A 72,089-nucleotide genomic window follows, 5' to 3' on the forward strand; every position below is an offset into this window, starting at 1 on the left:
ATATAGTGGGTAGTTCTAAATGTAATGCCTACAAACATTTGAGAACCCTTACAAAATGGGTTTCTTTACTATTGGACTCAGCCGGGTCCAGCATTGATTGCACCTTCTTTGCATCTATTGACATCCTCATAGAAGAAAGTATGAGTCCCTGCTATTGCAACAGTTTCCTTCTAATAATTGAGAGATTCCTGACTTTGACATAAATGGTCATAGCAGAGATGCTCCAAAGCCACTTAAACATAGCACTGATTCTCCAGTGCTGACGATGAATTTATTAAAATGTCATCCAAATGCACAATGAAATATTTATTCTGTCTGAAAAAAATGCCAGAAAAAAACAAATGCATACATTTTTGAAAAATCATAGATGGATTAAAAAACCAACATGGAGTTATGTGATACTGGTTATTAAGCATGGTCCTGATGGGTGGTACAAAAGTCTAACCACTAGAATTTCCAAGGGTTGAAAGAGTTTGAATATTACACATTTTTCCACAGGTTCGATATAGGTTCTAGTGTGTTCAACAATGTGTCTCTATACATGCAGGCAAGCAGAGATTCGATAATTGGACCTGGGTAGATTTAGGAAATTGTATCAGAATAATTGTGTGGGGTTTAAGGGCAAAACATTTGTGGGTGGGAGTGGGTATGAATTGTGGCAGAGAGGGAGTAACCCCAACTGTACTTTGCAGGTATAGGATGTTAAGCACTGCAAACCCCATGTGCATTTAGCAGGTGGAGGAGAAGGCCAAAGAACTGAGAACGTCACATGCATTTAGTAGGCATTTAGTTGGCAGACTAGAAGGTCAATACCAAAACCGACATGCATTTTGTAGTCTTGGGGAAAAGGGCACAGCAGTGAGATCCTAAGGTGTGTTTATTGAAGGCCAGAGGAGTAATACATTAGCATGTCTTTATCTGCTTCAGTGTCTAATCATGACACGGGACAGCGTAGGCACCATTGGATGTATGTAACTTTTGTACATTTCCTACCTCTTATTGCCTAAGAAACAAATGACAGTGGAGTACATGATAAAAAAGATGTTCCATCCCCTCATTTAAGACCAATATTCAGACACCTCTCCGGCGGGGGGCAAGAGAGAATAAGAGGGAGCAGTCATTGTTATACCTACACCTTCAAAATCAAGTACCTGGCCCATAATGGAAGTTTAAGCCCCTACCACTGCACACAGTGTTAATTATTTCCCTAAAACTACCCCAAACACATGGTGGGGGTTAGTACCACTTTTCAAAAGTTCCCAACAACAGAATTAGCTCCTCATTCAACAGCACACACACACACACACACACACAAACACATCACTAACATTTCTACTGAGCAGACCCCAAAAGAAGGAGAAGCTAGCTCCTGTCTCCTTTAAAGCAACCTGTTCGGAGTTACTTTGTAGAGGAAATGCAGCAAGCACATCTTGACACCACCCAATAATGCAAAATGTGTATGTTTGGAATCAATCCAGATACCAATGGGGGCACCTCTTCCCCATGGATCCATTTGAGATGGCATTATCTAGATGTTTGGAAAAGGAAAAGGGGGGACAAGGCAGTCTCGCATCCATAACTGCAAGCAAAGGGCACGTTTGCACCACCATCCTCCAACATCACACCAGTGAATCTTGCTTATTCACGTATGTTTATAAGCTCTATCGAAACACCATACTTGATTGCAGGTCCCATGACAGGCTGATAACCATTAAATGTGCCAGAAAACCATTGCTAAGGATTTTGTTTGTGTCACAGAAAATATCACAGAAGACACAAAGAGCTACATCTATGCATTGTCAACAGTGGTGTAATTAAGAAAATACATTTGCTGCCCTACTCAATTGAAGAACAATGTGGTTTCACATGGCTTCTGGGCCTCACTGAACCCTGTGGGAAATTCCCTGTCAGCACCACGTCATGTAATATTTAGTAGCACGTCACTATGACCAGGATATGAAGTAGTGGAAATGACACTGGACCGCTTGGAAAATAAAAAGTGCACCTATCAATGGACGTGTGTGCCAGTGCTCAAGGCAGAGATTTTATGGCCTCATGGCACACCGGCTCGCCTTTCCTTGTACCTCTCATCTTCAACACACTGGACAGCAGGCACCAAATGTCATTCACTAGCAAACTGCTTTGTGTGTGTGAGGCTTTGGCAGCAGGACCCATGGGGAAGTTGAGCTCCTGTGTAAAGTAAAGGAGGTTATAGTACATTGGCTCATTCCCTCTGGTTTACAAGTGTGCTTTGTGGCAATCAGCCAGTGTAGAATGTCGTATTTGCCCTTAGGATATGCAAAAACCTGAAAATTCCTGTTTTTCAAATGACCTCCATCTTGTGATGACCAGCTTCATAAGCCAATACCCTCAATCACTGATAGAGTAAGTGTGGCCTAGAAGATCTGAAACCACTTTAGCTGCTCATACAATGCCCAGAATATGGCATGAAAGCTCCATTCACGTTATTACCTCCTTTGTAATTAAGCTAAAAACTGCAATGCTAACTCAGTGGAATTCAGCCCGCCAATATGCTGGTGTGTCTGCAAGAACATTTTAACATTGACTGACTACTTCAATACCCGGAGTTGACAACAGAAAAAAGCCTACTTAACTCCTAAACAGTGGAAAATGTTCAAAAATGTTGTTCTTTCCTGCTGTCTTATGAAGAGGTCACCCAGCCAATTAGCCTATAGGCTATGCCACTCAGTGTATAGGCTCTGTAACATGCTGCTACTAGTGCATCCATTAGAATTAGAAATGTGCAACATAATACCTGATCATGAAGTATATGTTATGCCACAATGTATATGACTCTACCAATCAGTGACTCTGTTTTCAGAGACTATGTCCTATGCATACAAACTGAAGATTCTGCCTCATTTCATTTTATACAAACTACCAGTAGAACCACTCTCTGCAATTCCTGTGCACAGGATGGCTATATCAACAAGCGCAGCCACATTCTGAGTCCTACTACCATACACACACACAAACTTGGTTTGCCTGATATATTTGGATCTTCCCTGAACCATGCTCACGATAAGAATGTTTGCCTCAATTTGTTTGGTTCTAACAACCAGTGGAGCCACTCTCCTAGTACTGAAGTAGGAGAGTAGTGAAGAGATGTGGGAAAGAGTAAGAGAGGTCCCATTAGGCAAGAGACCATTGTGACCCATCTCACAGGTAGATAGGAACAGGCTAGTTTTGTCAGCAAAAGCCAGGAATTGAAGAGGAAGGAAAACACTGATAGCAATCATTACCTGTAGACCAGCATCGTTTTCTAGACCCCTGGTGGATGTTCTGGGGCTCCATTTGGCATTAACCAATCCTACCTCCCACATCTAACACTGGCCTTATGTGCAAGTGACAAGAGTTAAATACCTTGGCAGAGGGGTCTTCCGGGAACATAGCACGAGAAGTAGAGGACCAGAATCAATCGAACTAAGAGCCAAGAAGGATGTTAAAGGGCACTCATCCCATCAGAGCGTGAGTGACAGAGAATTAGGAATAATACCCAAGGAGATGCCCCCATATTGGAGATAACAAGAACCCAGAAAATGTTCTTCAAAAAACATGGTATTTAGTTCAATAGCAGAGACTCTTGTTGAATCCAGAGACCTTGGTTGACACGATTGACTTGTTTAAACCCAGAGACTTTGTTGTTGAAACGCTTAGAAGAAGACATGGTGTTAGTGTGTTATATTTTCTAAAATTGGCCAAATCATTTTAACCAAGTTGGACTGGTCAGGCTTAAGAAGAGGGTTTTCTGATTCCAGGGTACAGAGTTAGTCCAGGCTAACGAGAAACCAGTCCACTAAGTATCCCTGTTAGATATTTAAGGAAAGTCCTAGGGGTCTCAGGTGAGATTGTGGGGCCTTTGTCATCATATTGTGGGCACAATCATTTTACCTATCGCAAAGAAACCTTTACTTCCTTGTCTGTATCACATTGAACCTTGTGACACGATTCACTGCCCTATAACCCAGAGAATGAGAAATAAAAGCACACAAGCAAGACCAACCCACTAGTCCCATTGCCTCCAAATCCATACCTTTCAGACACTCATATGTAAACATCATGGAAAAATACTTAAAAGGATGAGGACATGTAGCCAGAGCTAAACCTAGTGGGCCGTGATGGGCTGGTTTGAAGAGAAATTAGTTCGGACCCCTGCAGGGGTTGCATGTTTTCATTCCCTTGTTGCACTTGGTATGTTGTGACTGTAAATCCTGTTTCTTGAACTTAGTTTACATTCAGGCAATGTTGTTATGTTTTTGATGTGTTGTGTATATATTGTACTGCTGTAGTACATTGGAACTGGTCACCTGGTGAGAAGTTGCACTTTATAAATACATTTTACAACTGCTAGTACTTTTTCATATTTATTTTTTAATATTCTTTATTTTTGTCTGGACACTCTCTTTGTTTTTGGTTTTTACATTTGTGTTGCTGAGAGGTAGCCACTGTTATTATTTGTTTTGTAACAAAACATGTTTAGCACCTGCTGAGATGTTTTTCATGCTATGTTATGCCACTCCCTTGAGTGGCTCACCAGTATAACAGTTTCTAGGTGAGTGGGTGCATAACGTGTGGGAGCATAGGGCCCTATTCATTTGGGTTGCTGTAGTGCATGTTGGTCTTTTCAAATTTTCCAAGGATGATATTATGTATGTTTGGCGAGTTACACTGTCCATGTCGACACAATATCAATTATTAGATTAATCTTTTTTTTCAGAAGAATGGGTTAAATACAGCGGGCCTCATTATGACTCCAGTGGTAACCTTGCCGGTTAAACAATTTTTTTTCCGTACCCAGGAATGGGAAATTACCGGGGCATTACAGCCCCGGCAGACCCGGTAATTGCCCATTCCCGGGCACCGGAAAAAAGTGCTCACCATCACCATTCAAGCCACATCGGGCTCAATGGGAATGGGGAGGCCGGATGCAACCACACCATTCAGGAATGGTGCCGGTGCATCCGACATGGACAGCTCGCGCATGCCAGTCTGCCCACCAGGTCAGACCTGGCAGACGAAAAGGCACCCACGAGCAGACCTTGTAGTTTGCCGGTCCGGTAACAACAGTACCAGCAAGTTTACTGGTACTGTTGTTGCCGGACCGGCAACCTTACAATGAGGCCCAGTGTGTCTTCAACAGTAATGTAATTATACAAATCATTCTGAAGCACAAATGCAGGTCATATTTCTGAGAAGAGTACATGAGAGCCCTGTAAAATGTTCTGGTGAAGGAAGACATACTCAAGTAGCAGGTCTTCTTTTCTGGTTGTGCTGAGATGCGTGTAGTCATTCTGAAGGTGCATTATTCTAAGTAGGTCCATGGATGAGGCATTCAATTCTCCTAGTCCAAAGTTTGCTGTACACTTACGTGTAGGATCTACATATTGTTTATTACCACCATGTGAACACACAGATCAAAAATAAAGGTTGTACACATTTTACATATCAACAAAAAAATATATTTTATTACAGCAACAATTTCTAAAATCATAAAAAAGTATTGGAAATTAACAAACACATTTCCTCCCTAATTCACTTCAGAATGGTTAATGTATATATAGTTCTTTTTGCTGTCCTTCTTTCTCTGATGATCACCTCCACTAAACTAAAAACACATACAGAGTTCACAATGGCTGCAGGGCTCAAGAGATATTGGGCCTCATTACAAGGTTGGCGTTCCAGTAGTAACGATACTGGTAAGGCATTACCGGCATCGTTTACCGGACAGGCCCATTGCGACCTGCAAAGCTGGTCTTACTGGCATCGACAGGGGCCTGCTGTGGCCGTACACCACTGTACCGGCATGCGTGCGGGCGCGCGTGTGGCTTTTCAAGTAACACTGGCATGCCGCAAGGAAGAGGACATTACGAGTGGCACGGACATGCTCATACCAGCATCCAGAGGCTGGTAAGAAGGGCCACCATGATGCCGGCAATACCGGCATCGCGGATCACCTGTCAATTGCAAACTGCTGTGTTGCCAACTGCCACAGGTGATATGATATGAGACGCAGAGACAGAGGAGATGCAGGAGGAGAAGGAGGGTGAGACTGGCCCAGCAAATCCCACCAGTGCAGGCAGTGGTTCCCCACAGGCAGCCCCCAATCCTGCGCATAACAGCCAGTCCATTCAACTTAACGCCAGCACAGATCCACACCCTGTACCACCTGGACAGGGACACCATCGCCATCACCTGATGGATCTAATACATGAATACTTGGTCAGCCTGATCAACATCTGCACCTCCATCCCCCCTCTGCTGAAGGTGGTGTCTGTGCTCCACTTCCTGGCCACAGGCACCTACCAGCGCACAGTGGGGCAGCTGCATGGCATCGTGCAACCATGTTTTTCCGGTGTGCTAAACCAAGTGCTGGATGCACTCCTAAAGCAAGCAAGGGCCTAAATACCCCTACCATGGACAGTACAAGGTGTGAATGACACCAAAATTGCATTTCATGCACTGGCAGGCATGCCCAATGTCATTGGTGCCCTCGACTGCACCCACGTGGAGTTGGTAGACCTGCATGCCGTGGAGGTGGTGTACCACAATCGGAAGCTATACCACTCCATCAATGTGCAGATGGTGTGTGATGCCAGCAAGATGACAACCCATTGCTGTGCTAAATTCCCAGGATCCACACATGATGCAATGGTGCTGCGGAACTCCTCGCTACCCCGCTATATGGAACCACATGCTGCCGGACGTGGCTGGCTGCTGGGTGAGTCTGCTCTCTGGGCCATAGAAGTGTATTTTGGGGTGGTACATACATATGCAACCAGTCTGCTCTCTGGGTCATGGGAGTGTATTTTGGGGGATGGAGGGGATGGATACATGCATTATGCACCCAGTCTGCTCTCTGGACCATGGGAGTGTATTTTGGGGGCGGGGGGTACATGCATATTCAACCGGTCTGCTCTCTGGGCCATGGGAGTGTATTGGGGGGGGGGTACATGCATATGCAACTAGTCTGCTCTCTGCGCCATGGGAGTGTACTTTGAGGGGGGGGGGGTACATGCATATGCAACCAGTCTGCTCTCTGGGCCATGGGAGTGTATTTTTGGGGGGGATGTACATGCATATGCAACCAGTATGCTCTCTGAGCCATGGGTGTGTTCTCATTGTGGTGTCTGGACACTGTCCATGCTAGCAAACACTGTGCCCATAATCATTCAAATTTGATGCAGGACACTCACAATGGAGGCCGACATATTCTGGCCGCACACCAATGTGTAAATGTCAGACTCACAATCAGTGCACACCCCTGAACTGGTCCACTGGACATCATCTGACCGTACCCACAGCACCACAATGCACCATCATGCAGTCACAAAGCTGAATACACATGACCACATCGAATCACCTCGCAGGTCATGCATCCATGAGTGCGCAGTATAAATTCCCACTCAAGGAATTCCCTGTCACTGCCCCTCCCCGACAGTAACACTGCATAACACCACGGCAACATGTACAGATGAATGCAAATGGCAAAATCACATGTGACAAGGATGCTTAAAATTGAACCCATCAAGTAGTGAACAACACTTACATGGGTGCAATTGGTGTGGGAATCACCCACAGTCCATGAGTACCAGCATGCAAGTCGAGGAACATGTGCATGGTGTCATCAATTATCCAAAAGCATGATAGTCTAAATAACCTGTATCATGTTGGCCATCAGCCTAATGCATCAAACATTGCCCAACGTGCATTTCGTCTCATCCCCTGCCACACAAACCTCACATGTGAGTACATCATGGACCTTTTCACTCCATCTGGGTGAGTGGTGATTCCAATGTCAAGGCCCCTAAATCTTGTACGTCACCCAAGACCAGCACCCTGGAATGCCAAGTTGTGTACAGGGCAGATAGCTGTGCAGATGTGCAGTCAATAGCTGCCATTGACAACATACTGCATATGAGCATGAGCAATGTACAGGCTAAGCACTTATGGAATTGATAAATACCCTCACACATACCTTATTGTTCTCCCATGCAGGTGATGCTGGCTATCCCCTGAAGCCGTGGCTCGTAACCCCTGTCAGGAATCCACAGAACAGGCACGAAGAAGACTACAATCGTGCTCATACACGCACTCGTGTGGCCATAGAGCAGACATTTGGCCTGTTCAAGGCACTGTTTTGCTGCCTCAGCAGGTCAGGTGGTGCACTCATTTACAGGCCTGAGAAGGTGGGCAAGATCATTTCGGTATGTGCCATGCTGCACAACATTTCCATCTGGCGCAACGTACCCCTGCCACCTGACCTGGACCAGCCACCACCGGGTGAGGATGAAGATGATGAAGCAGAAGATGTTGCACAATGGCCTGGTTGCGATGCACATGATGGACACGTTGTGCGTCAATCATTAATCACCCATTATTTCTGAGGCATTGGGATGAAGAGGGAGTTTGGAATGTTGGACTCTGGCCACTGGGATTGGGGGACTCTGGGCACTGTACACTGCCATGCAATAAGTTGACACACACTCAAGAAGCAATGTCCAGTCATGTGATTTTTTTTAACACAACAGGTGTATTGAACTGATATAAATTGGTGTGTGCTTTGTGAGTCCCTTTACTCATCCTTGCACCCCTGAACGAGGATGGCCTGGTGCCATTGTCCTGACTCCTGGCCTTTTCTGCAGGTGTTGTATGCTGTGCCGCTACATCATTCCCGTTGCTGTTAGTTCTTGTGCCTGTGGGTGATAGAAAGGTATGGCATCAGTGATGGGGGGACATGCATCCTGCATGTATTGGTGTTGGTGCAATATGGCTATATGCTTTGTTGTGTGCTTGTTGGAGTGGCAGACATGGTGCTTGCAAGATTGGGATGGGATTGTATTGGCATCCCCCAGGTGCAGACATGTTATCCATAGTGTATGTTGTGATGCCTACAGGTGTATTGTGATTTATGTGCTATGTGACATGTGCTGTTTGGTTGTGTATCAGGGGTGTATTAGGTATTGGATAGGCATGCAGCATGCATTTTGATGTGACAGTGGTGGGGCCAACATCTCAACAGGGATGTGTGTATGTGTGAATGATGGGCCATGTATTTGCTTTCATCAGATTCACATTTAGTGGCCAACTTTGTACTTGGGATGTCAGGGGTGCGTGGGGATTTCTGTAGTGGGCAAAGGGTCACTCACCGTCATCATCCGATGCTGGGACTCCAATCTCTGCTCCTCCTACTCCTACAATGACATCCATGTCCATGATGGAGCTGCAGGTTTCCTCCCACCTAGACAACTGGACGGGGGAGTTTGGACCGCCGCCTGTTGCCTGCCCCAGACTGCGGTTGGCTGAGAGTATGTTACGGACTTGCAGGCGCAGGTCGTCCCATCTTTTCCTGCAGTCCTTTACAGTGCGTGCGTGTTGTAGTGCCTTCTGCACTGAGCTTCCTTGCAGTGTCCTCCCAAACTGGTTTTTTGCACAACTGTGCTGGATGCCACAGGTCCGCACAGAAAACAATATCGGCCTGCTCCACAAGCATGTCTGAGAGCATATTCAGCTCATCATCGCTGAAGCGTGTTTTGCGCATGAGAGAAGTGCCTTTCTTGGTAACTTTTGCCATTGTCATCCAGCAGTGATTGGGAATTCTGGTGCACAGGACCTGTCTGCCGAGGATTGCAATAGATTGTGTTTTTCAAGCTGGCCGCCTCTGCATTTCCCATTCCTGTGCAATGACGTTACTTCCAGTGCTGGCAATGACGATGCCGTTAATGATGATGCTAGTAATGACGGTACCGGTAATGACTGTACCGTTATTTAGTGACTCAACGATGAAGGTATCGGTGAATTTCTTGATGCCGCTATTAGAGGCCAGGGGGATGTTAACGGCATGGTGGTCCATCCGTTACATGGCATGCCGGGACATGCGTGCACGCAGACTCGTAATCATACGTTGTTTACAGGATCAGCACTGCATGGAGGTAATGACAGTTTATTACCGCCAAACTCATAATGAGGCCCATTGTATTACAAGCATGCATACAGTTGGTCAATGATCCATTTTTCTGTGCCAATAAAGCAATTTCTCATCTATGTTCAGCTGCACATAATCTTCAAGACACTGCTTGTCCATTTTCTCTACTCTACTTCCTGATATGTACATTTGCCCTGTTTTCTCTGCCTTGACTCCAAATGTGGGTGAGCCTCTCTAAAATGGTGTCTTTGATTTTGACTGAAGTTGGGAATCTCATGTATTTTAAAATGAAGTCAGACTTTTACATGTGTTGCAGTGCGCACTGGCGATAGATAGACATATTTGAGAGATTGCTGATTTCAACTGTCCTTAGAGTATGGTGGCAGCGATGGGGTGCTTCTGGTATATCTCTCTGTGGAGGTGGGAGAGAGGGCATTTGTCTATTTGAAAGTGAGTCCTCACCATCTCATGTGCCACAATTTGGATTCAGATCTTAGTTTTGTATTCTTTGACATCAACCTCAAATGGATGCAAAAAACCAAACTGTCATGATCTGTTGCATGGCTTAAATAGAACTTTCAGAACCAACTGTTCTGTGTCCATCCTGGCATTGTTACTAAGAGTTGGATTATGCAATTGGCCAGGTGCAAAGCTTCAAAATCCTCTTCAGCTTTGATGGCTAACATTGCCAAAAAGGTTATATGAATGGTGATAGGTTTATCAAAATGGGAGATAGAAGCACTCCAGCAAGCTATAGGCTCATTGCTCTTCTTGAAATCCCGGGGAAAATATTTGCAGGCATTCTTTTGAGAGATTTCAATCATTGGGTAACCAACATAAGGCTTTTTACCCGGAATGGGTACATCCATACATTTTCTGACTATCAATGCTATAAATGCACATGAAGAACAAAATAAACAACTGCTGTACATGGCTTTTATAGATTTTCGAACAGCGTTCGATTCTGTCCCCTGTACATACTGAAACTAATATATCAGTTTCATACACACACTTCAATCCAGGTTCGTCTCACCATGAATGGGCAACTCTCTTCTCCAATCTGCATTCAACGAGGGCTGAAGCAAGGCTGCATACTTGCTTCAGTCCTCTTTAATTTCTTTATTGCAGACCTCAATCTGAGATTTGTGGGCCTTGTCACTGATTCACCTAAATTAGGCAACCAAGTGATCAAAAGGTTATTATACGCAGATGATCTGGTTCTTATGTCCAAGACACCAAAAGGCTTGCAAACCTTCCTTAAAGCTCTGGATAAATATGTGCAACAGAATTATCTAACCATTTACACAAAGAAAACTTAAGTAATCCAGTATGGTATAAAACCAAATAAAAGAAATGATAATAAATGGATCTTGCAGGATGTTGAACTACAAGTAGTTAAAGAATGCATATATCTGGGTCTCAACTTGAATGATCATCCCTCTGATTTACCATACCTTGAGGATCTTAAAACCAAAATGTCTACTGTTACATCACAATCAAAAATAAGCAATGCTAAGTATGGTAAATTATCCATTGTGGCAGTAATGACATACTACAAACAAAAGGTTACCACCATTTTATTAGATGGGGCAGAAACCAAATCATGGAAAACAGAAATCTTTTGGCAGAAACTAGAAGGCAAATATTGGAAGAGCATATTAAGACTGCTCATGTCTGAACGCATGCCAATTATCAGATATGAATTAGGCCTTCTATCAGTGTATAGCTTATATATCAGTTCCGTGTATCAAAAACGTCTACTTGCATCTGACACTGCTTCATTGTTATTTATTTTATCTGTGTATGTCAAATCATCAGACCATCAATTTATTCAACAATGGAGAACAAAGGTGCAGGATGCAATACGTGATGCAGATATATCTGTAGATTTTCTTTTGACAAATCCTACTAGAGCTAAGGCTAAATTGTGGCAGTGGGACTGGATAAAAACACGAGATAAATGTTTGTGTTACAAAGACTCTGATGACAATTTGCTTTTGGTAAATAAATGCGGTACACTACCTCCGTATTTGATCAAATCACCTGATCCAATTCATAGATCTGCATTTATGCATTTGTGATGTCATCTTTGATGTCCTGGGGGATAGCAGTGCACGGTGGTGACGCGAGTTATGGTTGCTTAACTTACCATAATGGGTGAATTTCAGCGGTTTTTTGGTTTTACTTTGAGCCATAACATCCCTTTAACAAAGTTTTTTTTTACTGAATTTCATAGGTTTTTAGTAGTGCAACTTAACCATAACGTCCCTTTAACAAAGATTTTTTACTGAATTTCATAGGTTTTTAGTAGCGCAATTTAACTATAACGTTCCTGTAACAACGTTTTTTCCCTGAATATAGATATATTGATAATGTAATTTTGATAAATGTTTACTAGGATGCCCTTAGTTTATATACATATAACATAGAATATACTGAACCCCCTACCTGCGCTAGTGGGTCTGATAACCGTGGACCATGCGCCTGTTCGCGGACCAACTCGGACAACTTCAACACTATGCAAAAACTCAGGGGGTATCTTACATTGTTGCATCATTAAAAAAAACACTAAACATTTTCAAAAAGCAGCACATAAATAAATTACATTCAATAATAAATAAGATTGTAGAACTGTGTATGTAAGACACTAAGAGTGCAATTACATAGCATTTGCAACATAGTGGAATTTACCAAAACACAATAAATATGCCTCCAACAGAATTACTGCACAGAAATTGCACAGCAAAAATCAACAGGACACCTACGCAGCAGTAAGAGCAAAACTTAGCAAGAAACTAGTGAGTACACTACATTTATTGTATATATTTATAAACTTTCCGTATTAGGTACACTAAAACTATTATTTCTTTTTTTTTACACAGAAATGTCCAGTACTTTGGAATGGCTGGAAGAACATTTTCCCTCTGGATGAAATGATTGAAGACAGTGATACTAATGGTAGACACTACACTTCTCTATATAATCCAATTAATAACCATTAATTTATGTGTACTTAAAAACATTTTTAACAGACCATCCAGACATTAAAAATAATATACCAAGAGAGACGTTAGAAAATCCTCTGCAGCGAATGGAGCTAAGAATTGATAATTTACTGAAAAATGTAATTCTTTTAAAAAACCTTGTGGAGGACCATATAAAAGAAAAAAATGAAATATCACTGTCCCATATGTACCTGTTCCACCTCTCCTTGTCCCAGCCAACTATCCCCAAAACCTCCCCAGCAAGAAAAACGTTACGATGAGACTTCCACTACTTCCTCCCCTACCATCCATCATGTCCAAACCCCTAATTCCCCAGTATTTGTTTCAGTTTCTACTTCCCCCTCTCTTTCGAAATGTTTATACTTTTATACAATAATAAAATATTAAGTGTGTTGTTAGTATATTCCTCTGAGTCTTACTTTTTAAAAAAAGGCAGTTAGGGTGTCCACGGACAGCGCGACTGTCCGGGATGTCCACAATTAACCAAAATGGGAGTGTTCTAAGGACACTATAGCTGTTTGTATTGTTGGCAATCAAAATGGAGGTGTCCTTAGGACACACAAGATGTCCGCCTGTCTGCAATTAACCAACTAGGGGGTGTCCTAAGGATACTGTACCTGTTTGCACTGTCCTCAATCAAGATGGAAGTGTCCTTAGGACACACAAGATGTCCGCTGTCAGCCATTAACCAAAATGGGGGTTGCCTAAGGACACTATACCTGGTAAAATTGGCCATAGTCAAAATAGGGGTGTCCGCAGAACACTAAAGACGTCTCCATGTTCGTAGCTATGCAAAATAAAGTGTCCTAAGAACATTCCCCCTGTTCGCCTTGTCTGTAACCAGAATACATATGTCCGTAGAACACATAGCCTGTCCGCCTGTCCGCTAAGTTGCGACGCACATTTGTTTTGTTCGGGGACCTGAACACTGTCCATAGAACACCCGCACGCATGCGTAGCACACCCTTGCCCCTACGAACATCGTGCCTGTCCGCAACTGTCTGCAGCACGTGTGTCGCACTTTTAATTAGTTTGGGGACTGGAAAACTGTCCGTCGTAAACCTGCACACATGCGTAGACCCGACCCTGCACATTTGGTATCCTACGGACAGCCATCCCATTCACCAATGTGTCCTCGACGTCATCATGTAACCACACCCACGCTAAGCATAATGAACACTGTCTGGGCCCCCGGACACCTAAAAAGTGTTTTTTTCCAGCAATCCAAGGAATATTCTTGGGAAAGTTCACCCTTGCACATGGCCCACACTATGTCTCTGCGATCTGCATACTTTTTTGAATTTTTTTAGCCCTTTCTTGGTGTTCGAAATGTTCGGGGACAGCGCGGGGGTCTGCAAAGTGCGCCCAAGCACCCCTATAAAAGGCCACACCCCAGAGCTGCTCCTTATTCTGTTTTGGGGCTTCCAGGCGAGAGACTGCTCCTTGTTGCATTGGATTGCTCTTGCTCTTTGGAACAGCTGTCCTTAAGTCATCCATGGCTGCTGCTGGTGCTACTGCTGTCTCAGCAGCACCCCTCCACCACCAACACCTTCCCGAGGGCCTGCAGAGGGGAACCGGCGTCAGGATAGAGAGGAGAGTGATGAAGAGGATGAAGAGTATGAGGTAGTGGAAGTCCCTACTACTAGTTCTCACCATGAATCTTGGGTGTGGAGGTTATTTACCACTGTTGATAGAGTACAAAAAGCACGTGCACACAAGATGACGTGCAATCAGTGCAAGATGGTGCTGAGTCGCGGGAAACTGGGTTTGTACGGCTATGGTACTACCTCAATGAAGCAACATCTAAAATCGTTCCACAGTGGGGCTATTCGTAAGGTTGTACCTTGCGATAAACGTAGTAGGTTGAGTTCCCCTGCAGCATCCTCTGTTTCCTCTCCTGCCACCACAAGAGACACTCCTGTGGGGCAGCGCATCCCTCCAGCTGCCTCGCAGGCCATACATCATGCTGTTGATCATTACCTTTTGAGGGTCACAGTATTGTGAATGTACTGCGACGCAGTACTCTGCAGGGGGGAGAACCTTCAAAGTGCTTTCGAGACTGTGGTCAAGGAGCATGAGAAGAACTGCTACCTACCTGAATAAGGCCCATCCTACATCTTCCTCTCTCCACCTTACCTTTCTTATCCCTGTGGCTGGTGTCCCTTCCTTACCCTCCTTTCCCTTCCTTTCCTTGTGTGTCATCTTTAAAAAAACAAAAAAATATGTCACTGAAATACGCACGGCCGTGTGCATTTTTAGAAGTCCCCGGACATCTAAAATGTGTGCAGTGCTGCCCTGTCACAACCATTGTACTTTTCTCTGGGAGGAAGTGGTGGCTCTGAAAAGAGTCTTTTGTGGTGTTTTTTTTCTGTTTTGAAAACTTCAAATGATCAACACCTATTGCAAAATGGATTGCTGTAATATTTTGCAGAAAAATCTGATTGCAGGCATCAGTAAGAAGTACTCCATATCTGTGAAAAATGTGTTTACTACGAAACATAATGTTTTCATTGTGAAAAGAGGACATACCAACATCTCTCAAAATGCACAGACAGCCTTGTTAACATTGCGCCTTGCTTTTTCCATTTGTGGACCAAATGAAGAAGAACTCAGCCACATTTGTCTCTGCGCAATACGGGAAACAATTACTCTGGAGTTTGGGTACATGACCTTGACTTTCCCAAGTCCTTCTTTCATTGCAAATTGCAGAGAGATTCCAGACACATGTCCTAAACTGTTCCCTCCACAATGAATAATAATAATGTCGGGATGACACTGTGTCACCAAAGTAGCACAAAGAGGTACCAAATCCAGCCACTTCATTCCACGCACTCCATGCCAGTGCACTTCCACATGAGGGAATCCAAGATGTTCAGCCACTCGGTAGTGATCTGCATGCACCTCCAACCACTTTATCCACGAATCTCCCAAAATCCATCCAATCTGCTTTCTGAAACACACAGCCATAGCTATCTCCTCGCCTCTCAGGAAAGGGACTTTCTAACAAACTCTCTGCTCACACATCACAACCAGTAAACACTATTGACCAATCCCTTGCTGTGCTACGTCTCATTTGCATCCCTCTCAACCTCAAAAACCCTGTATGTTATACGCTCTGTCCGCAGACAACCGCAGTGTCCGTGGACACATCAAAAAATCTGAGCATGGGGAATTAAAATTTAAATAGTGTTCCCCATTTCCCCTTTGAAGGCGGCTCTTTAAAGAGCCTTTTTTGTTTTTTTGCAGATGCTTCAGAAGCACCTTTTATTTTGTATTTTTTTGTGTGTTTTATTTCCTTATTTTCCTCCACAAATCTTCACATTAGCTTCTCTAAAGCAACCCTTATTTTCCAAAACAGCATGGCATTTCCCATAAAAGATAAAGAGATGCCATCTTCTTTAAAGTAATCAACATTACCAGACTCAATGTTCTCACTGTTGCAAAAGAACATGCCAGCTCTAGTCATAAAGCAAACATGCCTCAGTTGATTGAGCACCTAGCAACATTTTGCTGAGTACAAAAAACTGAACTATTGTCCCATATTGACCTAGGAATCAAACCAGAAAAACATATCTTGGCATTTGGAAGTAGTTTCATTACTGCCTGAACCAAGTTTTGCAGATCTTCCTACAAAGTAGGGGCACTGACATATCCCAAATGCAAAGCACCACAATGCAGGACAACCACACCTGGACTTCTACCATTGCCTGAAAATTGAAACCAGGCACAGTGCTCCACACCACCTCCACTCCTTTTACATCAAAATTCTTTCCCACATTCCTACATTTTGCATACTGCTCCAAACCATTCACAAACATATCTCCAAGGACCACCACCCTGACTTTCTCCACCTCTGTCATATTTACTACACACAGCCTCTCTCAATACGAAGCAGAATCCTCAAAAATACACTCCCATTTCATGCTCGGAAGCCCCGGATGTGCCATGTCCTGTCTGCGAAAAGCCGCGCTGAGTGCAGAGCGCATAAGTGACACAGGGGCAGCCCTTCTACCCTTTCCGCTTCACTCTCTGCACCATTTCCTCATTGGCTACTGATAAGCAGTCACACAACCATCCACCAATCACATGCAGGACCTTTACATCTAACTCCATCATCACAATTCAGCACTTTAGATGTACTGTTGATCACTCGAAGTACAATTGCGCTGTGACTGCAAAGAACCTACAGCAACTACTAGTAAACTCTCCAACATTTCTATTCGCAGATTCATGCACATCCACATGCATGAACACAAAGTACAGGTATGAATATTTTTTTCACAGTACATCATGCATGCCAACATTCCAACCCACCTGGGAGGAACATTTCGGGAGTCTTCAGCAGAAATCGGGAGTATTGGCATGTATGGTACATGTACATCTCTTGTATAAATGCATATAAATAGAGTAACTGACACTTACCCTGTGCAACCTGTAAAACAAGCTTACTGTTATTTCTCCCATCTACTATAATCAAGTGTCACTTGCAAAATTGTCTGCTCTCCAAATTTTTATTTACCCATATTATTAACTGCAATGTGCAAACTGTTATTTTCTTCATTCATTCCATCGTTTCTGTAACCACTGCCACATATTTAACCACATTTCAACCATGATAGCATTTATTGCATTATAGTGCATAAGATGTACATATGATTTCCTTTCTATACATTCTGCATATTCCACATACAATTTATCAGTTCAACTTGCTTTACAAATGACTATATCAGTAATCAGGCACAACACACACAGCTATCTAACAAGGTGTCATTTCATGTTAAAATATGGGAGAAATAACAGTATATTTATGGAAAAAGGCTTTCTAGTGTGTTATAAAATGGCACACAGCCAAGATGAGTACATGCATCTTTATTTAGGCACACAAATAGCCAATATCATTTGAAAGGCTCCCAGCTGAAACAGCACCACTGCCTCTACAACTGTTCTTCCAATCTAGACAACTCTCACATTCCAGCTGGTTGCCCATTCCGTACTAGATTTCACAACAGCATTCATCTTTGCACAAGTTCAGACATATCTATCACATCATCTACAACCATGTACAGCGTTGTAAAGCAAGACATACAACATCTCCCCCCTTCCCTTCAGTCTGCAACACAACCACCAGGTCCTTCCTTGCAACCCTTACTTTATTTGCTGACTCTCCTATCTCCAAGCACCACAGAATCACCCACTTCTTTAGTAATCACCTACTGAGTAATAAGCTGCTGACCCATCAAATCATTCTGATTTATTTCCCACACCTTCACAAATACATACATTGCATACTTTTCCATACAGTTCCTGCCATTTACACTGTAAAAATAGCAAACAAAGCATGCGATTATTTCTTCTACCTCCTAACATCCAATAACACCGCCTTAAGCCAAGTGTACTCTGTGCACTTACTATTGTACTAATTTCTAAACCAAATTCAACTAACAGATTATAAATAAAATATACAGAATGCACATAGGCAAAGAAAAGTGCATGTACATGCTATGCACAGTTATCAGAACACACTACTACTGGAAAAACAAAGAAATCCATGTCTTCATTAACAACAGTGCTATTAACACACATATTTACTAACTTCTTCTTTCTTTCACAATTGCAGTGAAGACCACTCTCCTGAAAAGCAACAGTGTCTGAAGTACGAATGAGAATTTACTCTTTCCATCCAAAAAAGTAAGTGAAGAACTGCCATAATGTTCTAACTGTTACTCAAACACTGTAGAATTATAGTATTCTAGAACAATTGTATTAACCCTGCAACATTAGATTCAGTATTAGTGCTTCCCCTCACCAGCTCCATACTTTTTATTGCAATCTGAAAACCAGTATAATAACACACAAATACAAGAATAGCCTTCCCAACCTGATGTAGCAGCCCATTGCACAATCACACACCTCTACATACATCATTACCATTATACTCAGACACTCATTCACAAAGCACACTTACACTGCACAAGATCCCAACACACTTTCTATTTTTCTCCAACAGACCCCAAATAATGTCTACCAAAAAGCAACTCCTTAAAAAGCAACACAAAAGTAAACAAAATCAAACTAAAACTCTCCAAAATAAGAATCCATCTCTAGCATAATTTGTACAAAAAGTTCAAACAAAATAGCTAATTCAGTCATTAAGCGAAACAAAACAAGCTTCCAGTACAGAAACTTTCCCTCCTCTATCAAAATGTAAAACGAAACAGAAAGTGATTAACAAGACTTCAGATACCACTAGTGCTAACACTGTACCTATACATTTGATGAAGTGGCAAGTAAGCATACCAAAGAAATTCTTTTACAAAACATTTTCCGCCACATAGTCCTTCAGATCCTTATAAAAACAGGAGAGAAATCACGCACAACCCTTAAACCTGCAGTAGAAACTTAATCCTAGAAGCTCTCATAGACAGTGTAATCCTTCTCAAAAGGAAATTATTTATTTTTGTTTTAAACAGAATGAAACCACTAACAAAACTAAGTAACTAAGTACTAAACTACAAAAGGACTTCTCAATAAACGGAATATCAACAAAGATAACTTCACAAACATCTGTAGAGGTGAATGGAGTCACACCATGAGCACGGAACCATATTTCAATGAAGAAGCATACAAACAAAAGCAAAGAAACCCAATTGCCATACATACCAGTGGACGATGATATGAAAAACGTAATACCATTATGGAACAAGAAACGCTGCTCACAAAAATATCTCCAGAAAACTCAGTATCACATGTGCATTCCACTGAACAAACACGTCCAGTCTACAAATGGCCGTGCACATCAATGTGTAACATTGACAAAAAATCTTTCAAATCTTTACGCCAGTTCCTCAATCAGTATGTGAAAGGCAAAGACAAATTCAAAATAAAACTACTACAGTGTGCAAATACACAGGACTACAAGCACATTCATTAGCCTGCATTTCTGGACCTATTTGCAAAAGCATGTTCGATCATATCAAAATTATATCAACACATCATTCAACTATAAGAAATCTGGTCCATAAACTGTATTATGCCAAAGGTCCTGCTTTAGCACTAGCCAACTTAAATAACAATCTTCTACATGGTACAGCCAAACAACTACTGGAAGAAATATAGCATATTCAGAGAAAATATTTTGGAATTGAAAGCCACTTACAAAATGCAACATATTTACAACAGACTACCAACAACTGTACAGGTGGCAACCTTCTATTACACACATACAAAAAAGAAATACTAAAGTTTAAAAGTACATCGGCTGAAGTACCCAACCATTTGTGTGTATTTTGCTGCAGGACTTTTTATAAGAAATAGCACAAAAACTGTAGACATAACATACAAAATAGAAGACAATGAAGATTCCAAATGGTTCCAATTAGCTCTATATCTTATAACAGAAAACAAATATGAAAAATTACTGACCCCTTTATACTTTGCAGTTACTGCACTGCAAAACTTGACAACAACCAAACACCTTCACGTGCTATCACAAATAACTTGGAATTATTCCCATTACCAAAACCCCTGCAACAACTCAATTTATATGAGAGCATCATTATTCAAACAGTGCACCCATTTCAAGCAATAACACGCCTTCAACCAAAAACAGCAAACCTATATCCCTCTGAATGAGTGAAAGGCATTTGTGGCAAAGTAGTTTATAAAAATGTGTGCTCCAACTACCCATGTCATGAAAAAACAGCATACAACCACAAAAAGTCAAAGAGTAAGTATAGAAGAATTGGACTCACTAACACTGCAGCATAACACACCCATTCAAGCAAGTACCTGACCATAAACCACAATCCAAAATGTTTGCTTCCATGGGTATCTTATGCTGCAGCACTTGTTGCCAAACACTACAATCTTGACTGCAAGGCCTGGCCAAAACTCTTCATACAACCTCAACAAAGGAAACAGTAAGTATATAATAGTTAAACTCACAAACACTGCAACATAACACAGCCATGCAAACAAACACCTCACCAATAAATTCAACACAAAATGTCTAGAGTCTTCAATACCAACAATCTGAACACAATCCACCAAACAAACAAACAAACACACATCATATCACTATCCTATAAACACTATTACAGTACAACCATTCAGTGCTCACATTTTTGAAAACATATCCCCTAAGCAGCCCACATACCACAATCAAAATGTTTGGTAGTATTATAGAGTTCTGCTGCAGTGGTTGTGGCCAGGGCCTAGAGTCTTGGGTGCATGGGCTATGGCCTTTGGCCATGCACCAAGACTCTATCCCTGGCCACAACCACCGCAGCATAACACACCCATAGAAACAAACACCTACCAAACTACCACAACCCAAAAACATAATACATCCACCTCAAAACGGTGCACTTCAATTAACATTCTAAAAAATTATTGCAACCAACGTACAAACTCTTCAATACATACGTTCTTCACCCAATGCTCTTCTAACGACCCACACCCAACATCATACTAAACGAAAATAGCCAGTATTGCGCCCAGTGTCTATTATGTCCACGGACAAACCACAGTGACCACAGACAATGAAAACATATCACGGCCTTCTCCCACCTAAACAAATAAATCATTTGACCCATCTCTTACTCCCCCACCCTCTCCAAGCACTCATACAAACCAAAACACTACCCAAAATTGGATTTATGCTCACTTCCAGCGCATGTCCGTGCATCCAATATGGCGGGCGCATCGAAACAACTTGATGCATCTCATGCCTCATCCCAGCCTATCAGAGAACACATCGCGAGTCCATGGACATGGTGCAAGCCGATTAGCCAATCGGTGTCCTGTCCGCGGAGTGAACAGGGAAGTGTGTCCGCAGAGTGGAAATAGATATCACACATTTTTTTAGACCTACTTTTTGCTTGTTTTAAAAAAAAATACTGGACGGATTTTCACCAAATTTACAAAATTACACTTTTGGGACCAAAATTGGCAAAAATCTGTCCAGCGGTTTGGGTTGTAGGCGCGACAGAAATGCTTCCTCCGTTATCAACCTTGGTGTATTTTTTAGGAAATCATGAACCATAAGGTTGAAGTAATTTGTATGACTTGGGAAATGGTAGAAATTGCCATCCACCATTGCACTCACAATGCTGCTTCCATTATTGTTGACAACAAAACCAACAGCAATGCAATTCATCTAAGCTATCCCAAATCCTTGCCATAGAATATGGCCAGGAGGTTTGCTTCTGTTTGAACCTTCTCCATTGCAAAAAACAAAAATACCTTCTTACTGTATCATTATGTCCGGTGTGGCAGCAGTGGTGGTTAGCTGGCTGGTGTGCAGGTCCTTAAATGTAAACCAACATGCAGTGAAGAAAATATATTATTTTGCCATCCCACTGGTTCATATGTCTGTTGTTTCATTAAGGGTGTGCAGGTATGAATCCATCAGTGCTCTTCTGGTTGTTGCTTAACATGTTTAGTGGAGATAAGGCATTTTAATTTTGGATATGTTAGTGCATCTGAGTGCCTAATATTTCAGAGAAATAGATTCAATCAAAATTATTTGGTGTTTTATACACCATTCTCAACAGAAATCTAGTTTCTGAGCACTTTGTAACTATTTAAGCAATACGCCCCAAGCTGCGGGGGCATTACTGAGTCAGGTAATGCCCCGGAGCCCATAGTGCCAGGCACGAGTGAAGCACTTCACTTCACCAGAAACACTTCACCAGAGTGCCCTCTAACCACACGGTTGGAGGGCATTATGCTGAAATTAGTTAACTCAGATCAGGTGGGGTTCGTCCAGTGTAGGCAGGGGGCTGATACACTGTGCAAGACATTGCACCTGATGGAGGCCACGGCAGGGAAGGAGGGGAACCCGGTCCTTGTGGCCCTCGATGCCAAGAAGGCTTTTGACCAGGTTGACTGGTGTTTCCTGGATGGTGTCCTGCAGAAATTCGGGTTACTTGGTGACCAGATCTTGAGAGGGATAAGGGTGCTATATATAGGCCCAGTGGCATGCGTGACAGTATTTGGGCAACTGTCGAGGCCTTTTGAATTGCAGAGGGGGACAAGACAGGGCTGCCCGCTCTCGCCTCTCCTATTCGCTCTACCGATGGAGGTGCTGACCCAGCGATTAAGTAAGGCCCCACAGATGGAGGAAATCATGGTGGGTGACACAGAGTTTAATTTGGAACTTATGCAGACGATGTGCTGATGCACCTTGTGAACCCCACGAGCTCCATGCCTGCTGCCCTGACAATAATAGAGGACTACAGGCGATTCTCGGTCTTCAGAGTTAATAAAGAGAAGTCAGTGACCTTTCCCTTTGCCGCAGGAAACTGTAGGAACGTTGAGGAGCTCGGACCCTTGGGGTTGCAGGTGATGCTCAACAGTTTCAAATACTTCAAGCATCACCATTGTTAAGCCAGGAGATGACCTGGTTGGAGCTAACTATCCCCCCTTTTTCAATAAATTATTTACTGAGATGGATACGTGGAGTAAGGGTCAGCTGTCATGGATGCGGAGGCTTAACGCTGTAAAAATGAACCTTTTCCCAAGAGTGCTATATGTGTTTCAGATGTTGCAAATTCAGGCCCCTGAGGCATACCTGAGGGAAGCTAAATCATGGATCCTGAGGTTCCTTTCGCAAGAACCAGAAACCCAGGGTGGGCAATGAAAGGTTAATTCTGCCGAGGGACAGCGGGAGAGTGGGACTCCTGGACCTGATGTTATACTACAGGGCTGCACAAATTAGGGTGATGGTTCCACACTTGAGGGAGGACCCCGGGAAACAATGTGTTTATTTGGAGACCCACCATAAACTCCCAGCAACTGTGGGGGAATGGCTCTTGGTTCCTAGAGGGAGACTCCCGAGGAGAATTCAAGAACATCCGTTTCTTAGAGTCTACTGGGAGGTGATGTGCATGGGGAAAGAACGGGCGGGATCACCACTTGGCCCTCTCCAATGGGTCATATCTGTGTAACATGGTTTGAGGGAGGACTCACTCGAGTGAGTCAATTTTGTGGAACAGAGGGAGATTCATCAGTATTCAAGAACTGGAAGAGGGCCTTGGCATAGGTAAATTATCAGTTCTCCTCTACCTTAGATTGAATGGCATTTTTACAGCCGAGAAATGAAAGGAGTTGGCTCAGAGGGACCTTACACCGGTGGAAAGAGTCCTGGATGGGTACACAGAAATTAAGGGACTTATCTCACATCTCTATAGGGCCTTACTGGAATCAAAAAGGGGTGCATTCCAGGGACTTCGCTGGAAGTTGGAGAGGGACCTGGGTAGGGAGCGGAATGAGAATCTCTGGCAACAGATGTGTCAGAGAGCATTTAAGACATCAATATCTTGCCAGTTGAAGCTTCAGGGGGTGAAATTATTACACCGCTGGCAGTACGACCTGGCACGCCTTTCCAAGATGCTTCCTACAGTGAATCCACATTGTTGGCACGGTTGTGGTGAGTTGGCAGATTACTGCCACATGTGGTGGGGTTGCCCCAGAGTGCAAGTAATAGGGCTGAGGTCTTATGTTGGATTAAGGATGGGGGAGAATGGGGAGTGTGTGCTGGACCCAATGCTGGTGCTTTTTTACCTTGAGAGACAGGGGGATGGATGCATACTCTCCCTCCACTGGTGCACTTTCTCCTACTAGCAGCCAGGAAGTGCCACGAGTGGGGTGGCACAGCAAGAGATTTGTACTCAATGGAAAAGATTACTGAGGCAATCCACGGGGTGGTGCTACTATGGAAATGGAGTGGCAACCATTTTGTAACACCTTCGGATGAGGTGTTGGTGGGTAGGTGGGACATCTGATATATCCCAGCCAGGGTAGATATTAAATGTTAGACATACATTCCAAAGTTCTGTATGTGGAGTCCTATGCTCTTGAAAACTCTCAGACATTCAGCTAACTGTTGGTGCATTGGAAACCTTTACACATTGATTACAGGTTTTTTTTTTCTCTTTTGCTTTTTTTTCTTTGGGAGGTGGGAGGATGGGGGGTGCGGGAGGGGAAGTTGGGGTGTAAGGTTGAGCCACATCGCCCGCATTGTTGAGGAAGGGCTTGTCCCTTAGGTTGTATTGTAATGCTGTTTGTTTGATTCTGTATTTAAAATCAATAAAACTCAATGTACAAAAAACAAGTATTGTTTGTTAATCCGGTGTGCCTAGCCGCACAAGATATTTTAAACTTTTGTATCAATTTTAAAACCATATCAAAGTCAATATTAAACTGCCACTCCTTTTCAAACCCACTACTTTCAAACCCACTACTAACTAAGCTCTAAACTCTGTTACTACCCATTGGGTATACAGAATATAAATCTGTAAAAAATGTCACCCGTTGGGATTTATAGACTGCATTTAGTTGAGAAAAAGTCAAAGATACAACCTGAGAATTTATCAAGGCACAGAATGCCCTAAGATCCCTTTTAACCAAAATACACAACATATCTTCGGAATACCCTTGAAATAATGCAGCCTTTCATGACTTACAAACATTTCTATATCTTTGTCTCACAACCCTAATTCGGGACGTTTTGGCAACTTGTCCCAAATTAGCTGACTGAATGTTCCTAACATTGCACTGCATCAGAAGCTTTTCCTTCGCCAGTTGATGACCATACATATGCGGATGTTTAGGAGTTCTCTGATTCCCTCTAAGCCTGGGTTAGAATGAGCTATATCCATCAAGTTACCCAGAAATTAGTCAAAATGCTAAGAATTTAACATATGCAACTTCCATTTAAGATTACTTAATTTCATTACCCCATCAAATTCCTTATTCAGTTCCCCAATGTTATGCGGTGACCAGGGAATAGCTTTACTGCCATAGTTGTTCCGAGGTTTACTGCTGTCCCTCAGGCAGTATTATTGACAATTATATTAAAGTCCACTAGTAACATGCAGGGATCACTCCAATTGTGTTGCATTACATCAAGACCCAAACAACAATCAGATAGGAAAACATCAACAAAAATATAGTCAAGATTCGACTTACTATCCACACTAGACCACGTTGGTTTAAAATAATCCGTCCTAATTTCTTCCCCATTCAAGCAAACGAGACTAATAGATGAAAGAGGCAGATACCATTTTCGAGCGGGAGTACTCAGAAAAATAAAATAAAAGCAGACCTCAAACAGATCTCAGCAGTGCCTCCAACTTGTCGGGGGGAAATTCTCCCGGGGTCGGCTGGGCCGTCCGCGGACCTTCAGGCAGGGAGGCCCCAACTCCTCCCGTATATCCCAAAAAAAAATTGAGTATGAGACACACGCAAGAAGCAAGGTGATTCTGCTGTTTATTAAACAAAATGGCAGGGATGGGTCAAGGATCGTACGCATCCGTCCTGACACTCTCTCTCAATCGTGGGGCTCGCAAGCCCTTTTTACCTTAGTATGACGCGCTACTTGCGTCACCTGGGAAAGTTAGCAAAAAACCTATCGCCACTCTGGATTGGCTCCTCGAGTGGTAGGGTTAGTATAGCATACGTATAGAGAGCGTTATTAGTGGTCGAGGGTTAGTCAGGTGGTATACTTGGGTTGTCCCTTCAATTTGATACATGAAAATTGTTACATGAAGACCCCTGAGGATTGGTCAATGTTACTGGCGTCAGTGATAAGAGCCCCATGGTCTGATTGGTCCACTTGCGAGCCCCCCAGTCTGGGACCATCGCTGTTCCCAGCTTGCGGTGCACCTGTCATTTGCAACAATGTATCACTATGGGTATGTGCAGACAATGTGAGGATTTATTCATATGCTGGAAGGCAGACTACTCCCACTGCCGCAGATGTCCATTGAGTCGCTAAATTGTATCTGCCTGTGTCTTGAAACGTGGGATCCAGGTGCCTCCCTCCTCCTGGGCCTAGCACCCTTTCGGCTTGGTCACGTGAGGTGAGACCGTGGTTGAGGCAGAATTCTGCGCAATTAATATTGCATTTTCCACTGTGAGCCTGGCTTATTTTGCAGGTGTGACCTTGGTGTCGGCTTGCGGCATGCGAGGTTGCAACATTGTGCCCTTGACTGTCTGCTCTCGCCGGGCTCATTCTGCAGGGTCAGCAACTGTACTCTTGCTCATTGAATGTTCATGGAAGCTCTTGCTTGCGGCCTACTTGGGCCTGGTGCATAGTTGGAGCCGTTTGATACACAGGCGCTTTAGGTTATGGTATCATATTGCTTTATCCCCAGTATCGTGTCTTCGTTATATTTCTCATTATGATGCATGGGTTTAGGAGAAGCGTGAGCAAGCCTTTTTAGATGAGTTCATTGTGCGTCTTGCGTTTCTGCATTTTGAAAAGCCTATGTGAAAAATAATAAAGATGCGTGTCAGTGGGTGTGTTCGTCACCTACGTCATAGCACTGAGTATGTTCTTCGTGTGGATTGGTGTGGGAGTGTCCAGTGTGCATGTTTGCACGGGTGTGCTGACCGTTGGCTAGGTCGTCATGGCATCTCTAACGATGTGTTGATTTAGTGTTGGATGATTCAGTCTAGTCCATCCATGCCGCAGGTGTCGGCATGGGCAGAGCAGGCTGGTGGGCAGGCGGGTGGGCACATCCGTATGTTCCTGTACCAGGGTATTTGGTCGTCTGGTAGATGGGCAAACTCCTCTTGTGGCGGGTGCCTGGGCCGTGATCCTCTTGCTGCAGTCCGGCAGCTAATTCTTGCAACGTTAAAGTTGCCCGCCTGAAAATTCTCAATATGCTTGTTATTAGTGTTAGTTGTTGTTTTCAAGCTCTCCATATCAAGTAGTCGTTCAGTGCCCAGGCGAAGAGCTGTTCCCACCCAATCTAAGCGATCTATCTCTTAGAACAGGCAAGTATGGGTGAAGGTGGGGCATTGATTGTTCTATGGCCAAGAGAAATGCTGTGTAGTAGACACGTACCCTCCTCCTTTTCAGGTACTTTGGCCTTTTTATGTGATAGACAAATTGGTGTGATAAATCTTCAGGGTAGTTATCGTCTGAGGGTAGCATCTACTCCTGGGCAGTGAACCTTGTTAGTTATCTGTTTTCTTAGCAGTACAATAATACACAGTACCTGCATGTGCGAGAGAAAAAAAAAGGGAGAACATTCAAGTGTTTACATGTGTATATGTGCAAGATAATGTCCTTCAGTTGGGTTATTACTGCAGTGGGTGGGGCGTCGATAGGCAGAGGGTTTGAAGCTCAACTGGCGGAAGTCTCTTTACTCTTTGATCGTGTGACCATGGGGTGGGCGGTATGGGAATTACCCTTCTCTATTTCAGTAGTTGTCTCTGGGGAATCTGGGGGATGGTAGGGTAGGGAGACACTTAGGCCGTTGGCTGTGGTAGAAATCTCTTCCTCCGTGGGTGACGCTGTTGTTGTTCTTCCAATGGCCCTGTCGGTGACGCTAGGGCGGGTCTGGAGTTTGCAGATCTTTACGTCGTGTAGGGGATTCCAGGCACGTTTGTCCTGTAGCTTTACTGCTCTCGTTGATACTTCCTCTACCAGGTGGGGGCCAGTGAAGCGTGGGCTGTTCCACTTTCTGTTGAAATTGCGGAGTAGTACGTGGTCACCTTTAGCAATTTTGCACAGTTTTTCTTTTTCCAATTTTTTATCCGCGTCTTCTTGTTGATCACTCTTAGACCCGCCCCGCGTGCGCTCGAGCTGTTGAGACACAAACACTACACTAGTAATCAAAGAAGACACATATTGGTACATTTCATCACCAAGAACGGTTGAAGTGTTTTCATAATCAGTGAATGCTCTTGATGTTGGCGTTAGAGGAAGGCGCATTTGACATCCGGTCACCACCTCGTGAGGGGTGAGGTGGTGATCGGAGCCTGGTCTATTCCTTAGCTCAAATAGGGCTAGCGGAAGGCAATACAACCAACTCTTCTTTGTTGTTTGTTGTATTTTTGCAATTGCCTCCTTCAGTAGGCCATTCAGGCGTTCGCATATACCGTTGGCCTGCGGGTGATATGCACATGCAAATTTATGCTTGATGTTCAGTAAGGATGTGATGTGCTGGAACATTTCATTGGCGAAATGCGGGCCATTATCCGACCGCAGTACCTCGCACACTCCCCACCCTCACTAGAAATTTAGCTGCTCTGAATGCATCTGGGTGTGAGCAGGGCCCTGCCTCAATCCACCTGGAGAATGGGCATACTACTACAATCATATACCTATTTCCTTGACATACGTTGATCATATCAACATAGTCAATGTGGATGTGTAGGAAGGGTCCCTCTGGCCGGGGTATAGTACCTTTTATCACCTTCAGCGTGTGACCGGCCGTGAACTGTTGACATGTGAGACAATTGCTGATAAAATTTGTCACATGGGAATTTAACTCGGGGCAGAACCAATCTTCCCTAATTCGTGCTGCAATAACTTCCTTGCCTGTGTGGGCTGGGTGGTGTAGCTGGCTCAGGGCGGTGTTCAATAGTGCCAATGGCATTACCATCTTTACAGTGTTACCCTGGCGCCATAGTGCGTCAGTTGGTGACATTGTACATCCTCTTTTTACCCATATTTCCTTTTCTGCCATTGGTGCAGCCGCTTGTAGCTCCATTATCTGTGTGGCTGGGAGATGGGTGTACCCTTCCCTTATCAACATCTCCTTAGCTATTCCCCTCCCTCTCCCTCTCTCTGACTCTGGGGGGTTCCATATCTCACCAAAATATGCAGCATACTTTGCATGTGTGTCTGCTGCTGCATTCCCCTTTGAGATATGATCTTCTCCATTAGTGTGTGCTGTACATTTGACCAAAGCTAATTCTTGGGGGTCATTTATTACTTCAATTAGTTCAGTCAACAAGAGAGCATGTTGCACTGGGGTGCCTTCAGCTCTCCTAAACCCTCTTCTCCTCCATTTGGACAACCCTGAGTGGACAGTAGACGTGATATATGCGCTATCAGAATATATAGTCACTCGTTTGTCAAAGCTTTCCTTCAACGCCAAGATCAGTGCAACTAATTCAGCTGCTTGAGCAGAGTAATGCTGTGGTAATTGTACGCATTTCATCGCCACACACACCGGTACCTCTGTCATTTTTACCACTGCTGCCCCAGTTCTCCTTATCCCATCACTTTGGTCTATTGTTGATGACCCATCAATGAACAAGAGCTCACCTCCATCTAGTCCGTTCTCTTCAACCTTTCTAGTACATGAGTACATTTCGGTAGTCTGCGTACAATCGTGTGCATAGTCTCCTTCCTCAATTACTTCTGCTATAAACCTTGCAGGGTTAACCGTGCTGCATCTAACAATTGATAGTTCTGGTCTAGATAAGATGATCTCATAACCTGACGCCCTCTGCGTGGTTAGTGTGGACTTAGGCTTGTTCAATATTGCAAATAGTGCATGTTCCACAAATAGTGTGGTTGGGCACCCCATGGTTATTGCTGATGCTTTCTCTACCGCAAAGGCAGCTGCGGCGAGACCTTGTTCGCAAGGGAAATGTCCCAACATCACAGGATCCAAGTGACCACTGTAAAACGCTACTGGTTTGTAGCCCATGCTTGTTTTTTGAGCCAACACTGCTTTCATTACTGCTCAGTCGCAATGTGAAAATATAAAGAATTGTCGTTCATAATCTGGGGTGGCCAGTACCGGAGCAGTTGATATTGCATCTTTCAGTTCATCAAAAGCCTCTTTCATTTCCATTGTCCACCCCAACTTTTTCTCCCCTTTGTTAGCTTCTTTTAAGGCCTCAAGTCCTATGTATGAGCTGTAATCAAATACCCAGGCTCTACAGTAGTTGCACAGTCCCAGGAACTGCTGCAGTTCCCTCACTGTTTGGGGCAGCGGCGTTTTTGAAATGGCCTGTGCTCTTTGTGGTGCAATCTTTCTTCCGTATTGGGGTATGAGCTGACCAATGTAAAGTACCTGTTCCTGACAGTACTGTAACTTTTCCTTGTCTACCTTGTAACCCTTTTCAGCCAATATTGTCAGCATCTTCAATGAGTCCTCTCTGCATCTTCTTTCGTTTGTGCTGCAAATTATTATGTCATCAACATACTGCAACACTGTGCTTTCCACTTCAATGTTACCCAAGTCCATACTCTGTTGAAGATTGAGGGTGACTCGCAGTACCCTTGTGTTTCTGTAAGTGAAGCTTGTCAGATCTTGTGAGTCTGGGTGCAGGGGTATTGAGAAAAAGGCATTTTTGAGGTCTATCACTGTAAATCGTGATGCCTCTGCTGGAATGCCGCACAATATTGTGGCCGGGTTTGCTGCTATGGGGTATTCTGCTTCCACTATGTTGTTCAAATGCCTGAGGTCCTGTATGAAGCGCCAAGACCCCCCTTTAGCCTTGCGCACTGGGTATACAGCTGTGTTGAATGGTGATTCTGATGGTACCAATATGCCATTATTTATAAGGGTCGTTATTGTTTCATATATGCCCTCATCTGCCTCTTTTGATAGTGGGTACTGTTTCACTCTGGGGAGTATTGAACCCTTTTTCAATTTTATTCTTACTCCCCCTATGCTTTTTATGCACCCCACGTCATAGGGACTAGTAGTCCATAATGATGTGGGTACTTTTGCCATTTCCTCCTCAAAGAAGGGAACTGGGGTGGATGTGGGTGCTTCAAGTGCCATTGCAATTTTCTGTGCCACTTGTTTGTACGTCACTCTTAGCCATATTTCTACACTCATCATAAACACCATTTCACCTTCTTCCTTTTCTTCTGAGAAGAGCTCCTCATCTGACACCTGGGTGAGTCTACATCCCTCTGCTAGTGCTATCACTACCCTCCATGCTCTTCCTTCTCTGTCTTGGGCATGTACTGCAATGTAATCAGCGGTTGCTATAATGCTCTCTATGTTCACTGAAATCACCTTTCCTCCTGGTTCATTGGCTGGTGTTTCTGGTCTAAACAAATAGGCTGCTGGCCTCCTCCAGATCTTTCCTTCTATCCCTGGCATCCATGCAAATGCCATGTCTGTCCCGTACTGGAACAGTTCACCATCTACTGGCTCAGCCCTAATCACTGTCTGTCCACAGTATGCTTGCATAATTTGTCGTGCAGTGAGCATGTTAATTCCTAGAGTGGAGCAAATTATGCCGTCCTCCGTAAAGGGGATTGTCATATTCAACCTGCTCATTATGTCTCTCCCCAGTATATTTACTGGTGAGGCTCTAGAATATAAAAGTGGGACTGACATGTCATAATCCCCTATTGATAAGGGAATGTTACCAGTAAAGGGAACCAACCCCCTAGCCTCAGAGAATCCTTGGGTGTTCATGGCTTCACCTGACATCTTAAATTTACCTTCCCTTATGCAAGACCGGGTCGCCCCGGTGTCAACAAGGAATGATAATTTTTTGTCACCTATCGTTACCTCTATGCGTGGTTCCTCCGCACTATTGGGTGTTACCGACAGAATGGGGCACACCAAGGCCGTCTGTGGGCTGTCCTATTGAGGGTATAATGATTGACCACTTCCCGTGTAAGGGTTGTGTCCCAGGACTGTCACCCTTCCCAGTTGTGTTTGCTGTAGTTGTGTATTGGTAGAGGTTATGTTATTTCTTGAATTTGGGCAGGTTTCTGTACTTGCTGTACTTGGGGTTGTTGTGCTATTGCTACCTGTTGTTGTGGCAGTGAATATGTCTGTGGCTGTTGTTGTGTTACTAGTTGTTGCTGTCCATTTCCCTGTTGCAATGTCTGCTGTTGCTGGATGCCCTGCTGTTCCTGTGTGGGCCCTTGTTGTCCCTGTTCACTCCATGATAGTGTGCCTGGTCTCACTCTACACGTGCATGACATGTGCCCTACTAATCCACAAATCCAACACACCGGTGGTTCCCTGTTCTGCCATGGAAAGCTTCCTGTGTTGTCCTGGTATACTGGTTGCCCGGTGGGGTAGAAATGTCTAAGTCCTCCCACCTGCTGTTGTGTGTTATATCCGTATCCTCTCCCTCTAATTATTCCTCCCCTTCCCCTGTTGTAATTATAATACCCAGCTCCTGGCGTTGAGTATCCTCCTCCCAGGTTAGTTGTGTATGGTTGGAGTGGCGGCAGCTGTTGTGTTACAGTCTGTGATGATTGTATTTGGGAGGGATCTTGTGCAGCCACTACTTGTGTGGGGCTTTGAGTCATTGTTGCAGGTGTAGGTATTAGTGCGCCTTCCATCGTGTATTTAGTAAGTTTTTTCTGTACTAATTTAGCCTCTTCCGTTTTTCTATCCTCTTCTTTTTGTTTCATTTTTTATTGCCATGTCCTACAATGATGCACTATTGTCAGTTGTATTTCTGGCCATGCTTTTGCTTCCATCCCCACTACTTTCTTCAGTTGTTTCTGAACTGCTTCTGGGAGCCCTTGTACTAGTATATGGTAGAATATTGCTGGCGTCTTGTCCCATTGTTCTCTAGTTTCCATGCGCCACTTCTCTTGAATTTCCTGGATATAATCAACAGGATCTTCGTTCTCACGCATCTTGCTTGAGGTAATTGCTCCTATGCCTGATGTGTCTGGATACTGTACCCTCAGTGCCTGCCATAATGCATGTCTGCAGTTTGCGAATGGTGCCCCATCGTGTGATGTGTTTGTTATTGTGACCCCGGGGAAGCCCGCTCTCTTCCAGATGTCATCCGCTGCATCCCCTAATATTGATATTAGAAGGCCCTTTACATCCCCCACTGCCAATTTCTGTCCTGCGGTGTGTTTTTCCATTTCATATATCCATTTACCCGCGCCTCCACTTAATGATGGGAGCCTGCACTTTATATTTTCCTTGTCTGCATGCTTCCAGGGGACGTATTGTGGTCTAACCCCTCCCCTCTCCAGAAGTGGCATTAGGTTGTGTCCTGGATGGCCCTTTGGGTCCCACACAATCGAATCCGTACACCCCTCCTCTTCTTCCCTGTCTTCTACGTCGTCAATGGGGTCCACATTGCTCGTAACTTTTTCTCCTCCATCTCTTCCCTTTCTTTTATCATTTCCTTTATTTAATGTGGGCGTGTGTATTCGTTCTCCCTGCCTGCGTCCAGGGAGGTCTCTAAGCCTACCTGCATAGGGTGTCAGTTCGTGTGGGAAGGGCGCGAGTTTAGATGGGCATGTTGCACGTAATGAACGTGAGGTAGTGGAGCATGTAGGACGGGATGGTGACGGTGTGGCTGCACGTGTCTGCCTTTCCGCTATTCCTTGCTCTTCCTCCTCACTTCCCTCCAGTTCTTCCTTTCTCCTGCAGATCCATGGTGATTCTCCATTTGTCCGGGTGATGTATAATTTATCTAAGCTTTCCCTTTCACTGTCTCTCCCTTCCTTCTCTATCCCTTCTCCTTCCTCACTGCAAAAGTCCTCCATTAATGGCAACCCCCAATCTGTCTTTTCCCCCCTAATCGTTACTGTTTTTAAGTCTATTAGATCCGTTCCTCCATTGTCTTCTTTGCCAATTGCTCCCCTTTGTGCTGATGTTGTTGCTACTTCTGTGTCTCTGTATACATACCTCCTTACTTCACTCCCCCCTCTCCTTTCTTCTCTTTCCCCTTCATTTTTCTCTGCTATTTCTCTACCAATTTCCTCTCTTTTCTTTTTCAATTCCTCCATTACTTCAATACTCATATTTTTCATTATCCTTTCTTCTTCTTTCTTCCTTTCCCATTTCACTCTTTCCCACTCTAATATACCCTCTATCATCCTTCCTTCTTCGTATTTCCTTGTCGTTTCTGATAGTAATCTCCTTCTCCATAGTTCCATTTTCTTTTCTTTCTCTTCTTCTTCCCTTTTCTTGTCACGCAGTGCTGCTCTGGATACCCTCTCTGCTACTGCCTTCACCCTTTCTGCTTCTCTCTTTTTCTCCTCAGTTCGTTCCCTCATTTTGTCCAACTCATCCTTGCTTTCTTTCCTTTTCCGTGCTCTCTCTCTTTCCTCTCTCTCGAGTTGCTTGATCAGTGTATTCTGCTCATCCCTTAATTCTGCTAATCGTTCTTCCAAAATCTCTTCCTTCTGTCGTGACAGCTCTTCCCCCTTTCGTTTCCCCTCTTCCCCTTTCCTTTCACTCTTCCTGGTGTTGTCCTCGTCCATTTTCCTTACTACCTCCTCCTCTTCTTCTGTTAATGAACCTCTTAATTTTAATAATACCTGCGCAGCTACCCACTCATCCTGTCCTATTCCTGCGATCTGTCCCTCGCCAATCCCCCCTTCCCATGCGGGCATTTTCGTGCGAGCTGATCCCGTCGTGCTACTCTGCTCCCTTCCTGTGTGGCTACCTGTGGCTGTATGTGGTGGCGGGCTGTATGCCGGGTTCGAGTACCCCTCAGCCGCCCTTAATTGAACCATGTCTCGTAGTTCTGTTGAAGGATATAACCCCCCTTCCTCCTTTTTCACTACCTTCGCCAGGGGTATATCGCTGTTCTGTTCCTTTTTTTTTTTCCTTTTCGCTTATGTTGTTACTCTTCTCTCCTTCCTCTTCTCCGTTCCCCGTGTTTTCTGTGCCTTCACTCTCTTTCTCCCCATTCTCTGCTTCCTCCTTAATCTTCTCTTCCTCCGTTGTTCCCCCCATAATAAACATTCCGTTTGGTCCTGGTCGGGACCCTTGGAACATCCTCCATAGGTTAAACACCTCCACGTAGTGCGTCAACTTCTTCCCCTTGTATGTGTTATGCAGATGGTTTAATAGTGAATGTTGGGTATATGGATCGAAGCTACCATTAGGCGGCCATGGTGTTGTCATTTTGTTGTCCGTCCCCTGTGTCCATTCTATGCTATACTTGATCAGTTTCTCCCTATGGGGTGACAGTGTTTTACATATGTGCTGTAGCGGGGTAGTGAGGGTGTTCCCCCACCCTCCCGATCCTGCCCCGTATGACATAGTAGCGCTTCACTTGTTATCCTTCCCCTATTTGGTAGTGGTTATCTTACTAACAGTTTACACTATACAGCCTTATATCTTTACCTGGCCCCTTAAGTTTGGGGACTTGCGATAGTCCGCTAAGGAAAATTAGTAAAATATAGCATTTACATTTGTATATTCTTTTCTTTCTTTTCTTCCTTTATCGAAAACCTTTACGGCCCCCTGCGGCCGAGGCGCACGTAGCCCCCTGCGGCTGCGTGCCCCTTGTGACGTTCTTATACAGCTGTCCCACTTTCGCTTGCTCCTCCTCCTTTTTCTACACTTGCCGTGGCCGGCGTTCTCCGTGCGCAGCCACGTCCCCCTTTTCACCTTCTCCCGATCAACTCATTACCGTTTACCTCCGTTTCCACTCCCTTACCAGAACTCTCTTCCCCACCTGCCTTGTGCTCGGGATAACCTATGAAAGCCCTACTGGTGACGTCACCAATCTCTTCAAACTACTGGTAAGTTCTTCATATGTTTTTAAAAGTTCAAAATACACTTGCAATCTACCCCCGTTAGCCCCACAGCTGTCTTCCTGTCACGCCTGGAACAAGGTAATCAACAATATAATCGGACTGCGCACGCTGCGTCGCCTCGCGTGTGATACGCCCCTCGACAGGAGGGCTTAACCAGCCAATTATCTTCCGTATTGGGCAACCAGCTATCGAGTTTCTTGCCCGATCAATAGGGATCCTCATATACTCATTGATCAGTAATTACCAAATCGTAGGAAACCGCACACACACACACTCCCTTACACGTGGTCGCGACCTAGGCCAATCAGTGTCTACGAGCGGCCGCACGTGATGTTTTCGTGCTCCGCCCCCTTCTCTCCCGTAACGTTACGGACTGCTCTCGCACTTGTCCGGCTACCATTCATTTCATCGCCAACACTAATTTATAAAACCTTCGCCGCGCACCTGTGCAACACCTCCCGCCTCCCGTATTCAATTCCTCCCCCCTCCCTCACAATTTCACATTGCTTGTTGTGCGTGGCATACTCACCAAGTTCTCTTGATGCGGGGCCGCTCGACTGCGTGCACCCCTCCAAGCGGCTCGCCACCTCCCCTCGTCTGGACCACGTCTGGACACTTGCCAACCGCGGGCGGGATACTTCTCAACCGGCTCCCGAAGGCCAATATCCGGATTGCGCTGTCCGGTCTTCTCGCAGTTCCGCGATGGTCCTGTAGTCCTCAAAAGGGGGCAGCGGCAGAGGGGGCCGCGCCGCCGGGCCTCCTCGCAACGGGAGTACTCGGAAAAATAAAATAAAAGCAGACCTCAAACAGATCTCAGCAGTGCCTCCAACTTGTCGGGGGGAAATTCTCCCGGGGTCGGCTGGGCCGTCCGCGGACCTCCGGGCAGGGAGGCCCCAACTCCTCCCGTATATCCCAAAAAAAAATTGAGTATGAGACACACGCAAGAAGCAAGGTGATTCTGCTGTTTATTAAACAAAACGGCAGGGATGGGTCAAGGATTGTACGCGTCCGTCCTGACACTCTCTCTCAATCGTGGGGCTCGCAGGCCCTTTTTACCTTAGTATGACGCGCTACTTGCGGCACCTGGGAAAGTTAGCAAAAAACCTATCGCCACTCTGAATTGGCTCCTCGAGTGGTAGGGTTAGTATAGCATACGTATAGAGAGCGTTATTAGTGGTCGAGGGTTAGTCAGGTGGTATACTTGGGTTGTCCCTTCAATTTGATACATGAAAATTGTTACATGAAGACCCCTGAGGATTGGTCAATGTTAATGGCGTCAGTGATAAGAGCCCCATGTTCTGATTGGTCCACTCGTGAGCCCCCCAGTCTGGGACCATCGCTGTTCCCAGCTCGCGGTGCACCTGTCATTTGCAACAATGTATCACTATGGGTATGTGCAGACAATGTGAGGATTTATTCATATGCTGGAAGGCAGACTACTCCCACCGCCGCAGATGTCCATTGAGTCGCTTAATTGTATCTGCCTGTGTCTTGAAACGTGGGATCCAGGCGCCTCCCTCCTCCTGGGCCTAGCACCCTGTCAGGTTCGGCTTGGTCACGTGAGGTGAGAACGTGGTTGAGGCAGAATTCTGCACAATTAATATTGCATTTTCCACTGTGTGCCTGGCTTAATTTGCAGGTGTGACCTTGGCGTCGGCTTGCGGCATGCGAGTTTGCAACATTGTGCCCTTGACTGTCTGCTCTCGCCGGGCTCATTCTGCAGGGTCAGCAACTGTACTCTTGCTCATTGAATGTTCATGGAAGCTCTTGCTTGCGGCCTACTTGGGCCTGGTGCATAGGTGGAGCCGTTTGATACACAGGCGCTCTAGGTTATGGTATCATATTGCTTTATCCCCAGTATCGTGTCTTCGTTATATTTCTCATTATGATGCATGGGTTTAGGAGAAGCGTGAGCAAGCCTTTTTAGATGAGTTCATTGTGCGTCTTGCGTTTCTGCATTTTGAAAAGCCTATGTGAAAAATAATAAAGATGCGTGTCAGTGGGTGTGTCCGTCACCTACGTCATAGCACTGAGTATGTTCTTTGTGTGGATTGGTGTGGGAGTGTCCAGTGTGCATGTTTGCACGGGTGTGCTGACCGTTGGCTAGGTCGTCGTGGCATCTCTAACGATGTGTTGATTTAGTGTTGGATGGTTCAGTCGAGTCCATCCATGCCGCAGGTGTCGGCATGGGCAGAGCAGGCTGGTGGGCAGGCGGGTGGGCACATCCGTATGTTCCTGTACCAGGGTATTTGGTCGTCTGGTAGATGGGCAAACTCCTCTCATGGCGGGTGCCTGGGCCGTGATCCTCTAGGCCAGGGATGTGAGGGGATTGGTGGGAGCCTTTTGTTCCATTCTCCCACTTCAACATGTCTGGCAAGTTGTCCCAGGGAACATCCTCCTGAGCTAGCTGACAAAATTGCTAATGTCATATTCTCAAAGGGTACATCCGGAATGGATATAGCTGATAACCCCAAAGTGTATTTAATAGCAACTGCCAACCCACCTGAGGCTCTACCTGCCCTACTGGGCTTAGCCAACTGCGAGAAGACCTAAAACCCATCTAACACCGTTTAGTCTAAAAGCCATGTTTCTTGGTGGAGAATTCAATTACAATCCCTTAACATTGTAATAACTTCACTGTTCATAAATAAGTGGCTATTCCCCCTTGAATTGCATTACAACATTTTTAGAGCTATATACCTCTGGTCCAAACCAACAACCCTCTCAGATTCACGGATCTGGTCTTCTCCACAATGAAGATGTAATGGAGAACCAATCACCTTCATATGCATTTTGGCGGTCAGGATACTCCATTATTTGTCTCAACCCCGACTCCTCAGAATTCAGGAAAATCTTCAAACATCCACCAAAATGTGATCTATTTAAATTTGGCTAATAGGCAATCATTTTAATATTAAAACTAAGATTGTTCAACATTGAACTCCCAGAAGGAACCAATTCCATCACTGTTTGTGAATTCAAGTAGATATTGCACATTTCCATCAGTCCTCGATCTGGGAACTGTACCCTATCCAGGTCAAATGTAGTCAACAAAGTCAGGCTAGGGATCTGAGAAAAAATCATATGAGCGTTTCCCTGATTCAAACATAGAGGCACATTTGCTCCCAATAAGCTTGACAACTGGAGTACATGGGGAGCCTGTTTTTTCCCATGATTATTGTTCCCATTTTGAGCTTATCTTTTTCCTGCATTAGTACCAGCAACAGTGCATCACTTTCACCAGCAGACGTGGTAAAGCTAACTTACTTAGTAAGACTATGCCCATTGGACGTCTGTTTACCCACTCACTGAGACTCCTCTCTGGGGCGTTCCAAAGCATCACTATCCCTTGCATGTTTCAGCATGCTAAAAGGTCTACCAACCCCAGTGCCCCGGGGTATTGTCTAGCAAACCCACATTCTGAGAGGTATTAGGAATATAGAGCTTATTTAATATAGAATCACGGCCCAAACATGGCCCTAAGCCTGCCTGGACATGCCCATCTTCTTGGAGCACCCCTCAGAGTTGGCAATCCCGTGATAGACGCCTTCAAAGTGCATGCGAACAGAGTGATCCCTCCCTGCAACCAGATGATAACATATTTTATAAAAAGAATTCTCCTCCATGGGAGTACATTCTGAGGTGGGCAAAATATCAGGACAGCGTTCCCTTTGGGTAATCCTGCCTTGGTTATTCCCCAAATTTTGGAATATCTTAGCTTTAGAAGGAATCATTAATTCCTTCCCGTCATAATTCTTCATCCTTACAGGAGCAAGCATACCCACTAAAGCATCCGTTTGCACCCCACCATCCCAATGATAGCCTCTGTTTGTACCCCCATTTCCAGCCTTATCACAGATTTCCCCTTTTCTGCCCTACTTAAATGGTCAAGTAAGAGTACATGCATCTTCTCAGGAACCTCCTCCAAATTTGCAATACAACACTCCCCTGATTCAGAGTGCTCACCTAAGCAAATACTCTCTTCTAATATCAGGTTCATAACCTGGGGAAGTTGGTTCTTATTGTTTCCACCCTTAAACATAAATTCAGATATTGTCAGGTTACATAGGAACTTGTGTGAGGGGGGATTTCTTTTTTAGGTATTTTTAAATTTTTCATTTTTTTAGACTTATTTGTAGACCCCTTTGATATGATATGATATGATATGGCATTTGTAACGTGCCTATACACACGTGTTTCTTCCATTCTTTTTAACCTTCCTTCATCTGAAGTAGTAAGGTCTATGATCTCTGTCTCAATCACAAGAGATGTATCGCCCTCATTATGGGCTTCCTTGATATTGTCCCCACTCTCTTGTGACAGTGGGGCAATACCCAACACCTCTACCAATGAGGGTTTCAAAATCGTGTTATTAGTAAGTTACTTGGTCTCTGTCCCACGGCTGCCTCCTTCACACTATTGATCCAGCCAAATATTCCAAAATGGTTCCACTGTTCCTATCCAACCCCTCCAATATAATGTGCATTTCACTCAGGATCAGGGTATGAGCCCGGACTTGAGACCAGCTGTTATCATATCGATTGGAGGAACTGAGAACCATATTGAGAACCAAGACTGTAGATTGTGTTAATTGAATTTTATCATTTGCCTCCCTCAAGGTATGATGGACTGCTGCCTCTTCAGAAGCTTCCGCTGGGACACACATAGTTTAAAGAAATTTTGATTTGAGTTGCTTTTGCTTAGCAGTATAATTGTAAATAAAAGTGTTACTCACTCAGTGGGGGAGCCCTCCATGGATGCACCACACGTTTGTTGCATTAGACTCTGAACCACTGGGTCTGGTCCTACACTTCAATTATTAATGAGAGCTAAATCTGCAAATTCAATAATACTAACATCATACAACTCAGTTACTACAGACAGAGCATTGCTATCAACCATTAATGAGTGATCCAACATTGCAGTACCCTTAACCAGAATTATTGATTTAATTTCTGTACTTGTATCAGTTTTTCTTTTTTTATGGAAACAATCTGTAATCTTTTATCCTGCTATAGGGGATAACAACTGGGGCTGCCTTAAAGTTTTAATTAGTAGTTTACGCATACTACTTTTATGATGACCCGGACCATCCAAAGGGATCGGTCAATTGCCTGCTTCATAGGTTCTTTTCCAGATTGATTGCCAGATAAAATAATTGAACGTTCCTCCCCTAAATGATGTATCAATGCTGCCACAATGATATCCTCTTGCTGGCCCTTGGGGCAGTTATTCTCCATAATCAGATGTATAGAGGCAGTTTCCATGACAGGAGATCTTTTTATTGTCTGTAGTTTATTGCAGACTGGCTCCTCAAGCCACGTCGCATTGTTATGCAGACAAGAAATATATTAAACGATTGCAATACAATGTCTAAAATACACCAATATCAAAAGAAATTAATGGATTTATTCCCCTTTAAGAAATTTCCCAAAACGTTGCTCAGTGTTCCAAAAGAGATTTAAAAAAATACACCCACTATTTTGCAACTAGATAACAGTTTAAAATACACGTCTCGCCTGTTCAGGACGGAGTAACCCAACAAGGTCTGAGAAGCGGTCCATGTTAAAACAACACCTAAACCACTCTCACCAGAGTGTATTATACTTTGTTGGCACTGTAACTCTCACAGTGCAAGGTCGCTATGCTTCAAAAAGCGTACCACTTATATGTTTTGAGCACAGTTCGAAAATAAAAAACAGCCCGAATGCTGCGTCTTTCTCTTATTTATAAACAAAGGGTGCACCTCCAATATCCATCAATACAGTTAATTGAGGCTTACACAGTAGCCAGATCTCGTGCACCCAAGGCCGAGCGTTGAATGCAATCGTATGCCAGTTCATGGGAAAGCTTCCCGCAGTATCTGCCCATACGATACTCATGCAAGAGTTACACGGTGGTAAAGGAGTCTTTTAAATGAATTTGTGTATTTACATTTTTTTTTACAATGTTTAGCACAGGTGGCATGCAGTAATTGAAAAAAGTCTTTTGCTTTTGCTGTTGGAGACCAGCCCTTCCCACGTCTCACGGAACACACAGACTGCATACTGACTCCACTTGTCCCCACTTCATGCCTGCTTGGAGGGGGATGCCGGGGTTCAACTCCTGGTAAAGGGAGACCATTGGTTTGCGGCACTCAACCAGAGATAGAAAAAAAACAGTTGTCTGAGAAACACCCAGGTAGATTTACGTCTGCCGATGAACGTTGCACACACCACTTGCAGTTATATCTGCAGACTACTTGTCCCCACATCATGCCCGCTTCACGGGGGATGCCAGGTTTTAACTCCTGGTTGGCAGAGACTGTTGATTTTCTGCACACATTGCTAGCATTTCCAAGGGAGCAGGGAGATTAAAAAGACAGAGTGCTGTATGTGTGAAATTGTTTTTGCCATGAGAGAAGTGGGGCATATTATGTAAATTAAACTTCATATCAAGTAGAGTGTCTAACTCCTGAGCTTGTCATGTTTCAAGGTGCTACATGCAATTAAAAGTCAAACCCTTTTTACTGTACCTGTTGTGGGGCTAAAAAGATTTGGTGATCTGTATTATTCTGAAACGACTGGTGTTTTTAATTTGTGCAAAAAAATAATTAATAAGTAAGAAAAGCATTTGGGCTATGGAGTGAGGTGACGTGATCTATGATTTTGTGCATATTCATTTTACTATTCTGTAATAGATGTATATTCTTTCTGTACACCAGCCTGCTTCTTGGTTTATCTGTGACATAGGGCTGAGGGACCTGTGTGGATCTATATTAATCACAGGCAGGGCTAGATAGATCTTAAAAAAGAAATATTGGTGTGGAACTTCTGATTAGGGTGGTACAGAATTCCCTGCACTGATGGTTACCAATATCTCTTAACAGGACAAACCACTCATGAAAATGATCTCATTGGGGTTTTTTCTGGCAACGTGTGCCATTGCAAGGGCTCGGAAGTCACCTGGTGGTCCCTTCTTCGGTTCCTTGCTGAGGGAGGTTCAGAAGTTGTTCAAGACAGAAGTAGACATTGTTGAAAAATCGAGGCCAACCGAAATGGAGGGGGGTCGTTTTGGAATATGGCATGAGGTTTTCAATCTGTTACACGCACCTTCAGATCTCATGCCCCCCTGAGAAGGGATGTGGGCATGGTAATGGTATAGATGTAGATGGCATTTGATAGTATTCGAAAGGTCCTGGGGAGTCTAGGCATAGAGCCATGGAGGTGGGGAGTGAAATGGGAGAACCCAACGGTATAACGCTTTATGTGGAAATAGATGCACACTGCTACACAATATGGCACTCTTGGGGGGTTGTCGATTAGGATCAGGTGTTGATATGTAGGAAACGAAAATGCCAATTTAAAAAGATGTTGCGGTTTCTTGTCTATAAATGAATAACTATAGTGCTGTGTGTAAATGGAATGCATATTGATGAACCTGGGCATGTTGTATTAGCTAAAAATGAATAAACAAATATCTATAAAATAAATAAAGTAACCAAAAGTCAACATACCTACATTTAAACAGTAGCAAATGTCAACCAACATGTTGAATAGTATTAGGGTTAATGTTTATAAAAAAGGGAACCTGTGACAAGAGAAGGGAGTAAAGAAACGTGGTAAGTATAAGAAAAGGAAGTGTGGGGAGGGAAAGATGGTGGGGACATTGGGGACAATCCCCCAGTAGAAAACAGACAATGCAGCTTCTAGTTATTCTGTACTACCAGCAACAAATACAAAGAATAGAATTTTCAACTGTATTGCAAAATTTCAAAAATGCCACTAACGTGGGGCCTAATTCAAAAATGTGCCAATCTGGCAATCATTTACATTTTCTGAACAACACATCACTGTCGATGTCTTATATGCACAGCACCATTAAATAAAGTACCTCCTGCATGTTTTCTTTCAGGAACGCATAACAAAGAGCTCAACAGTGATACTCTCTTAGTTGAGGCTTAGCTTAGTTTAGGAGCTGCATATTCCTGTTTTCATTGAGCTTAAATACAACAACAGTGCAGTTTAGGTCTACAATATTTCCGTTTACACTTTGTTCAAGCATACCCTGGTGCTTTAAAATAAGATTTTTAAAAAGAAATGAAAAAGGTGCATGGTTGATTGAAGAAGGTTAACACTAATAACTACCAGGGAATTCGACTAGAAGAATAAAAAGGTCACCTTGTCGGGAGTTCCACGTTAAGATTTGGAAATTGCCATGCGTTAATTGGCTTTTTTGATCACTTCAGTTCCCATTTATTTGAAAAAACAACTCCGCTTTCATTTCGTCCTGCCTTCAGAAATGTAAACTTGGTAGTGCTCCAACGGCTAAATGTTTTCTTCTGCTCGGATTTTTAGTCAAGTTTTTAAAAGGAAGAGTGTACCTGCAATGCATACATACAAGTTGCAAAACAGACTCACATGCAAAAACAAAGTGTAAGTATGGAGAAAAGAGCTAAGCAAAGAAAACGTGGCTGTAAAGGTAGTGCTCAAAATGCAATAGAAGCCGTTTTGCCAGCACATTCCCATGTCGCCAGCAGAAGAAATGAGCAAGCATGAATAAACGGATTTTTGGGAAAAGTATATGTATACATGTTAAGTATATTACTATAACGTGTGTTGCTTGTATATATTTCAATCAGAAAGAATAAGTGCATCAAAATAAAATAACTAAGGATTAAACATGCATTCATGAATGTATCATACATGTGCAAGTAAGATATGTCAACCATTAACTATTGAATAACTAATTCAATTAAGGTGCCCCAAACTATAGTAAATAATAAAAAAAACATTCTCATTATTATGTAACGTGCACATCAGAAACGACCCTACTGTAATTCTGTGCAGAATGAGTGATTCACCAGTTGTGAAGAGGGAATGATATTTAGGACCTGATTCATGGAATAGTGTACATTGATCCCGCATAGTCTGCATGCCGAGAACGACTCTGCACAGTCTTACGTGCAAAGTTTCCAATGAGCGCTCCTTGAATTTTATTGACACCTGTATTCATGGATTGAAAAGTGCAATTCCACCCGAGCTGCAAAGAAATCTGAGCTGTGCGAGGAACGCCCACAACATGCCACCACGCAAACCAAAAAAAAAACAATAGGTCAACCTTAGCGCAAACAACTGCGTCCACCCCTCACTCACCATCCAGCACCCCTGCAAAAACATGCACACCCCCTCGTAAGTTAAGGCTGCACCCCTGCAGAAACGCACAAGCTTCCTCGTAAGTCAAGGCTACACCCCTGCAAAAGCAACAGCTGCACCCCTACAAAACTGTGAACTGTCCCCCCTACTCCCAAGGCACCCAAACTGATGGCATATACACCTCCTACACATCAGCCCCCTCAAGCTCAGACATCACCGCCCAGCCCTGCATACCCTCCGAAACACCAGTCAACCCCCTCAAGCCCAGACACCAGTCCCCCTCACCTCTGACACTACACCAGCCAGTCCCCTCAAGCCCAGACACAGCACCTCTCGGCCAGGACCTTGGACTGGGCACACTTGTTCCCTTCCCCCATCCCTTTCATTCCATGTCTGGCACTTACGCTACCTAGTATGCACTGGGCCTGGTCCGCCAGGCTAGTACCGCAGCTTTTGTTTTTGTATGTCCTTCTCTCCCCCAACTTATCGCCTTACCATCAGTCACACACTTGCACTATAGAAATGCCGTTGGCCGAGTACGGTACAGTAAGGACTGTATGTTCTTCTCCCTCCCCTCCCCCTGCACTCCTTCCTTTTCTTACACCACACTTGTAGTAAGGCCGTCAGGCCAAGTTTGCTAGTTATTTTTGCAAGATCATTTCGAAATTTCAAGACCTACGAATGACTATGCATTCCCCTGTTCTCTTCCCGCCTTGAAGTGCTTTGAAGCACTTCACCTGTGTACAAGCGCTTTATAAATAAACAATTACAACTACACCAGTCCCCTCACCTCTGACACCACACCAGCCAGCCCCCTCAAACCCATACACCAGCCCCCTCACCTCTGACACTATACCAGCCAGCATCTTCAAGCCCAGACACCACACACCAGCCCCCATCACCTCCAACAGCACACCAGTCAGCCCCCTCAAGCCCAAACACCACCCACCAGCCCCCCTCACCTCCAACACTACACCAGCCAGACTCCTCAAGGCCAGACACCACCCACCAGCCCCCTCACCTCCGACAGTAGGCCAACCAGCCCACTGACAGTCTGCCACCCTCCCAGTCCAATGTATAGCTGCAACTCACCTGAACCTTTGCGGTCTGCCTCCACCATGCAGCAGACCTCCAACATGTCCACCACCAACACGATCAACTGGAAACTCTGAAGACCAGTATAGGACTGGAGTATCTCCTGTCACTCCCTGGCAGACCTGAATCTACACCACATCAACCGTATAGCACAATATTGCACCAACAACACTGTGGCCACCCCATCCACATGTGACATGTGAATGCAAGGAAAAGTGACATGTGCATATTGGCCATGGGTCATTGCAAAAGGCATCAAAGCACAGCAAGTGACTGTGTGTTGAGGACAGAACCACACAGAATCCAACATTGGGCAGACCCATAAATAATGATTAGGCACATTACATCCTCATCATAAGTAGCCCGGGTGGCAAGGGTGACAAAGTCCCTGTCAAGGATGGCAGCATGACAGCCCTTTGCATGGGTGATGGGAGGTCAGTCAGAGAGTGCATGACTCAGCGAGACAGGAAATGCGTGTTGCCACATAGAAACAGCAAACATGGGACATAACTGTTTCCAGTTGCAGAGTTGAAGCATGACATGAGAGTAGGCAGCATGTGACTGCACATGCTAGTGGAGGGGTGAGCATGACATGGGACTGACACAACAATTAAAAAAGAAATGCGCAAGTGAAGTGACCAGGCCTCCCATCCACAGTGATCCTTCCTCTCACCGCAGAACCCACAACGAAAAATGCACACTACAGTGAATACAGTGTGGGCACATACACAATCCCAAGCATGTGCAAATGGGACACATGAACACAGTGGACCTGAAATGCAAACAATGTGAAAGGGTGCAAATACACATGAATAGGTGGCAATTCATTTCCAATGAGAGTCAACCAGAAAATACATAACACATCCACACATCACTGCAACCATACCCGTATGTACATCGTCATACACACACCAGAAGCCTCCACGTAATGGAAAATGAAAATCATCCAGTGCGGCCTCCAGTCATCTGATGGCCTCATCCCCACATGTCAGGCACATGTGCCTCCCTTGACCTGCAAACATCACAGCATTAACATGGCACACACAGGCACGCCACAATACGTATGACCTGCAATAAAGAGATGCATTTGGTGAAATATAAACAATCAAATGTGCAGAAGGACAAACGAACTGCATGAAACATTAAATGTACTCATATAACAACTATATTGAATTAAACTATATACACAAAAAACAGAGAAGGAATGTTCAAGAAGTTCTGGGTAAAAGAATGAAACAGAAATTAACCCTTTTCCTAAAAAACTATATACATGAACAACTGGGAAGGAATGTCAATGAAGTCCAGGGTAAAAGAAAAAAAACACAAATGAAACCTATACCTAATGAAATATATCCAAAGGCAGCGGGCTAGTCCTCCTCACCTGTCTCAAACAACCTGTCGACATGGGCTGATTCACAGGCCATGTCCTACTCCCTCAGGCGGGCCTCTGTTGTTGGCTCAATGGCTTGCAGGTTGGATAACAACTGATGTTCCATGTCTCATGCCGACTTGCATGTCACATCTGGGATGGCAGCCCACCTCTGTGCCCGACACCGGGCCACCTCAGACCTCGCCACCATCACCTGTGCCTCCCATGCCCACTGACACTCTGCCAGAAGCTGCCTCTTGTATTGCCGGAACAAAGAGGAAATAGCGTTTGACGCCCCCACATGGACCCCACATGGTCATCCTGGCTCATTATTGCCACCTGCCTCCTTGGGGTGGTTTGCCCTGTGACCGTGTGCCTCCTCAAATTTGCCATCTGCTGACGTCATGCACAGTACATGCTTGGTTGGTACACCCTTTAACATGATGACAATTATCGGGGTGTGCAGTACCGGCACTTCTCTGATGAGCCTGCTGACCCTCCATTGCCTGTGTCCATGTTGGTGCCAGGGTAGTCATGGTGACCACCTCAGCTGATGTAGATGGGATTCCCCCCTCGGGCGGCGATGTTAGCTCCACCAGACGGGGTGTTGGTGGTGGGACTGGTGCACAGGGGGTCATGGGGGTATGTGGCCCGAAAGGCACCCTGGAGGATGACTGGTGCACAGAGGAGGAAGTCGAGGTGGGGGTCGTGGAAGTGGACAGCCCACAGAGCCCACTAGAGAACAGACCTGTTACCAGCAAGGCCATGAGTCGGCACAGCTCATTGTGATGATGGACAAGAATGCCACGAGTAGCCTGTCCGTCATCACAAATTACTGCGGTCCACCTAATGAGGCCAGCCAGCAGGGGCCGCACCTGATCCCTGATGGACACATCAGATGGTAAGGGGATGCTGGTCTAGGTGGAGGCATCCCGGAAGGTGTGCAGTGCTGGGTCTGATGGCCCAGGGACAGGATTTTAAACAGGCAACTCCACGGTGACCTGCAAAGCCTCATGCCCCTGGACAGGATTGCAGCATGAACACCCACCTTGACACCGCCACATGACTCCATGGGCTGGGCTGCAACAGCCACCTCCTCCACCTCCATCAACCTGGATGACTCTAGAGTGTTTTCCTCTGTGGATGGCCCCTGTATGGCATCACCATGTCCCACTGCTGCTGAGGAGTCCCCTGCTACTTTCACCTTCTGGGTCCTGGGACTTAACCTTAGCAGCCACGCCTGATGGTTCTGGCGCTACCTCGGTCACATCACTCCCAGAAGATGAGCTGTCACAGGAGAGTTGCTGTGGACCTGTGCGTTGGTATGGTGGAATGGTCCCTGCTTCCAATGCACCGCCCTCTTCTCCAGCAGCAGCAACTGCGGTAAAGGAGACACAGAACACTGACATCAGTGTACAGTGTCAAAGCCTGTGTGGCATACACAACATTTACGGTAACATGACGTCGGCATGGTACAACCAGCAACATCTACACCCACACACATGGGCATGAATTTCCCATTTAAAGAGACAAAACAATCCAGGGTCAATGACGACCACAGTCATGACACATTCACATGTAAACAGAGCACACAAAGGGCAGTGCACAGGCATATACCAAGTGACATGACTTGGCACAATGGCAAAGACAGCGTGACTCAACTGCAACCTGCTGCATTGCTTGGGGAGACATGGCACAGGGGCTGGGGTGGGCAGGGAGTCAACTTGTAGGTTGGCCAAACATGGAATGCATGGAAGTACAGATGGACCAGGGTACTGCTGTGTACACATTGGTGGAAAGGCACACAGTTCAGGGTTGGCTCCCAGTAGACACTCTTGATTGCATCACTCACAGAATGGTCGTGCCAACACCTGCTTGTGCATCAGTCCACACAATCACATCAAATGACATGCCTCCCTAGCAGCCTGAACTGTGAGCATGCAACACATACAAGCATCAATTGCAGAGGCACACATGAGTATGCCATAGCCCCAAGCACAGACATATGAAATGCACACAGGGCAGCAACTGAGAGTACCCATGCAGTTGCATGACAGATCACATCAATGTCCCTGAAATGTTAATGTCATAACTTGACCCTGCAAAAATCCCTTGACCCTGCAAAACATGCATGTGTCTCCTCCAGATGTAGAGGGTGAATAGCCACACATTGCAAAGGTCCATACAACATCATGTCCATCATGCGTGCACCTCACATAGGACGCCACATCCTCACCTGCACTCTTGCTGCTCAAGCATGTCTAACCATTGTGTAACAGTGCACTAGACACTGCAAATACCAGCTCATGTCCAATGAGCACATGTCACACTTCACACATGGGGAACATTATCTGGGGGTCTGCATGCCACTGCGGATAACTGAAACACACATGTCTCAAAAATAAGGGTTTAAATACACACATGCAGACACATTCACAATACACATGCACTGCCCTAAAGTGCACCACATGGTTACTCATCAGCGGCCTCCAGATGCTGTTTCCAATTACAGATCTGGGTATTCAGCTCTGGGTAAAACCTTGCCAGGACCTGGATGTTGTTGTTGGAAAACTTTCCCCCGGCCCGCATAGTGCACCTCCATGGTTGCATTGGCCTTCAGGGCACGCATTGCCTTGGTGTGGGTCCTGGATTTGAGGTCCTCGTAGCGGTTGTGAATGCTCTTGGATTAGTGGACTGCCACCCCCCTCCCCACCCCTCCTGCATTGATGGCAGGGAATTGTTCACCCAGATCTGCTTGTGTTCTTCTTTTCCGCGTTGCTTAGCTAGGCCGAAGAGGGCATCATAGTTCTCCAGGATCTGATCCACCTGGGTGCCAACTTCCCTGGAGCTGAAGTTGGCAGCCCTCTGCCTCGCTGCTGTGGGGTTGACGCTCTGTTCAGAGGAAGATGGTGCAGACATGGCAACCCCTGAGGCAGGTGTGGGTGGGCAAAGTGGTGCTAGAGATGGGCTGTGGAGCAGTGGTGGAGGAATGGAGAGGTGGGATTCTGACAAAGCAGCTGAAGTGGCCACAGGGCCGGACACAAGATCACTGGCAATGGAATGTCAGCAGGCACTCCCCATGCAGTGCAGGTGGGCAGCAGGCACTCACACTGGGAAGGCAACAGCTGATGACAAGGTGGGAGGCAACACAGGGCAAGAGGAGGCAGTTAAAATGGCACTGAAGCAGGAGAGGGGTTTCTTCCCAGTCTAGCTACAAAGGCAGCCGAAAGCAGAGTAAAGGCCACTAGCGCGTAAGGTAGGTAACACTTGCTGCACGCAGCATGCATATGTGGCTCATGGCATTGATAGTGAAATTTAAGAGTTTCCATGTGCAACAGTGCTTGTGCGTGCAAAGGAACGAAGATAGACGAGTATAGTTTACACGTATTTGGGGGATGTTACGCAAGCCATTTCCTTCAGGTAATGCGTACCTTGTGTATTTTCCTTTTTGGTGGTTGCCTCTGCGCATAAGCGTATGTATTTCTTTCATTTTGAGGCATACATGTGCCTAATTTTTGAGTTTCAGGGTGCACCTGCATATCGTATACCGCTTATTTCAATTTTCGCAAGCATTCCGAGTATCGTGTATGCAGTTTTCTAGTTTCAGGTGCATGCATATGTGGCTCATGGCATTGATAGTGAAATTTAAGAGTTTCCATGTGCAACAGTGCTTGTGCGTGCAAAGGAACGAAGATAGACGAGTATAGTTTACACGTATTTTGGGGATGTTACGCAAGCCATTTCCTTCAGGTAATGCGTACCTTGTGTATTTTCCTTTTTGGTGGTTGCCTCTGCGCATAAGCGTATGTATTTCTTTCATTTTGAGGCATACATGTGCCTAATTTTTGAGTTTCAGGGTGCACCTGCATATCGTATACCGCTTATTTCAATTTTCGCAAGCATTCCGAGTATCGTGTATGCAGTTTTCTAGTTTCAGGTGCTTTTGTGCAAAGCGTACCACTTTTTTCACTTTTCGGAAGCATTCCGGGTATCGTGTATGCACATTTTGAGTTTAGGGGTGCCTCTGCGTATTGCATAATGCTTTTTTCAATTTTTGGTGCCTCTGTTTATCGCATGCTGTATATTTTTGTTATTGTGGTTCATTGAAGCCTTGCTGGGCCACAAATCTACGTTGCACATCATGTAGACTGTTCCCTTCCTCATATTGTCCAGAACAATATCTTGACATGCTTCCCATTTATCCTTTATCCTTTACATCTGAAACATGAGTGAAAAGGCACAAGAAGGAAAGGGAGTAGACATGCTCAGGGTCGGGGATGTGGTGAGGACACATCTGCCCCAGCCCATGGAGGGCGTGACATGCCTCAGCCCACAGGTGACCCAGCAACTGCACATTAATCTGGTTGCAGCCATACAGGTGAAGCAGCACCACCTAGGGCCCAAAATGGGACGCCCTGCAGAACAGGAAGTTGCTTCAACCCAAGACATAGCACAGGAGGTGGGTCCGGAGAGGAAGATGCGCTTAACTGATGAGGAGCTCCAGATCCTCACTGACTACCTAACCAATCACTATTGTGAAATGTGCCATTATGCAGGGAGCACCCGTACACCTGCGGACCAGATTGTGCTTTGGCAGCGGGTTGCAGACCAGATCAACGCCGTAGGTGTGGAGATGCGCACTGCTGAACAGGTTCAGAAGTGGTGGAATGATCTCACACTTAGGACCAAGCACACGCTGTCAACCTGGCCTCTGCACCGGCCACTGGAAGGGGACTACAAGAGGAGGAGCCGCTGACACTGCATGAAAAGACCACGAGTCAATGTATCACCCTTGAGAAGGTGGAAGGTCCCGAGAACTATGAGGACACATCTGGTGAGTGGCATTTCTTGTGCATCGTATGTTTTGCCAATAATGTATGTTCCACCAGATATGTGTAGTGCTACATCTGGCTGCAGTTGTAGAACATCTTTGGAGAATTCCTGTTTGCTCACGTTTAGACTCATGTCACATGGCCTTCATTCTGTGTGTATCCTGTGTCGTGGACATGTGTGTCACCTGTTCGTGTGACAGTACACATCACTGTCTGCTGGCCTACACAGCAGTGACAGTACATGCATGCAGGATATTAATGTCAAGTACATGTGCAAAATGCCAGACCCCATGATGTGCCCTCCTAACATGCACACATCAACCACAGGGTACTCCTCTGTGCCATGACCAATTAATGAAACATCTCCATGTACTGAGGTATGCTACATACATTCTTGCGGCCTGTCACTTTTCATTGGTTAACAGGTATATATGCGCTAGATGTTGACAAATCACATCATTTGATGCTGAGTTGCCTGTTCAAATTGTCACCTGCTCCCATGGGGTGCCTTGTCATGATGCATATCAGAGCTGTCTGTCATGACACCCTGTGGTGTGACCAGAATGAGGGTGCAGCAGTGCCCACAGACCACTGCCCCGATTAGCCGGCATGATGTTGATGCAATTACACTTGTATGGTGTAAGGGGTTACACTATACATGGTGAACAACAACTCATGGTGGGTCATCATGCAGAGTTTGCCATAATTGCAATGTGAAAATCATATGTCCGTAGCCAGCCCATGTGAACAGTAACAGGCATTGTTCATGCTAATGAGTGTGCCTGTCTGCATACCATCACATTTATGTGCATGGTAGTATGTCAAACATGTTGACCCACTTGAAATCAGAAGCACCTGTCTGACATGAAAGCCTGTATTTGTCCATCAATTGATACATGCCAGACACAGGCCTTGTCACTCGCATCATTGTGCTATACACTCGCACGGACACTGGCATGTCTGCGTACTTGAGACGTGCATACTTGTCCACACTTTCATCATCTGTCTGATGAGGAAAGCCGTGCCAGATACTTCATCCGCTCAGATGTGGCATGATGGCCCTGTTGCTCTTTTTGTTATGTGAGATGTAGTTCAGGAGGTGCAGGTTCTCAGTCCAAGCATCCACGGCACAATGGCCCCATTATCGTGCGTTGATGTTCATAGACAGGGACCTATTGACAAACAATGATGCCTATCCCAGAGGCATTACTGTAGGGAATGATTGTTGCACCTACATGCTACTCCTGGACCTTGTAAGACCATCATAAGTATGTCCAACAAAGATGGCTCAGGATATGTTGCATGGGCTCCACATCTGCACAGAGACTGCATCCTCAGCATCATGGGTGGGGCGTGACTGAAAGACGAGAACCATGATTCTACTGACAGTGCTGGAATCTGTGTCTCTACTCAGTGCTGGCCAGAAGCCAGTGAATCACATGTAGTGGCTGTGTAGCAAGGGTATGTGTCACAGTGGAGTATTGCATTTGGGGGCAACTCTGTGATTGATGCATGCCACATATATTGTGTACAGTATGTCACACTCATGGTAGATGCATATGTCAACTTTCCCACTTCACTATTTAAGGCGCCATTGGTGTAGTGCTGGTGCAAGGGGATACCAAGTTGTGGGGCCACACATGGCAAGGACACATATGGTGCTTAACATACACCCATGAGGTGCAGTAGCAGTTTGCATAGTATGAGATGAGAGTGGCCATTGCCTGACAGTGTCATAATCGGTCTCGGGAGAATAGCTCAGTGGCAACGTGATCGTCTTGGCACAGAGCAACATGGGTTTGATCCCAGGATCCACGCTTAGAAACCTCTGGGTATTAAACGCATTATAAATAACATATCATATCATATCATACAAAAAAAGTATTTTTTATTTATGTATTGTATGTGTATGGCGCAGGGACACATGCCTGTAGGCATATGGGCACCTGGACAGAACAGAAATGTGAATGGACATGTAGAAATGAGGGAAAAGCCTGGGGGCACAGGTGATTACTTAAACAAGGCCCTTTTTAGTCCACGTTTGAAAGCAGGTCGGGAGGTGCAAGCGCTTAGGTCCGGTGGTAAAGCATTCCTCATTTTGAGGGCTCCATAAGAGAAAGATCTTTGGGCAGCAATTGACCATTTTACCCACTGAGTGCCCAGAAGGCAGGCATTATTGGATCTCAGCACCCTGCATGCCAGGAGCCAGGTCATGCAATTGGTCAGATACTTAGGGCTCACTCCATATAGACACTTTTGTGTAATGCATTGGACTCCAAACGAGATTCTATTGCTGATCGGTAGCCAGTGTAGAGCTTTTCGAGATGCAGACACATGGTCTGATCTGCAGGGGCACTCTACAATGCAAATGTCATTGTCTGGACAACCTGCTGTCACATTACTTCACTCTTAGCAACACCCATCAAGAGGCTTGAACAATAATCAAGTTTAGCTCCTATTATGGCACGCATAATTGTAGCACAGTTGGCAGGATTATGAAATGGTCTAAGCTAGGCCGGTCAGGTAGTTTGAGATGGTAAGAGGTACTTGAAACCAGGCTGCTTATTTGCCCTTTCATGTTAGGTTTTTGATTGAGGGTGTCTCTTAGCATCTTGATTTTAGTTTGGTGGAAATGCTGAAACCTGCAATATTAAAATGTTGGTATTCTGAAGCTGTACTGAGCTGTACTGAGCTGGTCATGATCATAAGCTCAGTTTTGGAATCGTTCAGTGCCAAACCATTGGCACGCACCCAGGTTTGGAACTGGCCGTAGATAGCATTGATGATAAGTCGGTCAGCATGGAATTTCCCAGCAAGGGGATCAGGCATTTTGTAGGAAAAGCATAATTAGCATAAACAATGCTATTCCTATCCAGTTGTTCAAACAATGGTAATATAAATATGTTGAACAATGTGGGTGATAAACATGGTCCCTGTTGTACCCTACAGGTTTCTGAGAACTCTTCAGCCATAGCTTTTTTGAAAAAGACTTTGGCCTTGCGATCCGAGAGGAAGGATTTTATCAAAGCCGATGCTGATAGAGCAAAGGAGGCCGCATGCTGCAGGCGATAGTTAAGTATGGAGTGATCCACTAGATCAAACACAGCAGACAGATCTCGGGATATGAGCAATGTCGTATTGCCTGATTCAAAAGATTTAAATATGTTATTGATTAAGTCCAGTAAAGTGTTTTCTGTGCTATATGCACGCCTAAAACCTGTTTTATTTTCTCCAAGAATGATGAGATTGGACAGGAAATCCTCTATTTGTATGATGTCCACCTAATTGAGGATTTTCAACAGGTAGGGCACATTTGTAATAGGCCGATAATTACCTGGCACATTGGGGTCCAGTGAAGGCTTTTTGATCAATGGTGAAACCCAAGCTTTTTTAATACAAGATGGAACATGCTTCTCTAAGAATGACGCATTTATACATTTGGTGATAAGTGAAATCAACTGAGGGGCACAGGCTTTCCCAGTCAGAGCCAGGTAGGGATTTCCCTTAAAGTTTGTGGGTTTAAGTTGTTTGATGATTTCTATCATTTGCTCTTCGTTCACTGACTGAAATTCAAATTCGCGTTTAGTAGATTAATATCGTGCAATATCCTCCTGTATGTGTGTCAGCTTACTGGTGAGGGCATTCTGAATACTTGTGCATCAGCTAGTGTCTTTGGTTATCTGATTTGGGAATGGACAGGGATCCTCCAGCTCTTTAAGGAGTCTGAACAGTTCCCTGGAGTTGGAAGAAGCCCCAGAGATTCTTTGATCGAAATACAATTTATTTTTTTGCCTCACAGATTGCAACTTTTTAGGCTTTGGCAGTGTCAGAATAGGTGATCTTATCATGATGGAGCTTGGTTTTTAGCCATAGTTTCAGAGCTGTGTTCTTGGCTTTTTTCAGTTTGCGAATATATGCCGAGAACCAGGCTTTGTCCGGCTGTGTGCTCACAAGGTGTGATTTTACTGGGGCTTAGCTGTCAACTGCATGTTCCAGCGCATCTTGCTAAGCCTTAGCATGTTCTTCTTCTGAGTTAAGATTAGGTAGATTGTCAGTGATTTAGGAAATATAGGGAGCCAATCCAGATGGGGACAGTTTCTGCAAATTCCTAAAGGAGCTACACTGTTTGGTAGCTCTACTTCTGACAAGGCCTGGAGTAGCCATGTTCCAACCCACAAACAAATGGTCTGAGTAGAGACAGGGGTTTATTTTAACCTCCCTGATAGTAATGTTGTGGGTGAGCACCCATTCTAGGGTCCTTCCTTTATTGTGGGTGGGTACATTAACATGCTAGGTGAAGCCTAGATGTTGGAAAGTGGATCCAACCAGGGTGTCATGGTATCAGAGCCATTGTAGAAACCAATGTTGAAATCACCTAAAATCATAAGTCTAGATAGTGGTTTTAATTGAGAGGAAATAAATTCACTCAAATGTAATAAGAAATCTGGCATATTCTGCGGTGGTCGATAAATGCGGAAGATATTAATAGTGGTATTTGAATCAAGGGCCAATTTGACACATAGCACATCACACTCTGGTAGTGTGATATTTTCAATTTTACGAATTTGTAGGGAGCCTTCGATTTTGTGTTCAATGATGTGCTCAGCTACTTCCGGTGAGTATTTGATAAGAGATCTACTATTAAGTAGCAAACATTTCATCAGTATGTATCTGCAATTGGTAGTCATTAAAGGTCTGTTGGGAGGATATGCAGCAGGTATATCCTGCAGCAATGGTTGCCTAACACAGTCTGTTACAAAGGCATGTTCATTGGTGTCAGGGAGGTGTTAGCCAGTGATTTGGTGGCTGTGTTTGAGCTGATGACTGTTGGTCACTCACTCATGGCCAGTCATCGACTGACACTTCATATGACAATGTCATGTGAATGGCACTGTCATCAGACACAATGTCAATTTACAATGCATATTCCTTACTCATGCTAGGCATACAGCAGAGGACCCACACTGACGTGTAGCCACACACAGGGTGCCGGAAGTCCTGGTGTTGACATTGATGTGACATCGCACATGGTAACAGTCATATGTGTGGTCCCTTTCTGTCAAACAGAGGGAGCCCTTCACTGAGAGGATTGTGATTTTGACAGCACACACATCTCTGTTGCACACATATCCAATCAGTTAATGTACATGGACTACGCTTCCACAACGATGCAAGGGGCCATGCTGGCCTGGTCAGCTTGCATGATTGCATTAAGGTGACATGTGGAAATTATTGTGATGTTGGGTTGATCAAGTGGATGCCAATGGAGAGGAAATGCATGTATGTCATGTCCCAATTCTGCCATAGGAGCACTTTTGAAAGAATTTTACAGTTTACTATCTCAGGCATGCAGCATATGTATTGATAGTGCAACGTGGTTGAACAGCATACAAGTGTGTATTGACTGGACATATTTGTCCACTTCTCAGATGAAATCTTGTAATCTGTGTCATGTTTTGATGGCGGTAGTATCTGTGGACTTGGGTGGCTGACTGATGCCATGTGATGGCCTTAACCATTGCAATGCTCCATGTGCAGTACTTGTCCCTGAGTCATGTGCCCGACATGACATGTGCATGGACCATCAGCCAATGTGTATGCCATTTTTGTATATCAATGTGTCCACTAACGGCATGGACACAACCCGGGGGAGAGCGTGGCATGCCACATGTTGGCAAATGTTGGAAGTGAGGATGTCAGATGCTTGCATGTCCTGCCATTTAGTGCCTGTCTGTACTTTGATGCACTTGTGCTTTTTTGTCTGAAGGCACATGACTCAATATGCCATTCTATGTCCATGTGCAGGTGGGGATGCACCAGATGCAGAGGAGGAGGAGGAAGAAGAGCTGTTGAACGTTAGACCGCCAGTGGAGGCCGTGGTGTCGATGCCATGAAAATCCACTGGTGCTACAGACAATCACCAGTCATGCTGCGGCCGCTTCAGACTCGGCTGATTTGGATGCAGAACCAGATGTAGTTGCCTCACAGAGAAAGATGGTAAGTGCCCCAATGGGCAGATGAGATGGGACCATGGGCCTCATTACAAGGTTTCCGGTCCGGTACCAACCATACCGGTTAGCTTGCCGGTACTGTTGTTACCAGACTGGCAAACTACGAGTTCTGCTCACGGTGCCTTTCAGCCCCCAGGTCTGACCTGGCCTGCGGACTGGCACCCGCGAGCACACCTCGACAGATGCACCGGCACCATTCATGAATGGTGCCGGTGCATTCGGCCTCTCCATTCCCATTGAGTCCAATGGGACTCAAATGGGAATGGGGAGTAATAATTACCAGCAGAGGGCAATGGGGATTTACTGGGTCTGCCGGGGCTGGAATGCCCAGTAAGTCCCCATAGCCGGGTGCCGGTAAATTCATGACTCCGGAAGCAGCCGTGCCGGTATTTACCGGCATGGCTACCGCTGGACTCATAATGAGGCCCATTGAGTCTGCATCTGTGCAGCAGGCTTCACAAGACCAGTCAGTGGTGGGCCCAATGTCCACAGTGGCTACGGCGGCAAGGCCACCCTCGCATGAATTGGTGTCACGTTATGGGACTAATGTCCAATGGAGGGTTGCAGAGCTGCAGGCAACAAAAGGGGCAGCACAGCAACAGGCATGGTCCCTTGCATCAGGATGCTGTGGGCCCTGCACATGTGGTGGACGTGTCCAGGCTGGAGAGACAGTGTGAGAGCAGCAAATGTTGCATGCCACCATCCGACAAGGCAAGTGTTGGACAGATCTGCAGAGGGCATGGATAAAATGGCCAAGAACATTAACGGAACCTGCGGCCCGGGAAGCGCAACGGCTGCATGTCATGTGGTCCTCAAGCCACTCCCACAGACTGGGCGTGGAGGCCAACATCAAGGGCTGATGGGCTGATCAGAGGTGTCTGCAGGAGTCTTAGCACTCAGATGCTCGGGCACATAGAGAGGCCCCGAGGCATGAGATTAAGGCCTGGAGGACTGCAATTCATGAACTCTCTGCCACATGAACACATCTCGATGAGGAGACGACTGCCTTGAGGCAGACACTGTCACAGCAAATTGATGTGTCATGAGTGAGTGGGCATACAGACTATGTTGCCATTCTTGAGGAAGCATATTGAGATCTCACCGCCATTGGTGTGCTGGTGCATGCATCCGTGTCACTGCTTGTTGTGGCACTGCTTGGATTGGATCCACCACCACAGCCACCAGGTCAACCACAGGATGGGGGGCCTAGCACACCCACGTCTCCTGAACCATCATTGCTGTGATGTCCATGAACCCATGGAGGTAACTTTTTAATATTATATTTTTGCACTCATGTGGACATTGTCAGGCACTCTTCCCGTCCCCCCTCTTTGGTGGATGTTTTTTTCCCCCAGTCGCGGATGGACCCTTTTTTGTTATTTTTTAATACCCCTGTCCAGGATGGAGGCATGTGTTGTTTTTTCACCCATTCCAAGATGAACTAATTTTTGTTTATTTGTTCTTTCCTTCAGAGATGTGATTGATTAGTGCAGTAGTGGACAGTCAGCTATGCACAGTCGTGTCAACTGCCATGTTTGCCTTTAGAACAACAGTTTGGCAGGTGCAGGTAACAATGGGTTGATGGAATATTGACACCTATGTGCTGTATGCATTCTTAGAGACTACGGCTGTTGAAAAAATTGTCCCATGTTGTTGCAGTGATCCTGATTCATCCAGTGACTGCACTCCATGGGAAGTATGCCCTGCACACTTTTGCATACCTAGTCACCATGTCCTCTGCCAGGCACTTGCCCTCCTTTCACAATTTTGGAGGTACAGTTTCTGGTGAAGGTGATGAGGGAATCACATCAGGCCAGCTCTCTCAGCAGGTAAGATTGTGTGTAATGTCTGTATTATTGGTCACCACAGTCTTTGCATGCATTCCACATATTTGGTAGCTGGGGGTGTAATCAATGAGTCACTGCAGACATGCATGTGTGTGTATGTGCACTTCTATTTTGAAGAATTATTTTGGAGAATGCACTTACACAATTGACGACTAAAATAGAAGGGTTGTGCAGAAACTGTCACATGTGAGCCATTGGCAGTATTTCCCACATTATGAATGTGTATGCTAATTAACAACATGCGTTCTCTGTGCATCTGTTCTCTTTGTATTTATTTTCTCGAACACTTGCCTCACTGATCGCGATGATGTCTCCTTATTGACAACCTTCTACCCCCCCTGCCCCATGTTTCCTACTGGGCCCTGCAGGTGCATTCCCTGTCTACTATACTCTTTCACTGTGCAACTGCCCACTCCACTCCCTCATTGGGTCACATGACCTGCCATACTACAATTCCACATGCAATACACACATCCAGGCTGCTCCACTTCATGGCTTTGGCTCTGGTGACACAGTTCTGGGCATTTGTGTGCACTGACTCCACAGGACAGGTTTGTCACACTTGCTGCATGTAGGGTTTTCCAGATATGCGCATGTGTGCTCCTGACAGACTGCTCCTGTGTTCCCTAATCAGGTCACTTATTTATTGTTATTTCTGTATGTTCTCTAGACCTGGATGTATTGCATGGCTTCTTTTTTACATTACTTGTTGATCTAATTCAGTGCTGCGAGTGACTGCACAGTGTGTGTACACATTGTGGGCCGATGCATGTGGTACATCGTCTTCTTCCCCAGCTTGTGTTCATCTGTTGTTCCTGTAGATGTTGCCAGCGCACCCTGGGAACCATGAACACTTACTGCGACTGTCTTGCACAGGGTATGTGGTGTGTTTGAGGGTGAGGGGACAGCTACATATTGTCCTTAGGTCCATTTACAGTGGTGTAGTGGTGTTGGTTGTTGGTGGAGGGCATGGGTATGTGGTTGTAGGCAATTTGTTGTGGGTATGTTGGAGACATGGGGACGTTTTCTGCTTTGCATGCCATGGTGGGTTGTGCATGTTGTTTCTTTGATGTGATGCTGCAGATTGACATTTCACAGGTGGCCTTTCTTTGCCAGTCTGCCCTTCTTCATCAACCACTTTTGTCCTTACTCGCCCACTACATTTGCTACTTTTCCATTTATGTGACTTCCAGGCTCTTTGACAAGGATGCTTCTTTTGCATGTGTTCATGTCTCTGTCATCATTCTCATCAGCTACCACACTTGTACTCCCACACCCGGGACATCACCTCCTCACTTGGTGCCCTTTTCCTACCCTGTGTCCATGGTTGACCCAAAGGCACACATGAGACGTGACAGTGGGTGTGCAGAACTTGTATACTTGCAATCAATGTCCCCGCTTGGGCCTGAATCCCAGGTCTGAGTGTCACTGGTTGCCGCGCTGCATGTTGTGGTGTGCTTGCAATAAGTTTGCTTTGCTGCCAGTGATTTTAGTGTTGGTCAGTTTTGCTGTTATGATGTTGATGGTTGCTCACGCTTTGTTGTTTGTACTTTCAGATGTTGACACTGCGTGGTCCATGCCTATTTCCTTCTTCCATACAGGAGTTGTCATGGCTCAGTATCTTTACATTGATGCCATGCATGTCTTTGCGAGTTCAAAATGTTGTTTGATGTGGGAAGCAGTGGATAATAGCCAGGTGGGTACCTTGTACAATTAAGCTGAGGGTACGGTAGCACTTGTGGTGTCATTTGTGGCATGGAGTCTGGGATTGTGTGGGGTTATTAATCTTTTCCTTGTACTGAGGTGAGCGGGTCCAGCTCCATGGACGCATGTGACAAATGGTGATGGTAGGCTGGTGTGTCTTTGCATGCTGTTTGATCAAGTCAATCATGGTGGCACTAGTTGCAGGGACATTGTTGTGAGGAAGTCTGCACTGTAGGGTATTTGGAGGTGAGTTGTCATGTGGGTGGCAGGTCCGGCTGTATGTGTGCTGGAGCATATGGGTAAGGGAATTATGGGGAGTGTTTCACTGCAGTTTTTACATGGATCTTGCCTGCCGCATGGCATCCCCTGCAATGAGCTTTTCTCGTTGTGTCTACCCATACTAGGAGTCCACTCTTGGTCCTTCTGACCCTTTCGGGGGTCCTGTGCCAAGACAAATCTACATACAGCACAGCATTGGTGGCAATTATTGGGCTACCAAGTTCACCACAGGCACCAGGCACATGCCATTGGTCAGGTGTTGCCATTTGCCATGGTGAACATGTACCATGCATGGTACGTCAGCAAGTATTTTTCAGCCTGTTGACAGCTGCTCAGTGCATCTCAACGCTCCCTTCAGTTCCAAGCACATTGATCCCAGTCCAGTCCCTGTGAAGTCTGCCTTCCCTTCCTCTTGACTGTTGCCTACTCCCTTTTGTGTGGTAGAGTCCTTGGCCTCTGTTTCTCATTCATTTATCATGTCTGCTTGTCTTTCTCATGCCAGTTGCCTATATGGTCAGCCTTCCTGAATGAATAAAACCTCTTTGAAAAGCTGCCTTCTGCTGGATCCTGTCTTCGATGCAATTGCTGATATGTTTGCATCCCATTATCTTGGCCTTTACATCATCGTATCCCTGCCAGTGTTTACTGCACTGTCATTCTGCCATGTCAATCAGGGGATGCCATATCGTGGCATTGGGAGTACTTCCAAGGAGATTCTGGGTTTCAGACCTCTCAGTGATCCATTTTTGGTATTCCTCTCAGTGTTATGCTGACTGTGACCGGATCAGAGTGTTCACAATGTCCCATTACCATGACAAGGGGTTAGTGGCACCTGGTCCTTCACTGCATGGCACTCTGGGGGGCAGCCGGTATAGATGTTTTTTGGTGGGTAAGGTGTCACTCTATGGTGTGTTTTCATTGCATTGACATAAGGTGGGTAGATCTGGCTGCATCGGTGCAGGGACACATGGCGACCGACGGGTGGCTGCTGCTTTTTTGTTTGCCTTTGTTGCATGGCGTTTAGTGGAGTTCATATTGCTGGGTAATTGGGTACCGGGATGTGATGCCTGCCCTGACCTTGTGTTGTTTTTCTCTAAAGGGGCATTCTGCCGAGGGTTGATGGTTGTTGTGATTGGAGGGGATGTTGCTGTTGTATGCGTGTACAGAAGTCATTGTCAGAGTTGGGTGGTTTGCAGGCCTACAGAGGGGAACATTCATTTGTTCCAGGGTACAGCTGGTGCAGGCTCACAAGGGAAAAGGTGTGAGGTGAGATGTGCATCTTTATTGCAGTGCAATTTCATTTCTCGAAGTCTGCATTACTACTTTGATGTGAATGTGTTTTGTGAGCATACTTGTTGTCAGGGAATGGGTTGGCCACTCAACCTGTATATTGTTGTGGAACAGGCATAGTGGGTGTAGGGTACTGCTCCCATGTATAAATTGCTCATTTCCATTTTGTTCTGTGCCATCCTACTTGTGTTCTCATGTGTGTAGTTTGGGGCTACATGCAGAATGGTGGTTGGTGTCCATGTGATGGTGGTCAGGAGCTCTGTTGCATGCACTGTGTGCTTTTGGGTGGGCTACATGGACACTGTTGGTTACAGTTGCTATGACTGTGTTGGTGATTTGTGCACAGCCCTGCAGATATGGGGTGTATTAGCCACTTTTACTCCTGAATATTGGCAAATACTCACCAAATAATCAAAATCGGGAGTTAAAATACTCTCAACAATAAATATGTAAAAGACATGTGGAATCTTGCGCCCCTGATTTCACCCTCATAGCGTTATGGATATGTTTGGCCCAGTAGTCCACGTAGTACCACAGGTGGACTATACTATTGTAACTGCCGGAATGGAAGCAGTAGACATGTATCTTTGGATGAGCATATATGAGTAGGTGCAAAGAAATATATGTGACTAAAAACAAGACCGTTTTTATGTTGTAACATATTTTACTCCCTGATGATATACTCTCATTGGGAATTGGACTTACAGTTTTGCTCTCTAAAAAAATAATTTTGCTTCCAACTTTAATGAATAGGGAATGAAATACTCCCACTTACACATCTTATTGGGAGCACTGTTTGGGCATGTTATTTTATTTGTAATGGACGCACCAATTTGCCTCTGCCAGGCACACATTCTCAGGCTGTTGTTATGGGCATGCAGGATAGGCCCCAATGTATCATTGAAAGGCACCTGGGATGTGACCTCACTGTGTGAGCTACACAGGGGCAGGTTTTTAGGTGAAGTATATTTGCATTAGCTGGGTGCATGCAGGCTCTCAACATGCCCTTTGTCCAGCCCAGGGAAAGGGTGGTGCCTGTTGCTGTGGGCAGTGTCTGGCATGCATTTTCACTGGTACACAATTCCATGTTGTGACATTGTGCAGTACACATACTGCCACTATGTTTTTACAGACTGGCGGGGCATATAGCAACACCCCACCAGAGTGGTTAAGGGAGCGGAAACATGACTTGAGCACCCCGAATGTGTGCTCCACTATGGCCCTAGTGGCTACATGTGCTGAATTGTATCTTACCTAAGCTGGTGTGGCAGGATTCCGGCATGGCATCATCATGAACGGTGATAGCGGGTAGGCACAGTCCCCTGCAATTTGTACATGGTTGAAATAGGCATTTATTGCCATGGTCTGTTGGTCAGTTTGTCACGTGCATGCATGTGCGTGACAGTTCATACTTACCAATGAGTCAGGTGTTGCCATATTTTAAAGATGCAAGGGCCCGGTGGAGTGGTGACTGGCGGTAAATGTAGCTATCATGCGTGCTGCCAGGGAAATTGGCATACACTTCCATGATCAGTCCATTGGCGTCACAGACTACCTGCATGTTAATGGAATGGCACTGCTTGTGATTTTGGTATATATGCTCCTTCAAAGGGGGCGGGAGGCGTAGCACATCATGTGTACAGTCAATTGCAGCTAGTACACTTGTAAAGTGTGCTACTGTGTAGAATTCCTGGCACACTCTCTGCCTTTCCTCCAGTGTTCTGGGAATGTATATGTGCCTGCACACACATGCACATGCTGTTATGCAGGCCAATACCTAGTGGAGACAGCAGGATTGTGTGGCCTGTGATATCCCACCAATTGTGGCCATACTAGGCTGGAACGAGCCAGAGGCCAAGAAATGTAGTGCAGTCAGCACTTTTTCTAGGGGGCTAAGGGCCTGGGAGCAGATAGTGGGCGATGCTAAGTTATGTTCCCAATCCTTGACAAGGTCTAGAATTACATTGGGGGGGGACTGGTACCTAACATTTACCTGGTCATCAGGTATCTCGAACAGCATGGTGCGGTGTGCGAAAATCCAGTCCCTGGGCATCCTCCTCCTCCTTTGGTGTCTGTGTACGATAGCTCCTCGTATTGCTGGGTCATTGTAACTGTCGACGTTAGTTTGGTGTGGATTGCATGCTTTAGGGGCATTAGATCCTATGCACGTTGAACTTGACGCCTGCTATCATGTGGCGGATGGATCACGTGCATTGAATTCCATGAATTTGCTTGGGTGTGCAGTGGAATGGGGTTGCGATTGCTTAACATGGACCGTTCCTCAACATGCCCACATTTTCCCTTGTTCTTCCTCATTCTGCATATTCCGCCCCCTATTTGGGTCCCTGCGTAGGCTTGGCCCACACTCTGCGAGGAGGCTTGCGCATGGCACTCCACTGCTCGTTAACTTCCCTCAAATCCCGGAAAAGTCTTGAGAAGTCAATTCCATGAATCAACAAACAGGGTTTTGCACGCAAAAAGGTCTGCAAAGTCCCGATTTTCCCTGCAAACAATTCCATGAATCAGGGCTTTAGGACCTAATTCACAGAACCGCTTTATAATGGCAAAAAACCATTAGAAAACACTCTGTGAATTAGGCCCCTAGTCGTGTCTACTGGAAAGTGTAGAGGTCCTCTTTCACTTTGGGCCTGGTTCATGGAACTTTTAACAAGATGAAAAGTGACTTTGCACTGGTGCAAAGTGATTTTACACTGCCGACAAACACACTGATTTACAGAGCGGTGCAAAGTATATTTTTGTTTTGCAGAGTCACTTTGCACCAGTGCAAAGACACTTTGCCCTGCCCTAAAAGTTCCAAAGATCAGGCCCTTTGTCTTTTCAATCCGAAATAATTTCCAACTGTGAAATGCTGCACCAATGGCATGCTCTAAAGACCTATGCATACTAACCATGGAAAAGAGATCATTTGGGCTCCCAAATGCTTTGCCTCGAAGCAGTCATGCAGGATTCCTTCCTTGAGATTGGCGAAAGAGCAGTGAATCCCTTATTCTGTATAGTAGTAAACCATAGCCAGTTCTAAGTAGACTACCCAATAATCAGTAGTTACTCATTACTAAACGGTTCTCACACGTCTGTTGCATATTAATTATGCATTCATGAATGCATTGTGAGTCCACCTTATCATGAAATGATAGCCGACTATGCTTTCCAGAACGGTTATACATTCCACAGACATATTTCCAATATTATGCAAACTGGTAATAATACCCACACTTAGTGCACCACATACGAAAAGATCATTATGGTGAACGATAGTTGTGTAGATAGTGTGGGGAATGCATATCAAGATGAAAGTTTTGTGCAAAATGCATTGATTTGCATGTGCATCAATCACTTACAACTTACACCTTTCCTAAATCTTGTCAAAATGAGGTACATCATCGCATTTTGGCTGTGAGTTGCTTTGACACCTGTGAAAGATTTGGCAAGACTCACCAATTTCATGTCCATAAACATTTTGTGGGATAATCCCCAGACTTTTATTGCCGAATCCCACTAAAAGATTGCAACACTTTGTCAACTTACACAAACATCTTTTACACATAAACACTGTAACTCAGCAGCATGCCAGTTCAAGAAAACCAATAGCGCGGGAAGCCAGTGATTTCAGCCTTGGCTTTTTAAAGACTCGCACTTATGTGTACGTATGTAGGCAAAGAACCTAGCTAGGAAGCAACAGATCACTGCAGGTAGGCGGGCAGACCCAGCGCGATACAAGGAAGGGTGCATGATGGCATTGGAGCTGGCATTAATAGTGGGTGCATGGTGGAGCGGCTCCAGAGGTTGGCAATTAGAGTTGAAGGAATTCAAACATATCCTCTTAATGGAGGCTCCTCTTCAACTCTCCCATGAAGCCAACAACAAAAGGAGACTCATTTCACAGACAACAGACTGGTAGGTCATGTGCTTCCTTTCTAGCGTTGCATTTCACATGCATTCCCCCTATAATATCATGATTGTGCAATTGTGGTTTATTTTCTGGGCCCAGTTATAGAATGTGGTTCTGATGCAGTTCTGCTTTGCATGGTAATTGCACAGGAGCAGAAACTGTATTTAGTTAAATAGAGTGCTCTTATTGCCAACAAAGTATCCCCATGTTCAGGTCATCATGTTTTTTGCGAATAAGAAGGCATTTAAAATCTGATCCATACAAAGTTGCAGACCTATGGGTATTAATGCAGATGCAAGGGAAGACCATTCCTGATTTGTGTGGCTGACAGAAGTGGACTGGCCTATAGGCAACTCTGGAAATTTCCCGATAGGCCTCTGGACCCTGGGCCTCTTCGTGTGGTAACCTATTTTATTTCCAAATTCTCTCATAGGAAAAGGGTTGAGTTTGCTGAAAATGTGTAATATGGGGCCACTTTGAAAATTATGTCCAGGGCCTCTTTTGGTTCCCAGTCCACCCCTGTTTGCTGAATTGCAAATCGGTAACTTCCTTTAGAGGAAAACTTCAGGGAATGAATCTCAAGGAGCAATCCGCTAGAACTTCTTAGAGCTTCTTAGAGGCTGTGAGGCGACATAACGAGACCGCCTTAACGAGAGAGCAAGAGGAGCAACATTGACGATACATTTGTATGCTGGACATTGAAACACGTGTCCTTATTCACAAAGAGATTTTCCACGGGATTTTCCCAATGGAAAACATTTTTGTTAATCAGGCCGAATATGTATTTGCAGTCACGCAGTTTCTGCCCTGCTGCAAACGTAGTTCCAAATTCCACTTGCAACTGTGCAATTGTTCTCCAATACAGGGTTTTTCCTGTTCACATCATTTGCCTTCTACGCCACAAAAGCTCGACCATTGTGCCAGCTAATTGCAAGGATTTTGTCAGCGTAAGCACATTGAAAAGTCTTTCCCCTGCTCCTGCTTTCCATTTCTGTTTATATACTCTTAATAATCATATAAACTCGCAGGGAATTAATGTCAAGTATGAATTATTGTGGTTGCCTCAACCCAGATACCTACCTGAATAAATGAAGGAGAGGACTCTAGGTTAAGTGATATAGAGACCCTTCTGGCTGGAGCCTAATGGCAGCGGGCTCGCACCGGTAGCCGGAGAATTTGGTTCTAGCCCAGTAGTTTTTCCCTTCTATAATTAATTAATTGCACATGTACTGCAGTCTATTAGTGAAACTAAGTCCATTTGCCGACAGAGATTAATGGCTTCTTTTTGTGCCAAAGACTTTTCCAAAGTGCCAGGAGGGACATCATCATATCTTCGTCTTCTGTAGATTTCTCCTGGGACACGTGATTTTTTATTTTTTAAAGCGAGAGACTTTCAAGGACATTGAGAACATAGAGAGGTGGTTCTACGAGGCTCCTGTCTTTGTCTGTATTTGCAATTAATCAGCAATTAAGGATGTGCAAGAACTGTGCGAAAACAAAGAGAAGGTCATTTATTTTTTGGGATGTAAGATTTTTTGTTTAATGGGAAATGCACAAAACATTGGTGTTTTGGAAGCAGGGGGATAACATGTGCAGAGATCAATGAAGTTTATTTCATCAGGATATTTGAAAGACATGTAGACTGGTCTCATTGGACATGAAAGATTGTTGACTTATTTCTGGAAAACAAGAGACACAATGGGCCCGATTTACAAAGCGTTTTTCAGTGTGATTGCGCCATTGTAAAATGATTTTGTAAATCAGGCCCAGTACCCCCAAAATATGATAATGCACCTCGCCATTAACGTATTCTGCAACAAATGCAAATGTGTGGACTTCCCAAATGTGTAAAGGAAGGGAAAGGACAATACTCTGAAGAATTGATAACTAGGCTATTCCCAAATAAGCATGCATAGCTAAGAAATAAGACTGTGCCTGATCTACAAAGCATTTTTCAATAGGATTGCACAATTATAAAATGCTTTTGTAAATCAGCAACTAAATGTGTTAGTCCACATTGGAAGAAGAAAGAAACAGGAATTGAACAAATAGAGAACAGTACACCCAAGTACGGGTATGAACCCATCTGTTTGTTTTGCTATACAGAGGCGTAAGAGCTCCAGCTTGACCAGAGGGCTATATTGTGTAGTAGGTGGCGATCTGAAAGCAAGGGCCTCTATGGAGGGCCAAAGTTCACCTGGGCCGCAATAGAGCTCAATGGTAAGGGTTCTAACATTATTCGAGATTGTGAAGGGGGAAAAGGACATCCACACCAGGGACTTCTTGCGACACAGCTTGCCCACAGTCCATCTCTCCTTGACCAGAGCCTAGAGTGTGCACGTCCCTAAGGGAAGCTAAGGCATGCAACTCCTTTACAGGGAGGTCGAACCTCTATAAGCTTGCTGATTGGTTAGTGAGCTGGAAGCTGTCAGAAGAGCAAATGAGAAGCACAGAACGTGGGCTAGCTTCTGTTGTGGTCATAATTATAACTCTTCTTTTATTGATTGATATGTTATTTATAATGCGCCTATAAACAAGTGTTTCAATGTGCAACCAGGCAAGAAGGGGGAACAAGGGAGGGCAAGAAAAACGATTTTACTAGGCCTATTATTATTTAGATCATGTAAGTGCGCAGACAAGAAGTGCAGGGCAGGGGGTACGGGGAGAAGGGCACCCAGAGCAGCAGGGCCCCGAGTTAAGTGCAAGGAAGCATGGGACTCCAAGGGGAATCACACCCGGCAGTGCACGTTAGGCCAGGCGGCAGTGCAGGAAGGCCAGCTGGCAAGTGCAGGGGGACTGGACGGGGGGTCCTGGTGTCCTGTAAGACTCAGGGGAGCACCAAGTAGCCAGTTAGCAGAACGGTGCAGGAGGAAGAGAAGGTTAGCAGTGTAGCAGAAAAGAGAAAGAAGAGGAGAAAGGGAAGGTCTTGAGGAGCTTCCGGAACTTAAGGAGATCTTGCTCAAGGTAGAGAGAGGCAGGGAGCCATTCCAGAAGGAGGCACCTGCAGAGGAGAGAGCTCTGCCCCCCAATCGATGCTTGGAGAAGCAACTCGCCCACAGAGAATTAGAAGTAGATGAGCAGAGGGCTCTAGTAGGAAGGTACTTAGGAAGAGAGAGTTGGAGACAGAGAGGGCTCCATCCCCAGAAAGCCTTGTGGATGATGCAGAGTTTTGAACTTGGTCCTTGCAGCCACCGGGAGCCAGTGGAGGGATTTCAGGGCCAGAGGGATGTGGTCCCTAGGCGTGAGGTCAAGGAGGAGTCTCACGGTCCTCTTCTGGATGAACTGTAGAGGGTGAAGATTAGAGTTAGATTAAGAAAGAGGCTGCTGCAGTGGACCAACCTATAAAGAACCAGGGCTCTGGAGACAGTGAGCTTCTAGGGGTAGGTGAGAAAGGTGAGAATACCTCTAAGGAGGTGCATCTGGATATGGGCCTGTCTGTCAAGGTGAGTGATTTGTGGAGAGAAGGAGAGAGTGGAGTCGAAGATGACCCCAATGTTTTTTATCTCACAAGAGGGTGAGAGCAGATGGTCCAGGGAGGCTGGCCAGAGTGAAAGGGGAAAAGCAGGAGCATGGGTCCCAATGAGAAGGATCTCAGTATTATTGGCATTAAGGCAGAGGTCATTAGAAGCGCACCTTGCCTGAAAAGCAGATAGACTGTCAGGAATAAGCGAGGAGGAGGCCAGGGGTAACCTACAAGAGAGCTGCGCCTCATCCGCATAACACTGAAAGTTAGAGGAAAAGGTAGAGATCAGGATGGCCAAATGGGCTAGGTAGACGTTGAAAGGCCAATGGGAGAGGATAGAGCCCTGGGTACCACCACGTGTGGAGAGTGAGGTGATGGAGAGGAAAAACCCAAGTTGAACCTGTGTAGGTTGGTCCAAGAGGAAAGAGGACAGCCACACCAGAGCCTGATTGGTGTTGCCCAGGGTATCACAGAGACGAATGATCAGGATGTTGTGGTTCATTGTGTCAAAAGCAGAGGATAGGTCAAGGAGAATGAGTTCACTGGGAGAGCTAGATTCAAGGATAGAGAGCAGAGCTTCACATGTGTTTTGGAGAGCAGTTTCCATGCCTCTGGCTGCTCTGAAGCCAGACTGATGGTCATGGAGACAACCAACAGCTTTGGTGTGGAGGGTTAGCTGAGAGATAGCCAACTTCTCCAGGAGTTTTCCCAGGAAAGGAGTGTTGGAGATCGGTCAATAGTTTGCCGGAATGGATGGGTCAGCAGAAGGCCTTTTTAAAAGAGGGTTCACAAGGGAGTGCTTGTGAGTAGATGGGAAAACTCCAGTGGTGAAAGAGTGATTGCAGAAATCAGCCAAGGTTCTGGAGGGGAAGGGGGTCACCTGTTTGGATGAGACTTTCATAGACCAGACATGTCTGGAAATATCATCAGGTATGAGAGGGAGCAGAGAAGGA

The sequence above is a fragment of the Ambystoma mexicanum genome, chromosome 1q (assembly GCF_040938575.1).
Source record: "Ambystoma mexicanum isolate Mex_15411 chromosome 1q, UKY_AmexF1_1, whole genome shotgun sequence".
In the NCBI taxonomy this organism is placed as follows: Eukaryota; Metazoa; Chordata; class Amphibia; order Caudata; family Ambystomatidae; genus Ambystoma; species Ambystoma mexicanum.